Source organism: Aedes albopictus, chromosome 2 (genome assembly GCF_035046485.1).
Source record: "Aedes albopictus strain Foshan chromosome 2, AalbF5, whole genome shotgun sequence".
NCBI classification, from domain to species: domain Eukaryota; kingdom Metazoa; phylum Arthropoda; class Insecta; order Diptera; family Culicidae; genus Aedes; species Aedes albopictus.
Window position 1 is genome coordinate 15,092,046 of NC_085137.1, and position 72,089 is coordinate 15,164,134.

The 72,089-nt window shown below is 40.1% G+C and overlaps 1 protein-coding gene across 1 annotated transcript; it reads left to right on the forward strand.

Annotated features, from left to right (window-relative positions):
• The first annotated feature begins 5,869 nt into the window (after positions 1 to 5,869).
• LOC134285976 (uncharacterized) lies at positions 5,870 to 9,712 on the forward strand. Its single transcript, XM_062847538.1, has 2 exons — positions 5,870 to 9,448; positions 9,693 to 9,712. Exons 1-2 carry the CDS (start codon positions 8,452 to 8,454, stop codon positions 9,710 to 9,712), a joined length of 1,017 nt encoding a protein of 338 aa, XP_062703522.1. The 5' UTR covers positions 5,870 to 8,451.
• The last annotated feature ends 62,377 nt before the right edge of the window (positions 9,713 to 72,089 follow it).

A 72,089-nucleotide genomic window follows, 5' to 3' on the forward strand; every position in this document is an offset into this window, starting at 1 on the left:
CTAAGTTGAAGAGAGGCAGGCCAAGTACCAGTGGGGACGTAGAGCCAAAAAGAAGAAGAAGAACTTAAGCTAATTCTTCACATTTTCGAAAAAAAAGCTTTACATTAGTTTGTGAAGGATTCCTTGGTGAAATATCTGAAGGAATCCTTGGAATAAAATCTTTAAAAACCTTTGAAAGAACGCCAAGATGAAAGATGAATGCTTGAGGAAATGTCAAGATAAATTTTTGAAGTAATATCAAAAAGAGTTATGTGAGGAAATAATTGAGAAATCCTTGAAGAGCCGGGGCCCGTGGCGCAATTGGTCACACGTTTGCTTCATAAGCAGATGATCATGGGTTTGATCCCAGCCCCGGCACTTTCGTCACTTGCTTCCCCCTTGGAATCTTTTGAGAAATTCGTGAAGTAATCTCTCAAGGAATACTTGAAGCAATTCCTGAAGGATGCTCTGGAGAAAGAATTACTGGAGGAGTCTTAAAAGGAACTATGAGAGAAATTTCTGAAAAAAATCTCTTGGGAAATACCTGGTGGAATTTCTAAAGAAATTTCTGGAAAAATCCTCATTGGAATTCCGGAAAGAATCCCTGGGGGAATACTTGAAGAAATTGGTCGTGAAATCCCTGGAAATATCCCTAAAGAAGTTCCTGAAGGGATTCTTAGAGAAACTCCTGGTTGAATTCCGGGAGATATCCCTGCATTAATTCCTGGAGGAAAAACTGGGATAATTACTGGAGAAATCCTTGGCAAAATTCCAGAAGGTATTCCTTAGGCTGCGGCTTATTTTTCAAAAGTTGTTGAAACCTGGAATTCGTAAGCTCTTTTGGATTCAAATGACACAAAAAGAGAAACCTCTGAGTTTAAGCCAAAAATATTGAGATTTAGAGGTCGCGCAATCACTTCAAAGTCGAATTTTCGAGTAATAAAAAGGTGTTTTCACTTCAAGTGCCATAACTTTCTCAATTTTCAACCGATTTTCAATCTTTTTTTATGAATTTCTCACAAATTAAATTTTGAATAAACTCGTAGAACATTATTTTTTCCAAAGTCACGCAAAATATGAGTTTTTGAAGATTTAATTCATTTTTTCTTCTTTTTACCTAAATTTTTTAATTTAGAGTTCTATAACTTTTTAACCGTTTGACCAATTTCAAATTTTTTAGCTTGCTTTTGTAGATATTTTTGTTGCCTAAAAATACTTTGAATAAACTGTACCTTAAAAAAACGTTTCAAAATAGATAAATACCAAAACCGTTCAGAAACACGTATTTTATTGAAAAAATCAGAATTTTGGCTAAATTTTAATAGTTTTCATGCTTAGTTTCGGGCTCAAAGTGAAAAAAATATTCTCAATAATCATATGGAAGCCTTAAACTTCAGTTTTTGGAATCTTCTGAATCAAAAAATATTTTCATGTTCGAATTGCGAGAAAAAAAAATGAAAAACAAATCCTTCAATGTGTTCCATATCCCTAAATAGGAGGCTAAGTATCTGGTTTGGAGTAAAAAATTTGCGAATAATCGTCAAAACTCCAATTTTACATGAAAAAAATCAAGTTTTAAGGCATATTTTGGCAGTTTTTGGTGAAAAGTATCATACAAATGACTACTTTGATGAAAAGTTTGGACAAAGATAGGCAACGAAAATATCTACAAAAGCAAGCTAAAAAATTTAAAATTGGTCAAACGGTTAAAAAGTTATAGGACTCTAAATTTAAAAATTTTTGTAAAAAGAAGGAAAAAATGAATTAAATATTCAAAAACTCATAGTTTGCGTGACTTTGGAAAAAAATGATGTTCCACGAGTTTATTCGAAATTTAATTTGTGAGGAATTTATAAAAAAAGATTGAAAATTGGTTGAAAATTGAGAAAGTTATGGCACTTGAAGTGAAAACACCTTTTTATTACTCGAAAATTCGACTTTGAAGCGATTGCGCGACCTCTAAATCTCAATATTTTTGGCTTAAACTCGGAGGTTTCTCTTTTTGTGTCATTTGAATCCAAAAGAGCTTACGAATTCCAGGTTTCAAAAACTTTTGAAAAATAAGCCGCAGCCTAGTATTCCTAGAGAAAATCCTGAAGAATATCCGAAGGAATTCCTGAAAGATTTGCTAGAGAAATTCCTTGATGAATTGCTGACAGAATTAATAAAGGAATCCCTCGATCAATTTCTGGTACAATTCTTGGAGGAATCCCTGAAGAAATTCCTGGGGTAATTTCTGGAGGAATTCCACGTGAAGACCCTGGAAAATATCCTTTATGAAATCCTGGAGAAATCCCAAGAAGAAACTAATGGCGAATTCCTGGAGGAATTCCTGGAGAAGTCCCTGAAGCAATTCGTGGAGGAATATCTGGAGGAATCGCTGAAAGAATTCCAGGAGAAATCTCCGCAAAAATCCAAACAGGAATCCCTGGAAGAATGCGTAGATAAATTCCTGGAAGAATGGCTAGTAGAATTCCTGGTGGAGTTCTTTATGGACAGAAATTTTGTCTGGTTGACATAACTTTTCCCATAGTTCTACCAAGCTTCAAAGATATTCTTGGTGTAATAGCTTTAAACAGTTGCTTCACAATGATTTGATGTTTGCACCAGGCATATATTTAGTTTGAATCAACCTCTCTAAAGATCAACCATCCAATGCTTAAACCAAGAATATATGTCATTACTTGAACACCACAAAGAAGCTGATAAATTTGTTCATTATGGCGGCGGCAGTTGTAAGAGACAACTTCAATTCTACCGAATTATTTCGAAATATGTGGGTATGTATAAAACTAAAGTTATACTTCTATGAGCGTATTTCAATGGATTTCGTTTTCAGCCAACGGGAATAAAATTTCATGACTACAAATTGAGCGCAAAGAACTACCTCCACCACATCTAGCAAACGAAGACATTGAAGTGGATAACGAATTGCCTCGGACTTCACTGGCCAATAAATCTCAAATATTTGTAATAGGTACTATATAAACGATAATTTCATCGTGTTTATTAAGACTTTTTATGATTAAAAAAATTAAAAAATAATAATTTGAGCAATTTTCAGTGTATGCTTAAACCAACCATCCGAAATAGTTAGTTCAACCCTCAAGTTGAGGGTCATTTTAAACATAAACATGCTTGAATCCACCATGAGAATAATTGAGCTGTCAAACCATCAACCATAAATATGTATTGTTGATGTAAGCATGATATGATTGAATGAACCATATTTCTTGCTCTCATCAATGCTTCAATTCTGGTTAATTCGAAATTCCATTATTGTTCGACCTATTGTATTATGCATAATACAATCTCAAAATAAGATTATATAAAGTCAATGCACAAATATGCTTGTTTGGGACCGTAATATGATTGGCATGACTTTATATGTTTCACCGTGTTGGAGGAATTCCTGAAGCAATTTTAGGAGGAATCTTTGGAGAAATTCCAGTAGGGGTCGCTGGAAAAAATCCTTGGAGGAATTTCTTGGAGAATTTCTGGATAAACTCCTGTAAGAATTTCTAGGAGATTTCCTGGAAAAACCCCTGAAGGAACTCCTGCAGGAATTCTTGGAGGAATACCTGGAGGATATTCTTGAGGAATGCCTGTAGGATTAATTGAAGGAATCTCCACAGGAACGCCTGAAGAAATCTCTATAGGAATTCCTAGAGGAATTTCTGGCGGAATTTCTAGAGGAATCTCTAGATGAATTCCAGGAAATATTTTTAGAGAAATCACTGCGGGAATTTCCAAAGGAATCCCTGGAGGAATTCTTGAAGAAATTTCTAGATGAATCTCCTAATAAGTTCGTAGAGGAATACCCGGAATAACTCCTGAAGAAATCGCAGATGAAATTCTTGGAGAAATCCTGGAGGAATACTTAGGAGTGTTGGTGGAGGATTCCCTGTAGCAGTTCCGGCAGAAATCCCTAGAGAAATTCCTGAAGATACTCCAGATCCAGAAGGAATTCCGTAAACAATTTCAAGAGGAATTCCTAAAAAACAATTCTTGGAGGAAGTACTGTATTAATTCCTGGAGTAGTTCCTTAAAGAATACAAGGAGAAATTCCTGATGGAATCCCAAGAAGAGTTCCTGGGAGAATTCTTGAAGGAATTTTTTAAATAAGTTGTTCCTGAAAGAATCACAGAGGGAATTCACGAGTGAAGTCCTGAAAAAGTTCTTGGAGGAATCCCTGGAGGAATCCCAGGAAGAATTCCTGAAGAAATCGTGGTAAAACTCATTGAGGAATCCCTGTAGCAGTTCCTGTAGGAATCCCTGCAGGAGTACCTTAAGAAACCTTATGAGGAATCCCGGAAGCATTTCCAAGAGGCATTCCTAAGGAAAAGCCTAAACATTCCCTGGAGGAAGTACTGGATTAATTCCTGGAAAAGTTCCTGAAAGAATTCCAAGAAGAACTCCTGACGGAATTCTAAAAAGAGTTCCTGTGGAATAATTAGAAGAATTTTTCAAATAATCCCTGGAGCTGTTCCTGAAAGAATCACAAAAGAATTTCCCGGTTGAATCTCTGTGTGGTAATCTGATGTAACCTAGGATAAAACTATCGTTAAATGAAACGATATGTTTCATCTTTCAAGACGCTTTACGGTAAGCGTCTGTGTGAACCAAATTTAGACCAATGATGAATTCCTGGAGTTTTTGGAGAAACCCTGAAGAAATCCTAAGAAGAGTTCGTGGAGGAACTCCTTGAAGAATCCCTGTAGCATTTCCTGAAGGAATCCCGGAGGAATTTTTGAAGAAAGCCAAGAAGCAATCCCGGAAGCAATACCAAAAGGAATTCGTAAGGGAATCTCTAAACATTTCCTGGAGGAAGTACTGAATTAATTCCTGGAGATGTTCCTGAAATAATTTCATTAGGAATTCTTAGAGGAGTTCCTGGGGGAATCCTTGGAGGAATTTTTAAAATAATCTCTGAAGTTGTTCCTGAAAGAATCACAGATAAAAAAAATCCCGGGTGAATCCCTGGAGGAACTGACACATCCATGTCTGCAATAATTTTTGGATACGAATGCACTTTAAGTGTAAAGTGTCGTTAATAAAAATAATAATAATAATTTCTGGACTAATTATTGTAGGAATCATTGGATGGACTTCCAATAGAATGTTTTGAACAATTAGGAATTCCTGGATTAATTGTTAGATCAGTGGTTTCCAGGTCGTGCACCGCGGTGTACTAGACGTCTACGTAGAGGAAGGGTTCTGGCCAAAATCTACGCTCCATACATATTTAGAAAATTCTGTATGGCACAAATTTCCCAAATGGAGGAGAACGTGTCTCTGGAGCTGACCCACTCACAGTGGGAAAAAATGAACCCGAAACACGACTAAATTCATTTTCTCAGCTGGGTAACGGGTTCTGCCAACGGCTGAGACCATTTTCGCTTGGAAAAAGTGTGCTGAATCGATTGGTGGGGGTCTCGTTGACCGGAGGCCTCACCCTGGCCAGCTAGAGGGCCGGAATCAATCCGAGTTCCTTACGGAAAGCAAAATCATTGTCATCCAATAATACTTTCGCACCCGATATTTATTCTGGAGCCGCAAATCAGAAGTCAACCGCACTCCGGATAATATCAGTTGCATGTTATGGTCCAATTGTGGTTCCGGAACAATCCGGGACAACCCGGAACATTAGGGTGGGGCTAATTTAAAAAAAAATCTCTGGGATATGATATTGATATTTATTCTGAAGCCGCAAATCAAGAGTTAATCGCATTCCGGATAATATCGGTTGTCTATTTGGTTGCTGTGGTCCATTTGTGGTTCCGGAACAACCCGGAACATCCGTGTAAGCGGGTATACAGAAGACTTACCCCAATTAACATTTACACTTGCATTTACATTACATTCACATTCAAATTGAAAGTATGAAAAGTGAATCTGCATAGATATATTTATAGTATTGAAGTAGTATAAGATCGCTCTGGCCGGTTAGAACTGGCCAGTGCTAATTCCGAGTTCTTCTGAATACATATACTTTGAATATCTGAGTTATGCCGCAACTTAATAAATAATACAAAATTCACAAACAAAACCATGCAGGTTGACCAAATTATATTTGTGGCCACTTAGTCCGGCCCAATCCGGAATGCTCCCGGATTCCCTCAGAGATGCTTCCAGAATTTTTCTATGGATCCTTGGATGCTTCCAGATTCCTTACAGGATGCTTCCATAATCCTTCTAGGATGCTTCCTGAATCCATCTGGGATACTTCAAAGTTGCTTCAAAGATGCTTCCACAATCCTTCTAAGTTGCTTCCAGAATCCTTCAGGAATACTTCCAAGTTCCTTCAGAAATGCTTCCAGAATCCTTCGGATGTGCTTCCAGAATGCTTCTGGGATGCTCCCAAAATGTTTCTGGTTTGTTTCCAGAAACCTTCAGGAATACTTCCAAGTTCCTTCAGAAATGCTTCAAGAATCTTTCAGTGATGCTTCCAGAATCCTTCGGGTGTGCTTCCAGAATGCTTCTAGGATGCTTCCAAAATGCTTCTGGGTTGCTTTCAGAATTCTTTCAGGTATGCTTCCTGAATCCTTCTAGGATGCTTCCAAAATACTTCAGGGATGCTTTCAAAATTCTTTCTAGAATGCATTCTGAATTCGTTTTGTGTGCTTCCAGAATCCTTCTAGGATGCTTATAAATTCCTTCTGGGATGATTCCAGAACCCTTATGGGATACTCCCGGTTTCCTTCTAGGATGCTTCCAGAATCTTTCTTGTGTGCTTCTAGCTTTGGGAAGTGCTTTACATTTACGATTATTTATTTGTATTTTCACCGTAACTTTTTTATGTTGCTTTTCATATAAGTGGGCGAAAATGAAAGTATACACTATAACTTTACTGCGATCACAGTAAGCTGTCGCCATACCCATAGCATAAGTATATTTTATAGACAATCAGAATTTATCGCGCATTCAAGCAAAGCACACGTCATCATGATATATAACGGAGATATTGTAAAAATCTATATTCATAATCGTTGTGAAGAAGATGTCTTGAATTTTCTGAAGAAGCATTTGAATATTACACTCAAGTTATTGAAACCCTTAGCAAAAAATTGGATTCGAAGCTTCAAGTACCATTTTTCGAAGCATGGATGCTGTAAGCGGTTTTTTGAGAAGGAATCAAAATGGATTGAAACGCCTTTCTCGGTAAGAAATTATTTCTAGTAAATGTATCAAATTCATATTACATTAGATTAAAATATTGATAAATAGTCAGGTACTACGGGATCAAAGTCGTTCCATCTTGCTCATCGTGAAAGTGTTCCTAACCCCGCTGAGCACAATAACGACGTGGAAGGTATTTCAATAGATAGCACACCTTTGACGCCTCTATCTACCGCAACCAAGTCTGGTCACCGCGGACGTAGGCGCCTGGTGTTTGAAAGCTTGTCTAAATCAACCAAAAATAAACAGAGTCAAAAGTTAGCACGAGAGAACCCGCTTGAAAAACTGTTGCAGTCATCCGAAAAAGTAGCGCGTAAGCTGAAGAATCCACATACAGCGAAAATGTTGAAATTATTGAGAACTGGTGGCGAGATCTGGGCGAAAAATGCATTGAATTCCATCGAACGCGCCGAAAAAAATCTAAAGCCGACTGCTGAATCATCGTTGATGTTAAAAACACGACTTGGACTAAGCAAATCAAAATACCAAGGTAAAGGCGTTTGTATGTAAGTATTAGGGCATAAAAGTTTCTAGAAACAATCCCTATTTCTGAAGCATTATTTCAGTCATGGTCTCTATGGAAGAGGATTATATTTATAATATTAGCATCACACAAACAACCACTAGCAACAATTAAATATAAGGATACCTCATTATTTTACCTTGAGTGTATAAAACTCATAAAAAAATTTAAATAACATTCCAAACTTTACAAAAAAAAACCATTGTGCATTGTACACTTTCATATTTGTTGTAATAGACTATCTCCGTCAGATCCAATCTCCATTTTTATATTTTCAAAAGTTAATATATAATATAAAATAATTAAAATTGGTGCACTATAATGTTCATAAATAGGGACCAATATAGCCGAAGCAGTAAACGCGCAGTTTTTCAGCAAGACTATGCTGATGGTTCTTGGTTCGCTTGCCGGTTGCTCCTCGACCTTTTCGTAATGGAAATTTTCTTGACTGCCTTGGGCTTACAGTATCTTCGTACCTGCCACATATTATACGATCGCAATATGGTTGTTGGCATAGAAAGTTCTCAATCAATTACTGTGGAAGTGTTCATAGAACACTAAGCTGCGAAGCTGGTTCTCTCCTATTGAGGACGGTACGCCGAGGAGAAGAATAAGAATGATTACAAAAGTGTTGAATGCATGATTGTTTTTTAAGATAATGTAAAAATATAAACATTCGTCTTATGATATTGAATTTACTTTCTATTTAAGGTATTCGGAAATTCATAAAGCAAGAATTCGGCTTGAAGCTTCTCGTCCCGTGGGCTGTTATGATCGAATACAGAAAATCAATAATACCGCCCTTTTTAACTCCAAACTGGGAAAAAGGATACCTTTCGTGTACCGTTTCCGTTCGGGATTTGATTGAAAATGATGCTAGACGAATTACTGAACTAGCAGACACAAGATCAAAACTGGATGCTATTTCAAATTCGTACGACGCACCAATAGTCATTGACTGTTTGATGAGGGTAGCGGGAGGTCCTGATTCAGCAACAGGTTTCTCCCAGTATAACCAGGAAAACATTCTTGGTAGTGATGAGAGCCTCCTGTCAGAAAATTATATGTGTCTGGAGCTGATAACAATGTCTGGGGACGAAATCTACCGGAATCCAAACCCGCAGTCGGACTTGTTTTGTCGCCCACGATCATTAAGCTGGACGAAAGAGACGGATGCCATCACACTGGAAATGTATAACAACTTTTTCGATGAAATCAACGACATCAAAGACGATCCCGTCATAGTCAACGTAGATAATATTCGTCTTCGAATAACAGTAGAAGCAATTTATTCATTAATCGATGGAAAAGCTGCCAATGCTATTGTGGGCAACAAAAATACACATGCTTGTCCGGTATGCATTGCAGGAGTAGATAGTGTAATAGGACCGTCATATTTTCACTCTCGCTTAAATAGCGCGGAATGGCTAATTCGTAATGCGGCAAAAAAGAACATCCCCAATAACCCAGCTTTGACAAATCCTGAAGTACGAGCGGAGCACAGAAAAATTTCGAATAATCTGGAGGATCAGTTCAAAGCCCATGTAAATCGGCCAAAACCCGGAGGCAGTGGAAGTTCCAATAATGGGAATCTTGCACGCCTCATGCTCTCAGATCCTACCGCATTTTCCAATATTCTTGGAATAAATGTAAAACTGGTGGAAAATTTGAGGCTGATCAGCAACCTGGCACTCTCATCCCGAAGACTTGATCCTGAAAAGGTCCAGCAGCTGTACGAGGAACTGGAGAAGAATATCATAGGGAATCGCGCTACTTGGGCGGTGGCTTCTATATTCGTCTGTTTTCCACTATAACTCAGTCAATCTTGAACCAATTGACACAATTCTTGGAATGCGGTGAGATAGGTATAGTATCTATCCGTGTACAAAATTTCAAGTCAATCGGTTCAAAATTGACCGAGTTACAGTGGAAAACAGACGAAAATAACAGACGAAGAAAACCACCGCCCAAGTAGCGCGATACCCTAGCGGAATTCACGTTCGTTAAAAAGCTTCCGCCCTGTTTGCATAAATACAAACACTTTTTTCCAAACTGTTTATTTATTTTGGCTCAATTGTCTAATATAAAACTCTACGGAGCCGACAACTGGTCAAATATTTAAATTTAAATATTCTACTGTCATACAAAAATTTACTAATAAAAAACTCGTCTTATGCACTTTTTCTTCGGTCGTGGTACTGAACTGGAATTGGAACCACCACTCGAAGCAGCAAATTGAGCTCGCCGCTGAGCCGCCTGTGGGTTTGCTACTACTTCCTGTACACAGTTGGACGTTCCTTCCAATGCGTCACCTTTTTCTCCCGAAGTTGTTTCCTCTGTAGAGATTGTTTCTGCTCTGTCCTCTATCCCGCAAACGTCTAGCTGTATCCGATCCGTTTCTTCTTCTTCCTCCAAAACTTCAATGATCTCGTCCGGCAATGTTTCCTCCGAATGATTCTCCACCGGTGTTACTACGTTCCCAGATACAATTCCAGCATACGAAATTTGTTTCTGCTTCCCCATTTTGTTCTGCGCTTGTCGCTGAGGGCAGGCGTCCTTCCTGTGGCCTACCGCTTGACACGAAAAACATGTTTCCTTTAATCCATCGTAGTACACTCTTCCTTCCCGGTTGGCGACACCAATCGTCGATGGGATATTTATTTCGACATCCATATGCACCCCTCGCACTCCGGTAGATATGTGCCCAAGACCCGAGGATGGCGGGAACTTTTCGCGGATAACGCGATGCACCTTTCCAAATGCTCCAAGAGCCACCGACAAACTTTCATCGGACAATTCCGGAGGTAGATCAAATATACGGATGTACCGCACATTGGTACCCGCTATCGACATCTGTACTTCTATGGACTTCCCACTTGCGTAAACAAATTGTAGCGGTTCCGCGTTCTTCCGAAGAGATTCTTCCATAGCTTCACGGGATGCGAATTTCACAAAAAGCGAACGGTCATGAGCTGTTTTATATACTGTTTCTATCAGCATTACATCTGTGTCTAACCGCTTCATGAAGCTCGCGACTTCCATCCAAGACGGCCGTGGACTGCCCGGCGGAAATCGGAACTGAACGGTATTAACAAACAGTTCGCTCATATTGATAACGTTGACTTGGTGCTATTTCTGCAGCACAGAATGCACAACCAGCGGACAATAGAGTGATGGATCGACAAAAGAGTACAAGCGCGCGTGATTCGATTCGATTGTATCGAAGCAAAAGCAAAAGCAAAAAAACACTACCTGACCGAGTAGTACAGTCCGTCTGCATCCGACGACAGCAGCGGCAAAACTCAAATACAAACACTTGCCGGAGTACATCACCAAATTGGTAAGTGGAATGATTTCTTATAATAAACAGAATTAAATACTTGTTTTTTACTCAAGCCTTACACTATGAACTTTGTCGACGAACAAGCAGGGGAACGCATGCACAAACGACATAAATTTTCTAGGCCCAATTTAGCACGGAAAACATCTCCCGAGGATAATCTGTATGATGTAATGGTAACAGCTTTGGCGTGGTCTGATGTAAAAATGTCGTACATCGCCCAAAGAAAAGAACCTAAAGACAACCGCGGGAAAGACGATCACTCTAAGGAATTGGCTAAATATTACATGGAAGAAGATTTGAGTGCCGATTCCATGGCTTCGGAAATGGCTGCCAACACTGACGACGAGAGCACAGACGGAGCTGATGTTGAAATGTCCTCTGAAGAAAGTCCTTGCTCAGATGGAGAATGACATGCACCATTTTTGTCATTATGTTTAGATATCATTTCTGTTATTTGTTCTTTTTTACTTTTTTCATTGTTTCTTGTTATTTGTTATTGTTTTTTTTTTTTTTTGATCACTGTACTAGTTTATTTTCGTTTATTATTTACAAATGTTTACCTATCAAGTAAGGAACTTGATCGTTTATCGTTACTAAAACCAGAATTTGTTGTTTGTTTCCAAAATAATTATAAATAAGATAAATTACCTAAATATATGGAAAACAAATTTCTTGAATTGTTTGAAAGAAAACTAGACACATAGACAGTGCTGAAGCCTTATTGCATGCAGATTAACAGTGTATTTAGAGCAATCATTAGCATTTTTTTTTATTTTTTTAACTGTGCTTACGGAATAGTCTAAGGGAACTTAACAGTTTATCTACTTGAAAAAATGTATGAAAAAATGACGCAGAAGAGTTTGGAAGTTTATATATTATAAGAGATTTTGAAAAGAACATAAAAAAGATCCAGCAAGAATTTAAGGAGAATACCAGGAATATAAGGAATATTGCATCAACCCAGAAGCATTCTAGAAGCACACAAGAAAGATTCTGGAAGCAACCCAGAAGGATTCTGGAAGCATCCCTGAAGGAATCCGGGAGTTCTGGAATATCCAAGAAGGAATTTGTAAGCATTCTAGAAGGATTCTGGAAGCATACAAAAAAATCTGGATGCATTCCAGAAGGAATTCTGACAACATCCCTGAAGCATTTTGGAAGCATCCTACAAGGATTCAGGAAGAATATCTGAAAGATTCCGGATGCAACCAAGAAGGATTCCGGGTGTATCGCAGAAGGATTCAGGAAGCATCCTAGAAGGAACTTGGAAGGATTCCTGAAGGATTCTGGAAGCAACTTAGAAGGATTGTGGAAGCATCTTTGAAGCAACTTTGAAGTATCCCAGATGGATTCAGGAAGCATCCTAGAAGGATTATGGAAGCATCCTGTAAGGAATCTGGAAGCATCCAAGGATCCATAGAAAAATTCTGGAAGCATCTCTGAGGGAATCCGGGAGCATTCCGGATTGGGCCGGACTAAGTGGCCACAAATATAATTTGGTCAACCTGCATGGTTTTGTTTGTGAATTTTGTATTATTTATTAAGTTGCGGCATAACTCAGATATTCAAAGTATATGTATTCAGAAGAACTCGGAATTAGCACTGGCCAGTTCTAACCGGCCAGAGCGATCTTATACTACTTCAATACTATAAATATATCTATGCAGATTCACTTTTCATACTTTCAATTTGGATGTGAATGTAATGTAAATGCAAGTGTAAATGTTAATTGGGGTAAGTCTTCGGTATACCCGCTTACACGGATGTTCCGGGTTGTTCCGGAACCACAAATGGACCACAGCAACCAAATAGACAACCGATATTATCCGGAATGCGATTAACTCTTGATTTGCGGCTTCAGAATAAATATCAATATCATATCCCAGAGATTTTTTTTTAAATTAGCCCCACCCTAATGTTCCGGGTTGTCCCGGATTGTTCCGGAACCACAATTGGACCATAACATGCAACTGATATTATCCGGAGTGCGGTTGACTTCTGATTTGCGGCTCCAGAATAAATATCGGGTGCGAAAGTATTATTGGATGACAATGATTTTGCTTTCCGTAAGGAACTCGGATTGATTCCGGCCCTCTAGCTGGCCAGGGTGAGGCCTCCGGTCAACGAGACCCCCACCAATCGATTCAGCACACTTTTTCCAAGCGAAAATGGTCTCAGCCGTTGGCAGAACCCGTTACCCAGCTGAGAAAATGAATTTAGTCGTGTTTCGGGTTCATTTTTTCCCACTGTGCAATGGTTTTTTACGGCTGGCTCGTAGGGCCTGACACCAACCCCCTACTTTCCGGAGGACCATAGTGCACAGTTGAGCTTAGAGTCCTTTCCTGGCACTCGGACGTAGATCAGCCGCCCCTAACATGGGGATCAGACGCTGTTGTTAGCCGCTCCTCCTGGAGAACAGACGCTCAGGAAGCAAACCCCCCCTTCCCTGTCAGCCTACGACCAAAGTTCCCACCGGGGTTGGTTACCCGATCTTCCCTAAGGTTGCTCATAGTTTCCGGCCGGTACCGCGTGGAGGTAGGGATAGGAGTTGCTGGGCAGAGGCTAGTGGATCACAATGGGATCTGAATTGCGCAGCATACCCAGCGTTCACCATGCCAATAAAAAACCTGCATAATGAGTTTTAAATTGTACATACAGATTAGCCAATAAAGAGGTATTCTAATATTATCTTTTCAGAAATTGCAGCTGCTGAACTGAGCATTTTATTTTTAGCGTGCAAACTTATCTGTAAATGCAAAGTCAAGCAAGCAAATCATCTTGAATAGAGTATGTGAAAATCTCAAAACTTGACATCAATTTTTAAAACTGATTTTCGAATGTAGACGAGTAGTTGAAGCTTCTTCGAACTACTTTACATTGTAAGTCACGAAGTGTGCGTTCGATTCCGACTCCAGTCGGAGAGTACTTTTCGTTTCGTAGTTTCGTTGAGAAAATAAACATGCCATAAACATCCAACACGAGGAGTTAATCAATCAATTTACTGTATACGTAATCATTATTGTCATTCCAAGTTACATTTCTAAATTAACTTTAATTTCATGACGGTTCTAAAGAAAAACAAAACTGAATGTTCAGGTGAATTAATCTCTTTCTGCTAAGTTAGCGTCTTGTTATGCCCATTTCAGCCATCATGAATAAGTCCGCATCATTATTCTTGGAATCTATCATTCTTTCCCAAATTTCATTCACAACTGCACAAGCTGAAAAACAGTAGCAAATCTTATTCTCAAAGCCCACCACTGCAGTCTCGATCTGCAAAGATTACCGCAAAAGCCATAAACATCTCAACCAACATAGCGGTTCTCGTATGATAATCACGTTATTGTTTTGTCCGTCCAAATGTTTAGAAAGTCTGGCCGATTCTCGAACAAAAAAAAAACTCGCAACGTTCTTCCTACGGCCGGGTTCTTCCCGATCAGAGCCGCATCGCCAGAAAGACCTTGAAAAGTGAACGCGGCAATTGACAACATTCGCGTGGTACAACCTTCTGATACAATACCTGATTGGAGTTGGACACAAACAAAAAAAAAGAACCATCGCGAACGTCGCCGTCGTTGTCCTCTCAAAATGCTACCGTTTTTACTCGCTCTTTGAAGTTGCACCGCGCGGCCGAAAAGGACCCAACGATAATTGAGAACATATTATGACCCCCTTGGTTTTCCCTTGCTCACCACTCCATCCATTTGGGCCGGTTGTCGGCTCAAAGTCGGTAGCATTGGGGGTGGTGAAATATACGATCCCAATCAGAACCGAACTGCATCGCCATGTTGGGGGTATACGGTATGGATGGTTGCTTCCTGACGATGCAAATCGAAATGATACTCAGAATCATTGATAAGAAATCGAAGGGAATACGATTTTTTAACTGTAGAATCTCATACAATACTAACTATAACCGAATCAAATCGAGATCGTATCGTAATCGTATCGTAATCGTATCGTAATCGTATCGTAATCGTATCGTAATCGTATCGTAATCGTATCGTAATCGTATCGTAATCGTATCGTAATCGTATCGTAATCGTATCGTAATCGTATCGTAATCGTATCGTAATCGTATCGTAATCGTATCGTAATCGTATCGTAATCGTATCGTAATCGTATCGTAATCTTATCGTAATCGTATCGTAATCGTACCATAATCGTATCATGATCGTATCGTAATCGTATCGTAATCGTATCGTAATCGTATCGTAATCGTATCGTAATCGTATCGTAATCGTATCGTAATCGTATCGTAATCGTATCGTAATCATATAACAATTACGTTATGATCCGCAATATCACATACCCTTACTGTCATCTGCCCGCAAAATCGTCTCTCGAGGACCTCAGGAGGACCCGGGAGGAGGGCCATCGGAAAAATATTGTCTATTGAGCCGAGTTGGATTTTCGGCGTGCTGAAGCCGCGCATTCAATGGAACAATACGTTATTATATGCAGGTTCCGATGTTTCTTCTTTCGCTTGTCTGCCTTCCCAAGTCTCACGACGTCCCAGCGCTTCCGAAGGATTTTTATGTCATTTTCTGTTCCCTCGAGAGACAGCCAATTTCCTGCCTGTGTGTAAGCCGCAGATGAGCCGCAAAAAATCCTTTCAAGAAAAGGTGAGCCAAAATGATCACGAGACGTGAAATTTGGGAGCATTTTTCTTCGAAGATTACTCCGATGCGGGCAGAACTTTATGGGCGAGAATAAATCACGACAATTATTATCAAATTTGCATTCTGCACGAAATGGAACTCGCAATCAGTGAACATTTGGGGGCAATTATAATCGAATCAAAATGCGGCAGGGAGAGACTCTCGCCGGCGCTGGGTGACTATCAAAATTGGGGAGATAAACTTTTCCTGCGAATCATATTTCTGCGGCATGAGATAGCTAGAGATTCGGCTGTGTTTGGTCCGAGTGTTCGTGCCGAGACTTTTTGGATTAATTCTATAATGATGATGATTATGATTATGGTGGCAGTCATGTGGACGTTGATAAAAGTTTGAGGCGAAGATCATGAAGCCTTAGATTGAAGTACAATGTTGATAAATTTCTGTACAAAAAAGACCTTGGTATATTCCCACATGATTAGGGATCGTTAGGGTTTATCGTGCTAACATTTAAAAACTCAGAATGCGAATTTGTTAGGCTCAAGTTTTATAGCATCAGCATCGAGTGATAACTGCTGTATAAGAATTTCAATTCAAAATCCGTAAAATTGCTCAGTTTTCAATATAGGTTGACGTTCAGAACAATGCCATTTTTGTTCTACAATAACTAATTACTCATATTGACAGGAAATCTTCAATCCACTTTTTAGAGCTATCGCCGTTATCTTCATCAAATATACTGACAATGTATCACAATCTGATTCATATTACGATTATATCCACTTTAAAGCGAATCAGATCTTCGCTACTGAAGCTGCAGCAAATCATCCAAACAGTAGCCGCCACACGCCACAATAGATAATTGGTCATATTCCATGACTCCATTTCACCATTTTCCCTATTCCATCGTCATTGCGCCCTGTAATATGTACACGCCACAACTATTGCAAACCCATGACCTTAATCATGCCACTTTCCGACGACGATGGATTCGAACCCGATCCTGATCCCGAGATGGAACACCTCTTTCTCGTCATCATCGCGCATCGCTCCGTTGTAACCGATAGCGGGTAATTGAAACTGGAGCTCACCCATGGCCATGAAAAGGCAAAAATCTAGTTTTCTCCACCTTACCACCGCACTTGGCCGCCAGCGGCAGCACTTTGTAAGAAGGACCCTAGGAAAAATGAACGCCCATTTGGGTCCCTTTTATGGAGCAGCGTTCTGCGGGATCGTTTGAATTAGATTGCAATTACGCGAATTCTTATCGCTGCTAGTCACACAGGCCGCCGCCAACAATTCGTAAACATCGATCATAGACCAGGAAGGCCGATGTGGTCAGAGTTGCCAGAGTCCTTGAGAAAATTCTTTGAATTTTTTCGAATTTCTTTAGAAGGTCACCGAAAAGATATCCTTGTAAATTCTTGATAAGGTCTTATTACTATTTTCATTGGTTTTTGAATATTTAATCAATTTTTTCATACGGGTCATATTCCAAGAGCTCAGAGCCAAAAGGCATGTTTTAGGCGTGAAGGAAACAGGGTACATTCATTCGTATTATATGATGATTCACATAACTACATTTTTTTGGAACAAGCAAACTTTATTGAAGTTTTTTTTTTTCAAATAACAACTTTTTTATAGATAAATCATCCTTATTTTTATTTTTTTTCCTGGGAAATTTATCTGGACTTAATTTTGACAACTCAGTTAAAAACATAAAAAAAAGCTTTTTATACTTTGTGCCAATTTCAGGCTTCTACGTGTTTTATTTTCTTAAATCTATCTTGGCAGTCTCACAATAAAGCTGAAGTTCTTAAAACAAAATTATTTGTCTTGTCGTCATTAAATTTACGAACTTTGTATTGCCTGAAAATGTTTCTGCCGAAACTTACAAAAATTGATTAAGGTTTTGTTTTTGCAATTGGTTTTACTTTCGGTTCACATTTTACCACTTGCCGATTGACCTTGATGTGGTCTTAGACTAGTTTCATGCAAATTGTTTTCATCAGTTTTCCTGTAAAGTCGCGAATTGATGTACCACGTGCATGGATGTGGTTCATTTGTGCACTTCGCCAGTTCCGGCGAGATACTCGAAACATGTAACGGAATACTACCGGTAGTCTTAAATGTGGTCTGAGACTATTTTCTTGCTGACCATTCTTCACGTTATCGGAGAAGTCGTTATTTCATGTGCTGCGTGCATGCGTTTAGTTCCGTTCTACATTTGACCACTTCCGGTGGGGAACCTGGAACCGGTTTCGGCACATTATTGGTTTTCCGAAGTATGGTCTATGATTTTTTTTCTTGTTAACCGTTCATCAGGTTACCTAAAAAGTCATTCATTGTGTCGCATTTATGGGTTTGATTCTCCTTTATATTTGAACCGGCGGGGCACCCGGAACCGGTTCCGGATCACTACCGGTTCAGATATGTTCTGAGAATATTTTCCTGTTTACTGTTCATCAGGAAAAAAGCCACTATTTGATATGTCGCATGCATAGGTTTGGGTAACTTTTATACTTGACCACCTCCGGCGGGACATCTGGAACCGGTTTCGAAACACCAATGGTTCCGGTATGGTCTGAGAATGTTTTCATGTTAACTGTTCATCAGGTTATCGTAAAAGACGCGGTTTGATATGTCGCATGGGTTTAGTTCACTTTTATGTTTGGTCACTTCCGGCGGGACACCCGGAACCGGTTCCGGGACACTACCGGTTCAGGTATGAAATGAGACCGTTTTTTTGCTTACCGTTCATCAAGTTAACGAAAATGCCGTAGCTTGATGTGTAGCATGGATGGGTTTGTAGCGTTTTCATATCTGGTCCCTTGCTGGGGTACCTGTCCGAAACACCTAAATGGCCATAACCCCGGAACCGCTGGATCGATCCGAACCATTTTCAATAGGAAACAATGGGACCAGAATCAGCGTCGGTCCAATCGGTCATTGAAATCGATTGATGTTTACTGACTAAAAGTGATGTGAGTTTATTTTGTACACACACATGCACACATACGCACACACAAACATCACCTCAATTCGTCGAGCTGAGTTGATTGGTGTATGTGACTCGACCCTCTGGGCCTCCTATCAAAAAGTCATTTTTGGAGTGAATATATAGCCTTTCCAGTACACTTAGTGTACGAGAAAGGCAAAAATTGCATTTGATATATGAATTATTTTTAGTTGAAGGTGCGTTGAATGAATGTATAAATAATACTGTTACAATTCCTAATGAAATGTATAGATAATTTCCATAAAAAAATGTAATTTATTTCTATAATCTACTCAAGTACTCAGGCTATGAAAAAAATCATGAATGAGTGTTTTGGGAGTTTTTTTACTGATAAAATCCATGAAATTTATGAATTGGCATTACAATTTTAAAAACTACATTCCATGTTCAATCTGGAGAAATTATATATTCTCCCAACGTTTCGGTGATTGGTAAGTGTGTCTTTCTCAGGGGTAAACACTTGTGTCGTTATTTGTCCTTTGTTTTGTCAAGCTGTTACTGTCGGGTTAGACAAAGTACAGGTCGGACTCGATTATCCGGAGTCGGGTTCTGACACTTTCCAAGATAATATCTCGCAAACGGAATGCTGTATGAAGCTGAAATTTTAACTGATCAATAATCAAAGTTGGCTTGACAAAATGTCAAAATTTCAGCTTTCTAGATCATTCTGTTCCCCAGATATACATTTGAGAAGCATGCGAACCCGACTCCGGATAATCGAGTCCGACCTGTATAGGACAAATAACGACACAAGTGACACAAGAAAGACACACATATCAAGTACCGAAACGTTGGATAATATAGAACGTTCAATAAAGACTCCCAAGTAGCATTTCGATGACCAATTAGTCTTGTAGTGGTTTTGACAACCGTCATAAAACCTTATACCTTTTATTTTAGTTTTATCATGGTTTTGAGAACCTCTTCTGGTCTTTTTGACAAAAAAAATGTTACTTGGGCTGTGTAGTCAAAAAATTAGAAACTTAACCATGTAGTCGATCAATTACCAGTATTAAACATTTGCGTAATTTACTGAATATATTTAAGGAACTGTGTTAAAATACAAAACTATCAGAAATTCATCCAAAAAATGATTTAAGGCTTCTTTCAGGATTAATTTCTGCAATACTTCCAGGCATTCTCATAAAAAATCTTCAGGAGTTCCCACTTGAAATTACTCCAGGAATTTCCAAAGACTTATTCAAATAATTTCTTCATAGATTCCTTATGGAGTTCCCAACCAACCACATATCGTAAATCATTGTGTGGAAAAAATCGTATATTTTGATATATTGAATCAGAATTGTATAATAATATGTATATTTGTAGACAATGATTGCGTAAAATCGCATTTCATGCCAAATTAAATTTCAATAGCGATTGTGTTTCATATAGTCGTCTCCGATCATAAAAGGTGCGAGATACTATCGGTAGGATCGCACAGAATCGGATAGAATCGTCAAAAAAACGTACATTCTTAGAGTCAAGCTGCAAGTTCGCTAACATCGTATATATGATTTCTTTGAATCGTGGAAATCGTCGCTTCACTTCGTATATGAATCTGCTAAATCGAGCTTGCTACCTAAAGGTATGATGGAAATCGATGAAATCGTATACAACTATAACAATGTTGTATATTGATCGTTTGCCTCACACTTGCGTCGTATACGACATGAATGAAATCGTAGAAATCGTATATTCATTTGTACAGTCGCATATGATTGTTACTGCATTTTTAATAGTCAAATCTTAATCTCGGAAATCGTAAATGGTTTTGTTTACATATTTGTATGATGGGGAAAAAGAAAAATGGTATTCATCACAAATTTGTATTTTTGTTGTTGTTGACACATTCCAACCATGGTAGCAATAATTTCAACCAAATATATAGGTTTTCATACTAGCAGATGACTTACAATAAGTGATTATAGATTCCAACAACGATGTGAATTCTGGGCCTCTTGTATGGCACCACTTTTGGTGCCACTGAATGCACAACAACAACGCTCCCACCATAAGTCTCGCACCGTATCATGCTAATTTTTATTCGTTTCATGCCATTCACTTTGAACTCTCTATTTTCAACTTGGCAATATAGCCAATGGAGATAACACGCAGTTCTCAATCAAAGGACCTAAGTTCGATTCCCACTGAACGCCATTTGTTTTTTTTTATTTGAAAAAAATGTTACTCTCAATCGTTATAATATCATGCATAATCGTATATTTAGACGGATAAAATCGGTGAAATCGTAGAAATTTTTCGAGAAATCGTAAATTATGTTGTATGGATTCGCAGTAATCGTATATATGTTTCGATATGGCCTCCACTTTAGTATGTATATGCCTGTTTCGTACATTGAATACGATTTCTTTGGTGCTATATATGTGTGACTATTTCAGTTGCAATTTCGATATAGCAACCAAATTGCTGGCTGGGTTCCTTCAGGGATGCTTACAGGAACTCCTTCATGAATTCCACCAAGAATTCTCAAAGTATTGCTCCAGAGTTCACAAGAGATTCATTCTAGAATACTATCGGAGATTTCTCTAAATATTTCTTAAAAGAATCCTTCCGAAATTCTTCCAGAGATTTTTTCAGGGATTTCTCAAGAAATTCCCAAGAGATTTCTCCAGAAACTCCCAAAGGACACCTTCATGAGCACCTTAAGGGAATTCCTATTTTTTAAGGCATTTCTTATGGAATTACTTCGGGAATTCTTTCAGGAACTCGTCCAGGAATTTTCAAGGGATTACTCCAAGAATTTATTCAGCGATATTCTTGGAAATTCTCTCAAGGATGCCTTTAGGAACTATTTTTTTTTTATCCAGGAATTCCATCAAGGATTCCTTTAAGATTTTTTTTTCTAAGGATGGCTTCAGGAATTCCGTCAGGACTACATTCGGAAATTCCCTTGGGAATTCCTTAGAATTCATCAATGGATTGCTCCAGAATTTTCCAAGGGAATCCTCAAAGAATACTTTCAGAAATTTTCTAGCAGTTCCGTCAGGGACGATTTTAGGAATTCCTTTGAAGATGCCCTCCGGATTTTTTTTCGGGCGTTCCTTAAGAGATGTATTTAGAAATGTCCTTGTGGATGCTTTCATGGATACCTTCGGGAATTCCTCCAGGAATATCCAAAGTAATGCTCCATGAACTTCCAAGGGGTCTCGAACAACTTCTTCAGAGATTCCTTAAATATTTCATTCAGGGAAGCCTGCAGGAATTCTTTTAGGGATACTTTCAGGAATTCTTTCAGTGAAACATTTATTAACTATTCAGGGATGCTTTCAAGCTTATTTTGCGGGTTTTTTCAGTGATGACTTCTGCTATTCCTTCAGGAATGCTTCAGAAATTTCCTATGGAAATTCCTCCCGGAATTTCCAAGGGGCTCCTCAAACAATTTCCAAGCTCCAAAGATTTTCCAAGAATTCGTTCAGGAATTTATTCAGTGATGTTTTTGGGCTTCCTTTAGGGACGCCTTCGAGGGACGTGTTGAGGACGTCATTGAGATGACGTCAAGAACGTTTTGAGGAACTCCTTCAGAGAAGCCTCCAGGAATCCCCAAGCGCTTGCTCCAGTAATTCTCAAAGGGCTCCTCAAAGAATTCCTTCGGAGTTTTTTTTTAATATCTTTGGGCATGTCTTGAGGAATTTGTTTAGAGATGACTTATTGAATTCTTTCAGAGATGCCTCAGGAATGATTCGTCCAGGAACTTCCTAGGGGATCTTCAAGAAGTTCTTTTTGATATTTTTGAAGAATTCTTTCAGGGATACCTTTAGGATTTTTTTCAGCGATTCTTCTTGAAATACCTTCAGGAATGTCTTCAAGAACTCTTTCGGGAGTTCTCTCAGGGATTCCTTGAGCTGGAGCATTCCTTAAAAGATGCCTACAGGAATTCCCAAGAGGCTACTATGGTGAGCTGTCGTTTCAGGAAAGATTGGACGTCACCACATGCCTACCCGACTAGGGATATCGATGTTGCTTCGCAGGCAGAATCAACTGTCATTTTATTTCGCATCCTTTTGCGAAGGAACATGGAAATCCACACAGAGAAAGAACGCTTGCTACCTCTTCGAGGTAGACAATCACTCTTTCGTGTTTAGGTAAGTTTTTAAGTTTAGTTGTAGGAATAAAGAAAATAAAGATTAATCGAAGTGGAAACCCCGAAGAGTTCGGTAATCTTTTATATCGGATATCACCTCCTCCATGGCCGTCTGGCATCCTTGCTAGATGCTGGACTACTCAGATCATTAGACTACTCAAGGAACTCTTTCAGAGATTTTTCAAATATTCCTTCAGCGATTTCTTAAGGAATTCTTTCAGGGATGCCTCAGGAATAACCCCGGGAATTCCTCCAGAAATTTGCTTGAAGCTCCTCAAAGAATTCCTTGAGGCATGCATTGCAGAATTCCCTCAGGAAATTCTTCAGTCATGCTTTATGTAATTCCTTCTGGGATTTCCTCAAAAACTCTTTCAGGAATGTGCAAAACAGTACACCAAGAAATTCCCAAGGGGCTCCTCAAAGAACTTCTCCAGATATGCCTTCAAGATTTCCTCCAGGCAAGCCTACAGGAATACTTTCAAATATACCTTCACAATTTTTTTTCCTTGAAACCGGGAATTCCTCCAGGAACTCCCAATGTATTGCTCCAGGAATTTCCAAGAGACTCATCAAAGAGACCTTCAAGAATTCTTTGCCATTTTCAGGGCAGCCATTGTGACAACTATTTTTGGATTCGCGCTACATGTCCTTCAGAAATTTCCTCAGGAATTCGTCTAGGTTTTCTGAAGGGATTTTGAAGGGACTACTAAAAGAATATATTTACAGATTTTTTTTAGGAATTTATCCAGGGATTCCTTCGAAATTCTTTCAGGGAATTCTTCATTTTTTTCTCGAGAAATTCCCCAAGAATTGGAAATTCCCATAGGATTTCTCAAATAAATCCTTCATGGATTTCCAAAAGAATTCCTCCAGGGATTGGTTTTAGAATTTCTTCGATTATGGCTTTCAGAGGATCCATCAGCGATACTTCAGGAATTTCCCGGGAATTGCTTCAGAGATATTTTCAGAAGTCACTTCAGGAATTCTCATGCTCGTGGAGTGCCAACGAATTCCTCCATGAATTCCCAAATGATACATAACTTTGTCAAAAGATCCTTCCAGCAATTCTTCAAAGTATAGAAATGTATAAAGAAATTGTTCAAGATATTTTCATACGAATTATTTCATGAATTCCACAATGGAAACCTTCATGGATTATAGATAAAAATATTCCAGAAAATTCTCAAGATAACCCTGGTTAGAAATTTAACAGGGAGGGATACCTCGTCGATTTCTTCAAATGATTTCTCTAAGATTTCAAAAAGGGATTCGTATAGGAAATCAACAAAGTATTCATCCAGGAATCTTTCCACTCGAGATTCCTCCAGGAATTTCACTAGGTATTCCTCCAAGAATTCCACTAAGGAAACTTCGAGGAATTCAATAAAGGTTTCCTTTAAAAAATCGATTAGAAAATTCCTGAAAATCTGGAAATTCCCCCAAAAATTCCACTTGGATTTTTATGGAATTCTTAATTTTTAACGGATGTTTTGCCATGAAATTTACTTTAAATTTATCCACGATTTTTGCTTGGTATTCATTCAGAAATTTCAGGATTTTGCGATAAATTTGACTATTATCTCCACCAAAGACTTTTCTAAGAGTTCGAGGAATTTGAAAAATAAATTAACGTTTTGGAACTAGGCTTTTCACCGGAGATTCCTTTATGAAAATCTTTGAGGAACTCTACTTGGGATGCCTCCAGAAATTTCATTATGAATTTCATGACAGATTCCTCCAGCAATTGCACTAGGGATTCCTTCCAGTAGATATTTCTTCAGGAATTATGCTGGATACTTCATTCAGCATTATCACCAAAGAGTCCTCGAGGAGGGAGCTCAATCAGGGTTTTCTTCAGGATTGAAATCATATATTTTCAAACAATATTACTGAAGCAAGCTTAGAGAATCTTTTCCAGATGATCCACTGAAATTTTCATTAGGAATTTAACCTTCATCCAGCCAACGTACATTTTCCACCTTCGGAAAAGCACAAAAATGGTCATACCTTTTTGTTTTTCGATGGATTTTGATGAAATTTTCACAACTTCCCGAAAAACTCTTCTAGTTTTTGATGCCGGGGACATGGGTGCCTGGTCCACATGGTTCTGGAGTTATTCCGGATTGTCTTGGGGTACCAAAATTGGCCACATACTTTGCGCAAAGTATATCTCAAGATCCCGATGAGATAGAAGTATAGTGTCTTCGGCGAATTTGTTCAGCAGGTTAAGAACTAACTGGCAACGGCGACTTTGGTTCGTGATTCGGTCGCTAGGCGGCGCAAGTGTCAAAAATGTTCAAACCCTCATATCTCAGAAACCTGATAAGATAGAATGATGCTGTCTTCGGCAAAATTCTTCAGCAAGCTCAAAACTATCTGATAGTAAAGTCTTTGGTTTGGGATTTATCCGCTAGGTGGCGCCTTGTGTCTGAAAAATTCAAACACGTATATCTCGATACCCTAATGAGGTACAAGCATGCCGTTTTCAGCAAAGTTGATCAGCAGGCTAAGAACTATCTGGCAATGGCGTCTTTGGTTCGAGAATCGTCCGCTAGGTGGCGCCAGGGTAAAAAATAATCAAACTTCTATATCTCAGTATCCTGATAAGATAGAGTGATGCCGTCTCCAACAAAGTTTTTCAGCAAGCCAAAAACTGTCTGATAGTTGAGTTTTTTATTTGTGATGTATTCGTTAGGCGGCACCGTGTGTATAATATTTAAACACGTGTGTGTCGTTACTTTATATGCTAAAAACATGGCGTATTCTGTAAAATTGTTCGGCAGGTTGAGAACTATCCGAGAATGGTGACGCTAGGGGACACTAGCAATCAAAACATTCAAACAATTTTATCTCAAAAATCGGAAAACGTCCAGCAAATTGTTCCGAAAGTTAAGAGGAAGTAAGACGTATCTGGCGTCCTTGGTTCTGATATTATTCGATAGGTTCCGTCTAATATTAAGAAAATACTTGTATGAACACCCTATAGAACAAGAAATATTCCATTTCCAGCATAGTTGCTCAGCAAGCTAAGAACCATTTGGCATGATAGTAGACGGTCGAGTACGGTGGTACAAGAGGCAATACTCTAACACCGTCTTTGACTCCCTGCAGACAAGTTTTGTCACACTACAATATTACTTCTTTTGCTTCGTTTTTTCTTCCGGGAATGTCTCCGGGAATTTCTACAGGAACTCATCCGGGAATTTTTCCAGGAGTTTCTCCGGGAATTCCTCCCGGAATTTATCCAAGAATTCCACTGGAAATTCTCCGGGAAATCCTCTAGGAAATTCTTCAGCAATTCTTCCGGAGATTCCTCCGGAAATTTCCCCAGGATTTCCTCTAGGACTCCCATCAGGAGTCGGCTATTTCTGCAGGAATTCTCCGGAGAATTTTTCCAGGAATTCCTCCGGATTTTTTTCCCAAGATTTTCTTCGGAAATTTCACTGAGAATTTCCCCAAGAATTCGTCCATGAGTGCCTCCGGGAATTCCTCCACGAACTCCTCTGGGAATTTTTTCAGGAATTCCTCCAGGATGTTATTTAGGAATTTCTCCAAGAATTTCTCTAGGAATTTTTCCAGCAATATATCCGGCAATTTTCTAAGGAAAACTTTCGTTTTTTTTCAAGAAAATTCTCTGGGAATTTCTCCAGGAATCTCTTCCGGAAGTCTTCCGTGATTTTATTTTCTCACAAATCCCTCTGAGAATTTCTCCCAGAATTCCTCTAGGACTTCCTTTACGGGACAGGGACGTCCTGTAATTCCTCCGGCAATTTCTCCAGGAAATCCTCCAGGAATTCTTTTGGAAATTTCTTCTGCAAATCTTCCCGATAATCCTCCAGGAATTCCTCCGGGGACTCTTCTGAAATACCTCCGGGAATTTTTAAATGCAATCTTCGGGATTTTCTCAGGAAATCCTCTGGGAATTTCTCAAAGTATTCCACAGAGAATGCCTCTAGGATTTCGTCCAGGAATTCCTCAGGAAATTTCTCTAGGAATTCCTCCGGTAATTTCTTCAGCATTTCCTCTGGAAAACTCTTCAAGGAATCCTCCTTCCTGGTGGATTCCCCGACGGAAATTCCTGGACGAATCTCTGGAGGAATCCCCGGGAGAAATCATGGAGAAATATCCAAAAGAATTCCTGGAAATAATCCCGGAAAAGTCCTGGAGAAATAACTGAAGGAACCACCTTGGGAATCACCGGAGAAATTGCTGATGGGAGTCATTGAAGAATTCCCGGAGAAATTCCTAGAAGGAGTCGTAAAGAAATTCCTAGTGGAATTCCAGGAAAAAATTTGGAATGATTTCCTTAAGAAATTCCTAGTGGGATTTCAGGAGAAATTCCAGGGAAAATTTCCAGAGACATCTGCGGAGGAATTTCCAGAGAAATTCCCGGCGGAATTCCTGGAGAAAACAAAGAAGGAATTCCTGGAGAAATTCCCAGAGGAATTCCTGGAGAAGTTCTCAGAGCGTTTTCTGAAAAAAGTCACGGAAGACTTCCTGAAGAAAGACTTCCTGGTGAAATTTTCAGTGGATTTAAAAAAACGGAAGTGTTCCTGAAGAAATTCCCGAAGGAATTTCTGGGGGAATTCCCGCTGGAATTCCTGGAAAAATTTTAGGAGGATTTCACGGACAATTTCTTGAAGAAATTTCCGAAGCAATTCCCGGAAACATTCTCGGAGATATTCCTAGAGGAACTCCTAGAAAAATTCTCCGAGAAATCCAGTCTGGAGAAATTCTTTAAGGAATTTCTGAAGAAAATCCCGTATTCATGGAGTAATTTCCGGAGGAACTCATCGAGGTATTCCTGTGGAAATTCTCGGAGGAAATCCGGAGGAATTCCTGGAAAACTCCTGGAGAAATTCCCAGAAGGAGTTCCTGATGTGGGCCCTAGAGGACATCCTGGAAAATTTTCCAGAAGAATTCCCGGAGAAATTTCCAGAGGAATTCCTAGAGAAATTCCCGGAGAAATTCTTGGAAAAAAAAAACCGGAAGAGTTCCTGTAGAAATTCCCGGAGACATTCCTGGAACTAAACGGAGCAATATTGTGGGGTGACAAAATTTGTCTACAGGGGATCAAAGATGGTGTAGCGAATGCTTTAACGAATAAATCACGAATCAAAGACTCAACTATCAGACAGTTTTTAGCTTGCTGAAGAACTTTGTTGGAGACGGCATCATTCTATCTTATCAGGATTCTGAGATAAAGAAGTTTGAACATTTTTTACCCTGGCGCCACCTAGCGGACGATTCTCGAACCAAAGACGCCATTGCCAGATAGTTCTTAGCCTGCTGATCAACTTTGCTGAAAACGGCATGCTTGTACCTCATTAGGGTATCGAGATATACGTGTTTGAATTCTTCAGACACAAGGCGCCACCTAGCGGATAAATCCCAAACCAAAGACATTACTATCAGATAGTTCTGAGCTTGCTGAAGAATTTTGCCGAAGACAGCATCATTCTATCTTATCAGGTTTCTGAGATATGAGGGTTTGAACATTTTTGACACTGGCGCCGCCTAGCGACCGAATCACGAACCAAAGTCGCCGTTGCCAGTTAGTTCTTAACCTGCTGAACAAATTCGCCGAAGACACTATACTTCTATCTCATCGGGATCTTGAGATATACTTTGCGCAAAGTATGTGGCCAATTTTGGTACCCCAAGACAATCCGGAATAACTCCGGAATCATGTGGACCAGGCACCCATGTCCCCGGCATCAAAAACTAGAAGAGTTTTTCGGGAAGTTGTGAAAATTTCATCAAAATCCATCGAAAAACAAAAAAGTAATGACCATTTTTGTGCTTTTCCGACGGTGGAAAATGTACGTTGGCTGGATGAAGGTTAACTAGGTATGTATACATACAAGAACAATTAACAATTTAACAATTATTAATTCCGACTGGAGTTCCATTGGACATTCCTTCAGGAATATTACCATGAAGTCGTTCAAGATTTTTCCAAGAATTTAAATGAAGATTATGTCATGCATTTTATTTCAGATTCTTCCAGGTATTGCCCCAGAAACTGCATCATGGGATCCTCTAGAAATTCTTAAGGACAACCATCAGGAACTGTTTCAGGAGCTCCAGTGGGTATTACTCCGGAAATTCTACTGAAAATTTAATCAGAAATTTCACGAGATATTCCTTAAGGAATTTCACTATAAATTTTTTGAGTAATTTCTACCAAAGTTTCATAAAATATTTCTCCAAGAATTCTACTGAAGAATTTTCAGAAACCTTACTAAGGAATTCTATAGAAATTTAAAAAGAAATCGTTCCAGGAATTGCTGCATGGATTCCTCTTACAAGCACAATTATTTTTCTCATTTTCAAGATTTTCCTTGAGGAATTCTACAAGCAAATTCTCTGAAAAAATCATGAATTCCACAAAAGAATTATCTAGTTACCTCAAAAGGAAATTTCTCATGTAATAAAATAGAGGGTGATGATGAGAGTGGAATTCCTGTAAGTAAAAATAAAATCAGATTAAGTACTGTTCGTTTTAATGTCATGCAAATTCTTAGTGGAATTTAAAGGAACAGTATTTCCTTCAAGTTATCCTTCAGGAATTCTTCTTTTGACTGTTCTAGCGATTCCTTCAGCAATTCCTCCTCAGAGCTATCTGCTCTATATGTTTTTGGTATTTATTCAGGATTATTATCTTGAAGTTTTGTCTAAATAACTTTTTCCAAGATATCCCAAGGTTCTTCAGGTATTTCCTGGTGGAAATCAAGGCTTTCAGCAGGATATGTAATATTCATGTCATTCTATGGCAATTTTACATAAAATTCTCGAAAGATTTATTCAGCAGCTACGTGGAATTCTAAGAAGTGGCGTATTTATTTTACAGAAAGTTTTGCAAAAGAAAGAAATTTGGCTACCACGAGTTCTTGAAGATTTACGATGAAAAGACATTAATAATTCAAAGAATTACCACATAAAGCTTTGGGAAATTGGATTTAGAATAGATGTTTCGTCAACTTGTCGCATTTTTTCGGGATTTTTTGTATGTTATAATCTCGTTTTCAGTCACGATTTTGAGCAAGAATTCATAAAAGCCACTGGACAAATTCTTAAAAGAAGAATGAGATGAGAAAAAATAAACAAAGAAAATATTTCTTATTTAAATATTCATCATGATAATTTTAAAACTTTATTCAAAATTACGTGAAAATTTGCAGGTAATTTTCAACTATTTGAAGGCTTTTGTTAATAACAATTTCACAATGTTGCAAAAACTTTTACCGATACTCATTAGGTCAGCATTTATTCATCTGGCATCCCTTCCGCAGTCTACGATCCCCGTTGAACCACATGTTGACGGACGCTATGATTATCATCAACCGCCATCGCCTTCGCGATCATCATCCATCTCCAAGCGCGTCAGTCGGTTGAGGGGCGGCGCGCGCCAAGCCAATTCTCGATTTATTGGATATGGTCATCAATCCGCACTGAATGTCTCGAATTGGCGGTGTAGGTAGGTAGGTAGGCGAAGAAGGCTCCTACTCTCGCAGAGCTGTCTGTGTGGTGAATGGTGGGAGGGCGGATCCGACTTATTGTAAAGGCTCGTCGCGGTAGCACTTCTGCAGAGATTCCAACGGCCGGGACCTGGCCCCGATGCTAATCAAGTGAAAATTACAATTTATTTCTATTCAATTCGTGGAGGTATGAAAGGATGCTCCGCGTGCTTCATGGGTCATCAGTGCGAGCAAGGAAGCGATAGTCAGCAAGAATGACTATGACTGCATTGGATTTCTTTCAGAAAGCTAAATATAGCTTAATTCGTACCTTAATATATTTCTACTTGTTATAAAATTTATTTTTTAATTTAAGTATATAATTTTTCAATTTTTATGTTGGTTGGATATCGACTTTTTCAATTCTCTATTGTTTCAGCATTCTCTACGAAAGACTCAGTAAAACCTGACGCGTGGTTTCGAGGTCGCGTGCACCAGCCATTTACCGGTCCATTCCAATTACCAGGTTATTTTATTAAACATGCATCTCACCTCGACTTAACTCGTTACCTAATTCCACCGCATCGCAGAACTTGACCCGCAAGTCCAACTTCCAAGCTCGTGTCCGGAGCACGAACTACGCTAGAAAGAAATCTGTGCACTTCTCCGTATCATTTCCTGTTCTCCGCATCGCTCTCTACCTACTCATCCAAAACCGACAATTTAAAATCCAAACAACGCCAGCAATCTTTGGGTCGTTGTTTTTCACGGCTCGTGCAAGACTCTTAGTCATGAATTACCACCACCACCACCCCTCATCCCTCAGCCAACCACCATCGCAATGGATGGACATAGAATCCTCTCTCAACCTGCGCCGGAGCCACGAACCATCCAGCCAATAATGTGGCATCCCTTCTCGTGGGCTCTGGGCAGCAGCCGTCAATTATAGCCGCATATTTCATCATTACCTATGCTTCAGCCGCACGCCGCTGAGCCGTCGACGATCTCTAAGAATCTACAGGCACACGTGGTCGCCGGCCGCCAAGATCTTGGACCAATTTGAGTGCCGGGCCTGGTGGTATTTTAATAAAGTAGGTAGGTACTGCACGACGACGAAGACGATGGATTGCTACTGCATCTAGTTGAGTCGAGTTGAGGAAAGTAACAGTGTACCACGAAGGTGCACGATATCAATTTCAACACTGTAATGTGTTTGTTAGATCACTACGGCGGAAGCTGTGACGTACGCTTGTTTGGACTCAATTCGAGGAACGTAGGAAGGCCGTTCAGTAACTGTTTCGGAGTAACAGCTATCAACATTAAACAAGGTGGTTATTTTTAAAATGTTATGGATGAAACACGATAAAGCATCAACTTAAGGGTCCATAAACCACGCAGACTTTTTGGGAGAGAGGTGGGGGTGGTGAGCTTTATCATAATCTGCAGTTAGCATACTCAATTAAGCTTTGCATTGCAAATCCGAAGTCACCGGGTTTGGTTTTTGTTTACATTGATACATGTTCTCGCCTAGCTGACCGAAAAGTCTGCGTGGTTTATGGACCCTTAAGTTGCTTACAGCACATGGTAAGGATAGTCCGTTAAATAATAACTGCTGCCTATTTCGTAAAGTCCACGTATCCACCATTGCCAATGACAGCATTCACAAGCTTATATCTAATGCAGGTGAATATTTCTGATCGGTTCTAATAAGAGAAGTACAAGATCCAACCGTTAGTTAGATTTGAACGTGCAAAAATCTTAAACTTCTTATTGTTAAATAACAAATTTTGTTTTTACTTCCTATTCTTATTTTGTTCTTATCCTCTTATTGTTAAAATTGCAAAAGTGTGTTCAAAACTACAGTGGCGCTTACGTCGACTATGCAAATATGGGCAGAAAAGAATGTACTCAAAGAATACTAAGTTCAAATGAAACAGGCTTAGTTCCTGTGGGAACTTAGAGGCAAAAATAAGAAATAATAGAACAAGGGTAAGGGGTGTCTGTCCACGCTCCCACTACTTATCAAATTTTTGCATTTGCGAGTGGGCCTGAGATATCAAAACTAGGTTCACGCGGTGCAATACTAGATTAATTTAAATTGTAAAGATTTAGAGGCATAAAACCATAACCTGAGTAATAATTTGAAAACAAATTAGTTGTGTGAGAACCTTACCTTACCAATGCTTCCATTGTAGATTCATGGAGACATCTTTATCCAAAGTGAATTTATTTGATATATAACTGTTATATGATAACTGTGAGCTCGTTCTATGATATTATAGTTGTTACGAAGATTTTTTTTAAAAATGGACCAAACTGATTCTATTGAAACATAAATATTTCGGATTATAATATAATTGTATCAGAATAAAGTTTAAAAATTAATAAATCACTAGAGCGAACCTCATGTGATGGTTCAAGCGCATGCCACTCCCAAAAAACTGACACAACATGACGTCTTCCTTCAGAAGCGAAGTAATGCGTGGACCCCGAGATGAACTAGCCAAGGGCTAACAATCTCGTTAATACAGAAAAAAAAATAGTTCCTTCAAAATAACGGAATCATAACAAATTCTGCTTGCTACCTTGTATTCTGTTACAAATACAACACTTTTTTAGATTATGGGTCTAGACTTACTAAATAGAATTTTCACCTGAATGGATTTAAAGGTTGCATAAAGTTAAAGGGGGATCATGCGGGGTTCCTAGGGTCATTTAAGGTAGTTTCAGGGCGAGTTCAAAGGCATTTCGAGGCATTTTAGGGCGTTTCAGGAGATATCCCAGTGTTAGGGGACTCACAGGTCATCTGAAAGCTTCAGGGTTTCATAGGCAAGCCAAGGCGTTTAAGAGCGTTTCAGGAGGTTTCAGAGGGCTTTTAGATAATTAAGTGAAAAAAAAATCATCCTGACTGGTCTGTAAAGAAGCAAATGTCATTATTACGGTGAAATCAGAATAAAAACATGATAACACAAGCCTGTGTACAAGGGAGAGGTTTTAGGGGTAAAACCCCAAAATTATGAAAATCCCTTCCCATGTCCCCAATACAATACGATTTCGCTGGCCGACACTAATACACTCGCAAAAAATGAGAATGGGGCACGTTCGGTGTAGTACTAGATTTGTAGTGATGAGCTGAATTTTAGTATGGTGAGAAGGTCAATTCTCCGTTTCTGCAATGAAATGGTGCAAAAAGCGTGGGTATTAAGATTCCTTACCTAATTTGATGCTGTTTGAGCAAAACTTTGGATAACTATGATGTTTATGTTTCAAGAAATGGAGAAAATAACAACACTGTTGCCCAAAGTTTTGCTCAAACAGCATTAAATTAGGCCAGGAATCATAATACCCACGCTTTTTGCACTATTTTATTGCAGAAATGGAGAATTGACCTTCTCACCATACTAAAATTCAGCTCATTACTACAAATCTAGTACTTCATCGATCTGTCCTATTAGGCCTACATTGCCACATGCGGATTCCCTGGTGAGGTTCGGCTGTTCGGGCGTGCTAGTGGCGCCACTGTTAGAATCGTTTGCGAGTTACATCATGCTCGTTTTTACCACCTCTTGGCATCTGGTAATCGATTAGCAGTGCACCGTTCAATTACAAGCTTAAGTTGTGACGAGCACTCGTGAGGTGAAAATTTGCAACATTGCTTCAACCCTTTCAGGATGGTTGGGTCATTTGCTCCTTGCTGACACGTTCTACAGCGGCGAGGTTTGTAAAAAAAAGTCGTCCCGAAGGGGTTAAATGAGAAGCGATTCCTTGTCATTTGAATGAATTGCTACTCAAATGACTAGCTGGACACAAAACACGAAAAACCCGGAAAAAATGCCACCAGGCTCAAAAACTCTCTGATGTCAGATCAAAATTTGTTCAAATTTTGTCGAATATTGGACCACGGTTGGACCCATGTCGGATCACTGTAAGGTCAATGATTGCTTTATATCGGGTTAAACGTCATCAATCAAGAACAAACAGGGGGCAGCGAAAGGTAAAATCTCCGTTGCTCACATCAAAAACACGTTCACTACGATGGCGTAATGCACGTTCAACCAGCCTGTCTGGGTCATATTGACCTCAACATCCTACTAGGGTTAAGATGGAACTGGATGCGTTCCTTATTTATTCTATTAAATGACGAGTAATATCGGTTTTCATACACAGTTAAATAGAGGAAGGATTCAGGAAGAGGGGCCAGATATACAGATTTTTGAGCATACAGACAAGATACAGAGTACAGAAAAATGCAGATTTATGAAATGTGATACAGATTTCTCCAGAAAGCATAAAATTTGTTATTTTCTATAAATTCAATGAAAACTTAATAAATTGCTGCCCAAACTTTTAAGTATTTATGAAAATTTGTGCATTTTCACACATGTTCTAGCAAAATAAATACCAGTAAAAATTTAAAACCGGTACAAAATAGTACATTTTAGTAAGTTTCTATTGAAATCTAGGACAGATTTTTGATAAAATATTCTGTCATATCTGGATACAGGTATCCTTTGATCTTTTTCCCGGTGGAAAATGTTTTTAAGAATTATCAGGAACCATTAACCTTTGCGTCCCTGACGTATCTTGTGCACTCAAATTTTGATGTTCATTTGGCTCCGATTTTGTTGCAAATTTGACAGCACAATAAAAAACTACTATCATTTCGGTGCGGTTGGTCAAGTTGGATGACCGATTCCAGATTTATACGGCAACCGAGTGGGGTACGTCGGTTGGCCAAAAGAGATATTTTCGCTGTTTTTCTACAGATCTTACAAGGAACATTAAAGTTTACATCTGGATCATACAGTATTTATATCTTTGGCACTGGCGTAGCCACGGGAAGGGTTTTAGGGTTAAAACCCCACCCAGAGCTACAATTTGTGGAACAAATTTTCAGTATAAAGCGCTTTGTAACGAAATTTTTTTTCGGCTGCACCGCTATTTTCAAACTACGTACCGTCGTTGGGGGTGAGAATGGGTCAAAAAACGATACTCAAAGATTGTTTGTTAAATAACAAATGCAATTGAAGTCGGAGTAACTTTTTATTTGGTATATATACTCTCCTATGTAGTAATGATAGTTTAGCAAGAAAGTATCACGTTATATGAATTGCTTAGTAAACTACAAATGATTGAAAATTGACCCAATCTCACCCCTTAGAGGGGGTGAGAATGGGTCAAAGTATTCGAAATCACCTATCTAAGAATATAAATTAATTTTATTGATCATATATAGTAAACCTACTTAAAACACAATGTTATCATGACGAATAAAAGCTAAGGTAATTTTAAAAGATGATTAATCCACCTAAAAGGGCTAATACAATAGAAAAAATGGTTGAAATTTGATAAAATAACGTTTGTATACTGTATCATCATTTTTAGCCATCATAATTATCCTCATTAAGAGTTTCAACCTCCTTGAGAGGAGGGGAGATTACAATGAGGGAGGGGCGAAGAAAGAATGACAGATTGATTGTAAAAAAAAAAACAGGCTAGTTTTTGTATACTGCATAAGAAATGTTTAACCAAACCCTCCGTTATAAACTCTTATGTACATGATCATTGGCCTCTATATTGCTAAAGCAAATCACTCCATCTCAAGATAGAGGGTCGTTCAAATATTATGTTAAGTCTATTTTGTGAACTTACGATATTGCAGTGCACTAAAGGTTAGCTGATGATTAGAGAAGCTGTCCACACGCATGGGTGTATTGTTATAAATGATTTTAGGCACTAAACGTATTAACACACTCGTTTGAGGCTTCTCGACATATTTTTGAAAGAAAGCGTGCTTTAGTGAAAATACGGTAAACATGGCACCACTCTAACGTCAAATGGGGACTGGATAACAAGTTGAATTTTTAGTTAAGGTTATGTGCACTCGATAACTTGCTTGACCCAATCTCACCCCCATTCTTAATATTTAGACATAGGGTCGAAAATATTAAGTTTTAAATGAAAAGAGCAATGACAGCCCGCTTTTTTCATTACATCAACCAGGTAATACCTACAGCTAACCACTTATAAGAAAATTTATGATTAGGTACTTGTGTTAAACATTACGAAGGAGAATTTTTTTCAGAGTGATTTTCTAGTAGTTTCATCACATAAGTTTAGCCACAAATTTAACAAAAAACGATTATTGCAAAACATCTTATTCTGCATCATGACGTGTAAAAACATCTCCCCTTTGAAATAATATAAAGTTTTCAATATAAATTAGCGATAGTTATTGAGCTATTTCAAATTTTATGTTTCTCCGTTTTGACCCAATCTCACCCCCCAGACCCATTGTCACCCCCATCGACGGTATACAATTGCTCATTGCTGTTTATGTAATGTAAGTTTAAAATAAAAAAAGAGACCATTGACCGTTGAAAACCCCTTCCAGAGACAATTTCTGGCTACGCCACTGATCTTTGGATACTTGGATCTTAGGTTCTTTGGATGTAGTTCTAACTACATGAAATTACAGGACATTGCATTCATTTAAGCGTTCACCGAATTCCGTCCCAATTTTCAAAATTGATTTCAATTTGTAAACCCGCTTCGTTAAGAGATTCAAGACCAAATTTAGATTTTACAATGACCGAGAATAAGCCATTAATTGAAAAAAAAAAAAAATAGCCAAATCGTTGGTTTGGAGAGATTGTTTGAGGGTGGTGTCTTTCGGCCTACCGACGTACCCCACTGGGTTTCCGTTTGAATCCGGAACCAGTCATTCAACTTGATCAACCGGTGCATTGTTTTTAGAATGTTGATATTGATATTGATATATTGATGATATTGATATTGATTTTAGTTTAACGTAGACAGGACACTATCCCCGTGTCGAAACGTCGGGTGAATAAAATAACTCGTTTTTTTAAATCCCAAGACTGCGTAGTAGTTAACCAAGAGCGGAATTCAAAACGTTTATCCCTAAGGATGCGTCCATCTATTGGGTTCCAGACTTCCTATACAACTATTCTATTTTCTCATAGAAAAATGTCTTCATACAGCCATTCCATAGAAAATCGAGATGGAATTCTTATTGTCACAATATTTGGTGGTTTTGCAGTATATCAAAAAAAAAATAGACCAGTATTTTTTTATTCCGTCATTAGGGAGACAAATTTTTAGGATAGCGTGGTAAAAAACCAAGCTTTTTCGAACTTAAAATATAACTGAACAATTTTTTTTTTCATTATTTCTGTTGTATTTTTTATTTTTTCATATTTTGAAATAATATATTCAAAGATATCAAATATTAATCATATTAGATAATATGACTATCTTTTTTCAACATCATTCATAGCTTGAAACATACATTTTGAATTTTTATAAGTTACGCGAAATTCTGAATATTCTAATAAAATATAAAAATAGGGTATCCCTTTAGTTTCAGACCACGAAAATGTGAAAATACTAATAATTTTACATATTTGTAGCACCTGAACACAATTTGGCTCTATCATCGTATTGTTCATGAAAAATACAATTCAATATCTTTCAGAAATAAAAATAAATTCAAAATATATCAAGTGTTTTTAAATATTTTTGTTTTTGATAAACTTTGATTTTTTGAGTTTTTCACCCTAATGACAAAATAAAAAAAATGCGGGTTTAATTATTTATGTGCTGCAAACCCACCAAGTATGGCGACATTCGGACTTCAAGTATTTAGATTTTCTATGGAATGGCTGCATAATTCTACTTTTTTGAATTTATGTTTCCATTATATGATGCGATACCATCAATCATTTTTTTTTTGCATATCAAAATTTAGCTAAACGTTTATCAAATAAGTTCTAATTTTGTGCTCAGATTCATCTGAACTATAAGCTAATTGTAGATTCAAAAACATGCATTCTCTTTCATGTCCTTTTTAATTTCGTTTTGAGTGGCTAGCATCGGTAGCTTTCCAAATGGGGCACATGTCCTCTTTTTAAATCCTGTTTTTCTCATTTTTACCAAAGATATAGAGTGACAAAAAAAGAAAAAGAACTATGCACGCTAGTGGTGTTGGTAGTAACAAGTGGTAACATAAAATAGTACATGAAATTTATGTCGATAACAGCAAAGCCATAACAAATCCCATAACCTTAATGCCTAACAAGATGCCTAATTATTGAAAAAAAAAATTGAAATCGAAATTTGTGTCAGCCTTAGATACTGAAAGCAAAAACTAAATCCGATGTCTCATAAAATTATTCATAAAAATAACTTAATATTGTTTTAAAAATGTGTTTAAATATCTTCGATAATTTGTATATAATTTTTATTCATTTATTTCATATACTGCTGTTCAACTGTACTAGGTTCTTTTACCCAGCATGGTCACAAATCATTATTTAATTCAATTTCAATCGCTCATAACTTCGTTGAATTCATCAAGACTGTCTTGTAACCAATACCTCAGAAAAACACCGATATTTCCTCATTATTCCGATATCCACTGGAACAGCATCAGTAGACACTTTATAATGGTTATTACAGTTTTATTACTGCAACGATACCATAGCGAGCTAGAGACAGAGGCAGAGGGATCAATGATAACCGTAAGACACTCCGGTGCATCTTCAACGCCGAACCGGTCAGTTCGGTGCAGTGTCAGCCCTCAGAAGGTAATGGGTGCGGATCACGCTGTCAATGCCCATCGATGACGATGACGGAGCACTCGGGCGAGATCGATCACCACCGCCGCCACATTTCACAGGAAAAAAAAAGACAAAAACCAATAAAAGGAAGCTAATAAATCCCTTCGACTTATTGATGGTGGTGAATTGTTTCTACGAAGAACGAGCAATTTGGAGGACGACGACGATCGACGGTGAAAAACTCTCCTCTCTGCTGATTCCTGGAGTGTGATTGCCGGTTTGCGTGCTACGGTTCGGTCTCGCTTCGGGCAAATGGCAGCAGCGGCATTCACTCGTCGTCAGGTTCTCCTAACAGTTCTCGGGATATCTGCTGGAATGGAACTGCTACTGGCTGCGCTTGGGGTAGATCGGTCAGGAATGATTGCTTATCAATAATTATATTTATGAAGGCTTGAATGCGTCATTCGGTGGCTATCAGGTGAATCTGATGGTCGTTAAGGTTTACGCATGGTGGACACGGATCCTGACATAAGTTTACTTCGTAAAAATGGTTTATTGTGTAATTGCACTCCAAGCTCAGATGATTTAACAGGATTATAACAGTAGAATTACATTTTACTATCACCAGTTTTACAAAGCTTTTGCACAAATCATGTTAAAGTCTTTCAATCTCCCCCATTGTATCATTCGACTTCCATCTCTTCGGTTTCCTAAACTGCTATTATATTGCCCTCCGAAAAGCTAGACAGACAAGAATCACAAGAACATTTATTGATTTTTTATGATGAATACATTTAAAATTTAAATAATTTCCGAAGAAGCTCCTCCGCCATCAAAATCGAATCAAATCAATTTAACAACACCCATCCAAAACCGAAAACAACCTCTTGGAAGAAAACATTTTGGGAATCGATCAGACAGCATCAACCAACAACATACCACAGCGCAGCAGCATGTTCGAATAGGTCGTTGACGGTCGTTGGAGCGGCTCATAAAAATCGTTAATCCGCTGGACAACACGGCTGGGGCCATTTTCGATGACAGTTAGTGGATAATAATAACACCATAACATACGAAGCCGGACGGGGCCATCCCGCTGGGCATGCTGCTCTCGTCGGTAATGTTCCATTTCGGAGAAATGTCTTCGGTAGCACTGATTGGAGGAAGGCGATAGTGATGGGCTTGATGAAAAATGCTAAGGTGAAACGGTAGTTCATATTTGGAAATGAATTATTGATCTATGGACGAAAGTTGGACGATTTGTTTCACATTTTACATTTACTGTTACCTTTAGCCTAATCGTGTTTTTTTTTAAGTACAACAGCACTTCATTGCACAACAATATCTTTGTTTTGGTAATCAAAGCACAACAGTTAAAAATTCAGTTCAAAAACTTCCTTCCTGTTCTACAAATATTTTTTTTTTGAAGAACAGGTATTGTTAGTGTAGGTTTGAGTTATCCTGGAGTAGAGTTTATAAGGGGCTTGAGAGATCTGAGGAGATAAACCTTCCTTGTACCCAAACCGTGCACTACTACAACGAGTTGTTCCTAACGGGATGAAGGTTAAAGTGAGCTTCAAACACTATTGAGGAGTGTTACAAGAATATTTTTTTAAGATCACTGTAATCATTACAATAATTCGCCTTTTTGGCCTGATAGTGACATTATAATATTATAAGTTTCGCTCTCGCTTTTGCATGATATTAAATGCGCTTTTTTTACTCCGTTTAAAAACGACATGTTATTTGTGAAGACCGTGTGAAATTTTTTTGTAATGAGTTCTGCGTAGTGATAAATCTGTCCTCTATCGTCGGGTCATATCAAATTATCGATCGAAATCACAGAAAGCTGGAAAAAACTCAATAACTGTTGCTACTACTGCTGAAGTTAAGGTTGTTTACAATGGAGAATATATGCAGAAAGTGCTCCACTACTATCGATATGATGAATGATCTCTTCACTGTTTGTGAAGGAAGATGTGCTGCTAAGTTTCACGCATCTTGCGTCGGTGTGTGTGAGGACAGTGTATGTGCTCTAACTAACAACATTATTTGGATGTGCGATGATTGCATTAGCGAATATCGTCAAGCTAGGGATCGCATGCCAATCTCGAAACCTGAAACGACCGGCCAATCCTCGATCGCAGCTGAGTTAACAGAAATAAAATCGCAAATTGCGGCAATCAACAGTGCCATGGCTAATTTGACTCCTATAACAGCTTTCAATTCAACACACCGACACTCAACTCCAGATACATCACCAAAGCCGACGATCAATGCGCATGCGTGTACCTCCTATTGTGCAGCTAGGCAGAGTAATGAAGACTGTTTTTCGCTGCTGCTAACAAACATCGATAGATGCGCCACAGAAAACGACATTACCAGCTTGGTGTCGGAATCGCTTTGTGCTCCTCAACCCGAATGCATGAACGTAACCAAGTTAGTGCCAAATTGGAGAAACTGTGAGGATTTAGATTTTATTTCATTCAAAGTGGTTTTGCATGTTCGATGGAAAACCTTAGCAATGGATTCGTCTACCTGGCCCAAAGGTGTAAAATTTCGAGAGTTTATTTGTAGAAACAAGGATATATGGAAACCGACTTCTCTGAGAAATGTTACCGTGTAGTTACATGTAAATCGTATACGAATTATTCATTGAAAAATTGTGATCGAATTCATGTAGATTATTAAGTTATTTATATTGTATTGTTTGTCATCAGTTGTTGATTACGTTATTTGTTTTTGAGACGTGTAAATTAATGTGATATAAATTGAAAATGATAATTTGTTGAAATAGTTGAATGCATTGATGTTCGTTTTGTAGTTTCTGTATGTTTGCCCTAGTTTTAAATATTAGGTAAGAAACCAGTCTGTACAGTTTAACTGAAGATGGAGTAATAAATAATAAATAAATAAGTTAACCTTCGCGTACCCAACGTCTATTTCGGATGATTTTCGAATCTTGAATCAGCTATGAAAAAGGCATTTCCGAACCGATTTTTTTGAAGTCAATTGCATTCGCTCCAGGTTTGTCCAAATTGTCAAGGACTACCATACGGAACCGGTTCACCCATCCGTTCCGGAGTTATTCCAGATTCCGTCGGGGTCATGACCGGCCGGAAAATGACACATTAATGCATTTGACTCTGAATCTATAGTTATTTTGGAAATTTGCACATAGTATACGCCAGGAATACAGAAATTATATAACTGCAAGGAACCATTGACTTGAAATGACACAATCAAGCAGTCTCATGAACCGGATATGTCCTGGGTGCCCCCAGGGATGTGGCCAAAGTGGCCATTCTAGCAACATTGTCAGAATCATTCATGCGGCACCTCGAACTTCATGATTTGTCGAAACATGAAGGAAAATAGCTCTTCTAGGCCCTTATGGTCACTTGGGACCGGTCTGGCCATACCCGGAATGTTCCGGATGCCCTCAGGGAAGTGGTCATTTCTCAAACATAGTCAAAATCAATCGTGCGGCACCTCAAACTTCATGATTTGTCAAAACGTGTAGGAAAATAGTCCTTCTAAGCTCTTATAACCCTTCGGGAACGACCTGGCCATACCCGGAATGTTCCGGGTGCCCCCTGGGGTGTGACAAAAGTGGCCATTTCCACAATGTTATCGAAATCAACCTTGCTACACCTCTAACTTCATGATTTCTGGAGCAACATTTGAAAAGGGCCCAAGAGGTCTTGTGTCTTTTTTCTAAAACGCTCCGTAGGTCATAACAGCAGCCCGCCCACGCAAACGAACACCGTTATCCGAAAGATTGATGTTTGCTCTATCTGATAACGGTCTTAGTTTTTGAGAATAAGCTGAGGGGGGCTCAGGAGCGACATGTGAAGTCATTGTTTACCAATGCTTGTATGCCCTTTTCAAATGTTGCTCCAGATTTGTTGAAACCTAAAGGAAAATAGCCCTTCTAGGCCCTTATGGCCACTTGGGACCGGTCTGGCCATACCCCGAATGTTCCGGATGCCCTCAGGGAAGTGGTCATTTTTCAAACATAGTCAAAATCAGCCGTGTGACACCTCAAACTTCATGATTTGTCGAAACATGAAGGAAAATAGTCCTTCTAAGCTCTTATGACCCTTCGGGAACGACCTGGCCATACCCAGAATATTCCGGATGTCCCCAGGAGAGTGACCGAATTGGCCATTTCCGCAACGTTGGTCAAATCAATCGTGCGGTACCTCAAACTTCATGATTTGTCAAAACGTGAAGGAAAATAGTCCTTCTAAGCTCTTATGACCCTTCGGGAACGACCTGGCCATACCCGGAATGTTCCGGGTGCCCGGGGATGTGAAAAAAAATGACCATTTCCACAACGTTGTCAAAATCAACCGTGCGACATCTCTTACTTCATGATTTATTGAAACAAATGAAAATAGTCCTTCTAGGCCCTTATGGCCACTTGGGATCGGTCTGACCATACCCGGAATGTTCCGGATGCCCTCAGGGAAGTGGTCATTTCTCAAACATAGTCAAAATCAGCCGTGTGACACCTCAAACTTCATGATTTGTCGAAACATGAAGGATAACAGTCCCTTTAGGTTTCCATGACCCCTTAGAGTGGTTTTGGCCAGACCCGAAATATTCCGGATGCCCCATGGAAAGTGGTCAAAAGTGGTCATTTCCACAAAGTTGATCACAGCAACCGTGCGACACCTCAAACTTAATGATTTGTCGAAACATGAAGGAAAATAGCTATTCTAGGTTCCCAAGGTCCCTTGGAAACAACCTCGCCACACTGGATATGTCCCAGATGTCCCCCGGAAGGTTGTGGAAACCAATAGTGTGATACCTCGAACTTTACGATTTGTCAAAACATAAAAAAAACATAGTGAGTCTTGATCCCTTGATTGTTAGAAATGTCCTGTATGCCCCGTGAGGAAATGGTCGAGGATAACATTACCTTAGGTATTAGGGCCTGTCCATAAATTCCATAGACTTGGAGGGGGGGCGTGGGGGGTCTGGTCAAAGTCTGCAGTCCATACAAATTTCGAAAATTTTGTATGGACGAAAGTCTACGATGGGGGAGGGGGATCTGAGATTTCCAAAATTGAGTCTACGTAGTTTATGGACAGCGCCTTACCACAACGTGTCGAAATCAATCTTGCGACATCTCAAAGTACATGATGCTATGAGAATAATCATCCTGAAGACCTTAGACTATTTGACGCTTATACTATTGACGCTAAAGCCGAATGTGGTTCTGGTTTGTAATAAGTTGAAAGGTGGTGCGCATGTAAACGCAGAATCGAATGCATACTTTCTGTTCACAGTAGCCAACCCTAATTACTACCTCAACGATAAAACCAGAAAACGTAAATTTCTGGACTGGCTTGAAACGTAAATTTCTGGACTGGAGTTGACCCTTGAACACGCAAAACAACGATAAAAACCTTTCGGTTTGTCAAGTAATGTAATCGGTAACATTTCCGCTTATCTGAAAAGTTATGAGGAAATGTATGGTAACTATCTTCCGTTGACAAAGACTTGTGTTCGAGTAACGATAATTTGTCCAATTGTTATATAGCGCATTCAGTTCACCACTGGACTATCGCACTAGTTTTTATAAGTGTGAAAACGCAAATAAAAGTACACGATTGCAACAAATCAACTCGGTGTCTTCAGAGCACTTATTCAGCATAGATCGTAGAAATAGTGCGCCGAAGACATCAAATTGATTTGATGCAAACGCGCATTTTTGTTTATGTTTACTTATAAAGACTGAGTACGCAGTCCAGTGGTGAACTGAATGCGGTATAAGTGTTCAAACATTGCATGCAAAACCCATTCTTATACTACTAAGGGGCTGTCCATTAATTACGTAAGGGAATTTTTGCGATTTTTCGACACCCCCTCCCCCCTTGTAAGATTTTTTGTATGGAAAGCCATATATTTTTGTATGGCGCGTAAGATTTATCAAACCCCCCCTCCCCCCATAAACCCTTACGTAATTAATGGACAGCCCCTAATTTGATATTGTGCTAACTTGATAAGGGTTTACAGGAGAGGGTTTCGCATCCTGATTTCAGATTCGTATCCGTTCGAAAAAAAAGGTTTTTTACTTATGCCGATCTAAGGATGTGAAAATTCATACTAAATGTTTCTCATGTCTCAAGGCAATATGTAGGGAACATGGTACAAACGGAATTATGCAAAAATTTTGTTGCAAATGCTGGGCTAGCGAAGAAAAATGAATGTTGCAAACGGTTGAAATATGAAAATTTCAAAGTTTAACAATCAACGTTATTTTTGAAGTTATGTAATTTACCCGGCATCCTGAATTCAAATACAACATTCTATTCATATGTCAAAAATCTTATATCTCAATTTCACGATTGATGCTCTCAACATTGTAATCATCACCATTTTTGTGAATTCTTCGAACCATATTCTATGCAACCAGATTGATCCCGAATACTCATTGCTTTCAATCTTCTTTATTCTTTTTTTTTTCGAAAAAAAAACTACAGCACTGTAAAGATGGCATCTTGAGCATTTCGGGTTAAGTTTCAAATGCTTGAAGTTCTCCAGCATGACTTCATCGCTTCATCGAATTATGAAGTTAGAAATCGCACGGTTGATTTTGATAACATTGTTGATATGGCGGAGCATGGGAGCCTGGAAGTACTATTTTCCTTCACGTTTCGGAAAATCTTGAAGTTTGAGGTGTAGTACGATTGATTTGACCAAATTTGAGGGAGTGAGGACATCCGAAACATTTCGAGTGTATCCAGGACATCATGGGAACCTAGAAGGACTGCTTTCCTTCATGTTTCGACATATCATGAAATTTCAGGTGTCGTACGGCTGATTTTGACAATGTTTCAGAAATTACCACTTCCCCGTGGCCTACCGGAATAGTTCGGGTGTGGCCAGACCGATCCCAAGGGGCCATAAGGGCCTAGATGGACTATTTTCCTTCATGTTTCAACAAATCATGAAGTTATAGGTGCTCACGATTGATTTGACCAACGTTGTAAAAATGGTCATTTTGACGACTTCCCTGCCTGGGGGCATCCGGAACATTCCGGGTATCGCCAGACCGATCCCAAGGGGCCATAAGGGCCTAGAATGACTATTTTTTATGCTTAAACATCATGAAGTTTGAGGTGTGGCATGATTGAATTTGACAATGTTGTGGAAATTGCCACTTTTGTCATATTCCTGGGGGCACCCGAACATTCTGGGTATGGCCAGGTCGTTCCCGAGCAATGTGGTAAAAGTAAGGTGAAGAGATCGTTTTATGTACTACACATGACTTTGAATGTATTAGTGCATAGTATTTATTGTAACATAGCAACCCCTAATTTCCCCTTCTAGATTGACAACACCTGACGTCATACAAGTTGTTATTAAACTTTCATACACGCTAACCATTTTACAACAAAACTGATGCACGAGCAGCACAAAGTGCACAAATCTAAACCATATGAATGTTATATCGAAATTCTGTCATGAACTGTTCATTCCTTCCCACCAATAAATATTTAAGTACAAATTATTTTAAGAAAGAAATTTAAGTCGTTCCGGATTAAAGAAACTTATTTTGATTTTAAATTTGGAAAGTCATTTTGGAACGCAAGAACAAACTTTTCCGATAACTGGTTTTAGCGTGCTGTGCATTGCAAACTCCGCCACAGTTTCTATGGGTAACCAGGGAATTGTTATCCAAACCTAATAAACAAGGACATTTTTCTCTGCAGTGGATGACGATGTTCCAGCTCCAGGTAGGTTATGATGTTTTATTCTTGGTTTTATTAAATTAGTTTTAATAGGTTTTATTTTTTAGGATGCAAAATTGAGAGCTGGACCTCCAAATAATGAATAGTTCGGAATACTGGAAATGGTTGACTACCAATGATAGTGGTTCGAAGAGGATGCCGAAAAGTTTCAGCGAATCGGCAGTGCTCTGAATGGCATGTCCCTTGCTTTCTTTATGTAAGAACGACGAAGATATCCGTTCTTAAACTGGGCTGAATTTCCTCTCTTTATATTAGTACTTTTTTATGTTTAATTACAATTTGAATTGATCGAAAAAAACGATAAAACTAGTTGCGAAAAGAAAACTTCCGTTGAAAGTCATATTGGTGACTATCTGTTGATGAAACCGTATGACGTCACCACCCTCCCCTTAAATTGTGTTTACATTTTGAGGCTCACTAACACAATCGTTCGGGGACTTCCTCCACACCTTTACTAAATCACATTGGTTCCCGAGGGGTCATAAGAGCCTAGAAGGACCCTCCATGTTTGTACAAATCATGAAGTTTGAGGTGCCGCACGATTAATTTCAACAACGTTGTGGAAATGGCTATTTTGAAAACTTTCCTGGAGGCATCCGGAACATTTCTGGTGTGGCCAAAACCACTCTAAGGAGTCATGGGAACCTAAATGGACTGATATCCTTCATGTTTCGACAAATTTGTACTACGCCTAAATGTATTCTAATGTAATTCCACTAATTCTAATTCGAACTGGCAGCCTTTTTTTTAACAGATTCTACATTTTGTAGGCTCACTTGTTTACTAAGAAACTCTACCGAACCAAAATTAATGTTAACAGTTTGTTATTCTATAAAAAAAACTCAGTAGCGATTCCTACAAGGAACCTTCATTCCGGGCCCGGTTCCGGAACTGGAGGCAGAACCAGAATCTGTAGCCGCAGATTGAGCTCGCCGTTGGCTAGCTTGTGAGTTTCGCATCGCTTCCGTGATAGCATTGGCAACTTCTTCCAGTGTCTCCAAGCCTTCCTTACGCTGCCTCTCTTTCTCCGAAACGGCTGCTGAATTACAAATCTGTTCCATTTCCTCCGTAGACTAATGAATACATTCTTCCTCATCTTCCTCCAGAACTTCAATCAAGTCGTCCTCAAATGCTACCGCTATTTGGGGCTGTCCATAAACCACGTGGTCATTTTTTAGGCACTTTTCAACCCCTTCCGGTGGCCTTCCTATCACCGACATCTATCGATGGCGGAATGTTTGTTTGTACACTCATGTATATTCCTCGCACTCCTGTATACGTGTGATCCAAGCCAAAGCCCGGTGGGAACTTTTCCCGTACCACATGGTCTATTTCTTCGAACTCTCCGAGGACCGATGAAAGAGTAACATCTGGCAGCTCCGGTGGTAGATCGAACACACGTGCATACTGTATGTTCACTCCTGCGATGGACATCCTCACTACAACACTCTTACCGTTTGCATAGGTAAAACGCCGCGGTTCCATATGTTTACTAGAGTTATCGTTGGGTGGGTCATCGTTTATATGGAAAAATGAAAAATTCAATGGTATCCCATCAGATCAAAGCTTTTTTGATCCCATTTCAGGACCTAAATAAGTGTGTAAAATTTGAGCACGATCGCTTATGTTTTGCGCATCGCGTCTAAAGTTTGAATGGGATTTTACATGGGAAAACACACTTTTTTGCATTTCTCTCATGACAAGCTCGAATTTTTCTAAAACCATGTAACCAATAAAGTGAAAACATAGCCTGGGGTGTCCTGAAAAACTTTGTCGAAACCCGCGAAGTGATCTGATGCTTATGAAAAAAGTTATAGCGTTGGGATTGCTTGGCGAAACAGCATGATTTTGTTGCTATTGTTATTCCTTTACATGTTAAAACATAAACACATGCATGTGGTTCGTTGGTTATAACTATTTTCACAAGCATCGGATTGCTTTGCGGTCTTCAACAAAGTTTTTCAGATCACTCACAAAATTTTCAGGCAAACTTTTTCAACTTATGACAAAAATGCAAAAAAGTATGTTTTCCCATACAAATCTCAATTGCAATGCGCAAAGTGTAGACGCAACCGATCGTGCTCAAATTTTGCACAGTACTCAGGACCCGAAACGGAACCAAAAAAGCTTTGATCTGAGATAACGATTCTGATGACCCACGCTAGTACATCTTCGAACAAAGTTTTGAGGTGGAAATCGTGAAATTGTCACATGGAGAACTAGATTGGAATGAAATTTAAAAAAAATAATCAAAGCGTGCTACGCCTCCTTCCAATGTTCGTTTAAGGCTAAAGCTTAACTTCTACCACCAGGGTCGCTAGTGTTGAGCTATAAAATGAGTAGTGCTCTTCGTGACGAAGATTTATGCACCCCCGTGGTACAGGGCATTTTCGTGCAGAGTAGGGGAAAGAGGGGCATAACGCCCCGGTTAAGCATATGTGGTCATAAACCTCAAATGAAGCTTATTTTGAGGTCGTGATCTGCCTTGGAGTGCAGTTTACTCCTTTACCTAAGAGACTTTAACTTTTGGCCCGCGTGCCCATAAAATTTCCCATTCAAATAAACAATTCACAAAAGTGTTACTTTTTAGGTGCCGGAAAACTACAGGAGGCAAAACGCCTTTTTGGGTGAGGCAAAACACCTGCTGGCATTTCCCGCTTTGACTTGTTGTGAAATACCAAGAGGCTCCATCGAACTCTTCCCAGCAGCAAATGAAGGAGTAGGAGGCGCGTGGTAGTTTCATCGGTCCAAATGTGTAAAATCGTCGTATTTCACGCTTTTCTTTTGACAATAGCAGCCGTTCTTGGGCTAAACCTGCGCAGTTTGAGTTCTAGTTTGCTTGCATACAACGAAAACCTCTACAATATGATGATATCGCGTGAAGGCGTTTTGCCCCCGGGGGGCGTTATGCCCGCAGTTCCTCTACTACACAACGGTGTCTTGTCCAAATCTGACTCAGGTTTAGGGCAAAGATGTATACTTTCACTGTTACTGTTCCTCATCATGATCCTGGTAGCTCTGATTGATCGTGAACATAATTGTGGGTTGCTGAGACAGCCCATTACCGTGGAATCTGTGCTGATGCACGAAAGTGAAACCTGGTGTGTATCAGTGGGTAACATTCAACGGCTGCAGGACCGCAGGGCGTGCATGAGGACCTCACAACTGGATATTTAATGTGGATCTCTAACACCGGTGTCGTTTGAAGCAACAACGATTGAAATTTGGGATCTAAACTAGAGGTGGGTCTGCCACATTTTTCCCACGATTGATAGCATTCGTTGAACTGTATTCCACTGTAAGCACGTTTAGTTTTAGTTTTTTTTTAAATTTATCTCCATGTTGTTATTAGCTTTGTTTGTTTTGCTTTTAATTCCGTCAATATTTGTCATTTTTTAATGATGGAGATACGCCCACTGCAAGAGGAATGATATTATTTTCTTTTGTATGGGCTAGAGTGGAATGGCAAATAAAAATCAAACATCAAGCTCAAATCCTAAATATTCACAACACCAAATCAATCACTCTTTCATTCCTTGTTTCCGCAAAATTTTAACATACGGTCTTGTTCTCTAACAATCGACATCAATGCTCCTTCTGCCTCCAAACCGAACACACTCTGCCTTATTTACATACTACAAGCGCGGTGGTTAAAAATGCATTAAGTCTTAATTGTTTTTAATATGCAAATCGGGTGCTTCTGGTGCAACCGATCATTCGGATCCGTTCCGTGCAGTTCGATTGCTCTAGCTGTTTTCCACACTCACTCCAGCGCGCGCAGACTTCATCTGTTGGAAGCTGTGTGAATTGCATCTCCCAATCCCGGGCAACCGAACACTTTCGTCTTGGTCGTCGTCGTCGGGGTGTTTATGGCTCCTTCCTCGATAGAAGTGGAGAAGATCCGCGCGCATGTCTGGTCCGCCTTTGATAGCGCCGCTGGAGCGTGTTGTGTAAGACTGTCGAAACATGAAATGTTGCAGCCTCTACTTCATTTGGGGCGCTGGCATGGTTGTGGACCGAGGGGACTTGATAATTTCAACGAAAATGTATGCAACATCTCCACAACAGACGACCCTTACGTGTACGTAAACTTGATCTACATAAAACATAAATAATGTTTTGGTACGGTACGGTGCCGTTGGATCTGTGGCTTTGAGTTAAAGGGGAACGATGTCGACGCCATCAGTTCAATCCGAGCAACGGCAGCAGCAGCAACAGAGAGACACACTCACACAAGATTAACGAAATTAAGTGATTAAGATTATATCCTCGCAATGTTCGCTGGTGATTCCCACAGTTTTCCTTTCCGTTGTTGGCGTTTTGTGGGATTGGAGGGAACCATTGCGGCTGGCTGACATTGGCTTCTGTGCACTGGTCGAGCTGCCCGAGCTGAGGAGGATAACATAGAAAGGAGTTTCGTTTTCCTTAGTATTTTTTTTGCAGTTTCAAGACGTATGTGTTCGATGCTTTATATCAAGCGAAAAATACGTCTAATTCCACTTTGTTTCAAAAACAAGGCAGATTTCAAACCATATTTCTGCACGGACATACATACACACATACAGACTCACATACAGACAGAGATATTCTTAGATGTTCAAGCTGAGTTTAATGGTATATTAGGGAAAATTATACGTGTTCTTTGCCAAAAATCAATTTTTGGACTGAAATGACGCCATTCAGTATACTAAATAGATCTGTAAATAAAAAGAAAATCGGGTTGTGTACTGCTAGTTTTATTTCCACTAAGATTTGAATCATTTGACAGATACGTTTCTCGACCGCAACTGTAAGGTTGTCTTCAGTGTCTCGTACTTTACTCGAGATTTTGCACTAAAAAATAATTAGGACAAGCTCTGCCAAAGGTGCAATCAAATATGGTCATTGAAACAATTAAAACATCATTTCCTCATTTTCAAACACTCAGGACACAGCTCCCCTTGGCTCGGATTGTTTCCTTTCGTGGCTAGCCGTAATATAGATATTAGCATAAAGCCTCCAACCGATCGGAGGAGCCAGACTGGTCCGTCGCCAGAGTTCGCATCCGCAGCGACCATCCGATGATCCTACACCCAATGTTCCATAGCGAGAGCAGTGCATAGAAGCAATGTCGACAAGCGACGAACAACAGGATCAGCGCGCCAGGTCGTCCCGATCGACTGAGCTGCCTGCCTGCGGAGGGAATTTATTCTTGAAATAAATAAATTGGATCCCTCTCCTTCCCGGGACCTGCACAGCGGCGGGGCCGGGACCAATCGACCGGGATGGATCGCGAGCGGATCTCTTCCCTAATGAGACAAATTCTTGTCGTTTTCCCTGCCAGCGATCATTTCAACGTCGAAAGGGAAATGTCAGTCTGTGACTCGTCGTCGCCGGAGTTGGATTATGCTCTCTGATGGGCTCGGTGATTTGCGATCTATGCTTCCCATTCCCATTCATTGTTCCTCCCATTCACAAAGCAGCATCAGCAGCAGGAGCAGATCGTTAACGACATCCATCGGGGGGCTTTGGATCGGAAGTCACCACGCCATGCATGACGACAGCGCAGACGATGCGATACCTCTGGCTGGCTGGATGCCGAAAAAAAGAACCACCGCAATCAAACAACAAGATCAACTAGTGTGATGGATTAACATTTCAACTCGACTCGGCTGCTGATGCTGATTGTGATGCTGCTATGACTTTTGATGATATGTATCGCGAGCATCACGACATAGATTGAGCGGTGAGAGGAAGAGGATTACCCGGGGAGGAAGCCTTGAAGTGTAGTCACGAAATTTCAGTCATCCCGCCAATAAGAATCAAGATCAATCATCGGACAATTCGCGGCAAACGACACTGACACTGACCGCGGAGCCGGAGTCGAGATGACACAACAACCTGCCGACGCGATTGATCCGGTGCGGAGTCGAATCGGAGTGAGTTGTTGGAAATAGAGTGATCGTGGATTGGTTTTCAGCTGGCGCCATCGAACAGGCCATTTGGGATCAATCAAAGTCCCGGTGAAGTTTGGCTTGAATTTCCATTGAACTTATTGATCGTTGGTTCGATCACAATCTGGTGCCGTGCAATGTGTGCTTATCGGATTTATTCGCGTGCCAGAATTAGGTAACGAACTGAGCTTCTGCAAATCATTCATTGTGAAGTAATTGGGTTTATGATCCCAATACAGTTATAAGTTTATAGTTGAATCAACGTGACTTTTCAATAATGTTTTGCAAAAGGCTGGAGATATTCCTTTCAGAGTTCTAAGTTTCCACTTTCTTTGATGGTTTTAGTGTTGTTGCACGCACGCTGCCGCAATCTGACAGTCCCATGTATGCCAATTGTACCGTGCATTTTGAAGCACTTTATATACTCCCTTGGGTCTTCAGTTAACCATTAGACATTAAAGCTATGGATCGTCAATCCGAAGACGGCAAGTTTGATTCCCGCTCCGGACGGAAAATTTTCTCGACTCCCAGGGCATAGTGTAACAATGTACTTGCCACACAATTTACAAATTCATGCAATGGCAGGCAAAGAAAGCCCTTCAATTAATAACTGTGGAAGTGTTCTAAGAACACTAAGTTGAAGAGAGGCAGGCCAAGTTCCAATGCGAATGTCGAGCTATAAAGAAGATATCCTCCCCGATAAGGATGTCGATAGGCATCATACAATCTTGTGAGGCACATTAGCCTATAAACGACTTTCCAGCTTAACTTGTAGCTGTTGATGCGCTGCGACCCCATACCTAAGTATGGATGAGGCAACACTTGCCGCAGAGCTATTGGATATCATTCGGGACAGTGCCACTACAGCTGTGGAGCTCTTGCAGACAAAATCAACGTGATTAATCAAGGTAGGCTTATCGTCGATTATCAGCTGCAAGTATATGACGGAACGCTTCGAAGCGATAGTGCAATCGCCAATACTAATTGCAAGCAGCTTCAATTTCCGGTCGTTCACAACAACGACCTAAGCTAGTGGTGATCTAATTCTAGTTTCCTGGAGCTCATTCCCTTCTCCGCAACGGCGATCCAGTGGACGCTGCAGTCAATTCCACTTCTTCGATTCATCGTAGGCGGCCAATGATTGCCACACACACTGGGAAATTTAACCCCAACACATTCCATAACACCAGACCCATGAGGGAACCTAGCGGAATTTCTGAAGTTCTGATGTTCCGTGAAAGCACTTCTAACCCACCCCTGTATTGTATACTATTACTCAATTCTGGAAGCAACTTTCGAGAATCTTGTACAGCTATCCGGTATTCCCAGACACAGAAGCGCATCGGCAATAGTTTCCCAATTGACACTATTGGATGCGTTCCTTACATCCCGGGATGCCATATATACAGATTTATATGTATTATACAGATTTTAGACCAGTGTTTCCCAAACTTTTAGGAGGTTTCGCCCCCCTGGAGCTTGCGAAAAACATTATCGCCCCCCTAAGTGAGATTTATTTTTCCATGATGAATGGCTGAAAATTTGATAGGGAAAGCCTTTGAAAGTTCACTATTTGACGCTACTATGGCAAACTGGTAATTAATGTATGTCAATTAGTATCGCTCTCATTTTCATTGAGTTCTTTTCCAAATGCATTGATTGTCTGCATTTTAGAAAAAAAAAACTATTATTGCATGTAAAAACGTCGTTAGCCTCAACCAGATGTTTTACCAGTATTCTAAAAGGAGGTTCTTCAACACCCGAGATGTTAGTTTTTGACCAATTTTTCATCCCATACAAATGTATGGAGTTTCAAAATCAACCTCATTTTCTCTGATTATTGTAATCTTTCCAAACATAGTAGAAACAATCTTAAAAAAGTTCTTGAAAGCTTGAAATCTGAAGAATTTTATGATATGCTCAGTTTAAAATCGATAAAATGGTCATTTACACCCCATTGACTCTGGGTCCCTCAATTACAAAAATATCTTTTATGCAAGTCAGGAATGTATTGGTGTATTTTTGAATGTAGTCATTTTTGCTCAGTAATTTAAAATTAAATGAACTGACAAGCTTCTTATAAATTGGAGAACTTTTTAATGTCAAATTCACACTGAATTCGAGAAAAAATAGCTTCTAGCAATAAGTTACGTTAAGAATTCCTGCTGGTAGCTTCTCTGAAATAATTCTAAACAATGTGTGACGGCTTTCATCCGAAAAGTGTTCTAAGAGTAATCTTAAACTTCATCTTTTTGGTTAAAATTTTCATGAAAAACAAACCGCATATAAATTATAAAAAAACTTTTTTATCAAGTAAAAATAAACCCTGTTCCTTTCATAATTTTTTTATGAAGTTTAGAAGTTTTTTTATTAATTAGATCTCCAGAATCACTAGAAATTTTTGCGGAAATTCGTGTAGCAATCGTCAGTTTTTTTAGAATTTCGCCGAAAAGTCCACACGAAAATCGAAAATTTTTCGTACATCGTACATTTTTCAAAAACCCTAGAAACAAACAAATTTGAAATGTTATAGATATTTAATGCTTCAGTTAACTTTCAATACAATACATTTCAATACTTTTGATATTATTCAAATATTAAAAAATCGCCCCCTTTTTAGTATTTTCGCCCCCCAATTTTAGTTTTTCAAATTTTCGCCCCCTTCGACCTGATTTTCGCCCCCTAGGGGGCGATTTCGCCCACTTTGGGAAACACCGTTTTAGACCATCCGTACAGATTTTGTTTTGAAATACTGATTTTTGAGGTCGAGAAGTTTTTATTTTTGAATGGGATTCAGATTTTCCAGATTTTTTCCCTGCCCTCGCAAAGTTATCCACTTCCCCATTTTTTTCAGAACAGTCCCTACACATCAAATAATTTTGTAATATCAAGGGCGCGTATTTTCTGGCGACGTATCCAGTTTTGAACGTAATTTCACTCTGTTGCATCGTTTTTCAACAATTATCACACCCATAATAATGTACACCCTAGTTGGCACCGGGAAGTGTCAACAAACCCATTCCAGCAGATACCGTATCGCAGTATCGTATTTATCATCTATCATCTAACTCGATGGAATAGCCAAGAGGCAAGGGAAATGCCTCACTATCAATGGATCAGTGTACGAATCCATGCCAATATTTTACTTATATATGAATCATCTATCGTTCCAGTTCTAGCGATTGCTAGACCCTCTGTCAAGCTGCGGCGGATAATTAGCTGCGTGGAAGGAATGTAATTTGTACATCACTTTTACAACGCGACTGATGTGCAGCGAAAATGATGTGATATCACAAGAAATTTTTTCGCTGTGTAACACATCGAAGTAATCCCAACAATTTGAGTTGGTATAACAGTTACACAGATTATCGAACTAATCCTGGAGAAACATCTGCTTACTCTGGCTTGTACTGATTTTTTTTTCTGAAACTGATTCCCGTTTTTATCCTTTCAGGAAGCGCGCTGTTGTATAAAAAAGTACAACACTACCAAAAAACCTCGCTCGTCGTTTACAACGCGAGCGTGGTACAGTTTCGGTTGCTTGATGGTGCGCGTCCTGAAAGGTTAACATCCTTTTGAAATAGTTATTTATGCAACAAGGTGCAAAAAGATGATTTTTTCAGCACGAGTCGAACAGTTATCCAACGAGGCTTGTGGAGTCCACTCCGTGGATTTTTGGTATCCATTGATGGCTAATTTACCGTCAAGGCGCCATTCACCTTGTGCCTTCGAATATTTTTTTCATTATTTCCATATTATGATTGAATGATATGACAATTTCCCTTCAATTTCACCAATACAACACTAATGTATTGTTACCATGTCAAAACGCTCATTGGATACATTTAAAAGTATCATTCTGACACTAAAGTGTGTTTACATGAAGCGGGTTTCTGCTCGTTCACTGCATTCATAGTTAAAAAAATGAAAACTGCGCTAAGGTGATTTAAGCGATAAACTAAATGTAGTAACGTTTTTATTCCACCAAGAAGCAATTAAATTCACATATCAGGTATGTATTTTGCATTACCGAAGTAAGTTTAACAAGAAAGTACGATTACTCGTACTTTTTAATTGAAACAAAAAGGCACGGTAAATGGGTACCCTAAAAATCAATGGTCTCCATTCACCGTGCCCCATATTGCCCCATATATCTAGAAAAAAATCGAAAATTTGAACATTCGTTTTTCTAATAAAATCTTACAAGTTATTACTTGAAATGAATTTAAACGAAGAAAATTCCCTTGGATGGGTTGTTTTGATCATTTTTAAACAAAGCCGAATATAATTTCTCATACACGGTAAATGGGTCCCTACTACCACGGTGAATGGTGACCTACCACGGAATTAAGCGACCTTACTACCCTTCACTAATTGTACTATATCACCAAATTTTATGAAAAATTTTCTACTTCTGTGGAATTTGCTTTAATTTTAACCTATAATGAAGGCAATTAAAAGCGGCACCAACAATGTTCATAAGACTGGTGTCAAATGACAGCCCTTATTTGCCCCGAATCCTCTTAGATCCACGGTGAATGGTGCCTTGACGGTACTTCCAAATAAGAAGTTTTCTCTATTCCTGCTGGAAGAAAAGCTGCGATCGTCGCCAGAATTATCCGAATTCATTAAATCTTTATTACCGAGAGAGAGAGAGAGAGTTACAAATTCCTATAGGAAAATATAATTTTAGTTTTCTTAGTAGTCATTCCCATCACCCATTAACTTACATTTAGTAATTCGCTTGTCTTCAACGTTTACGATACAACTGAGTCTAGAGCATCCCTACCGCCTGTTATATAACGTTTTGTTAAGCAAACGGCGATTTCAAGAGTAATTAAGTGGTTTTTACCTTATTGTACCACCTACAATCCGTGGATTCAGACAGTAGAATTTCCCAACTATATTCACTATTTCCTAGACGTATCTGCGGTGAAAAAGTCTAATCACAAATTCACAATAAATAGCAAATAATGTTCATGATCTGCATCACCTCACCTTATAAGCTATTAGATTAAATCAAATAAAGAGCACTGATATTCGAGTAATCACTGATTCATGGGAGTATAGTATACCAAATATTTGCCAGCTATTGAACAGTATTTTCTGCAAATCAGTTTAGCTAAACCGTTTTGTCTCAGCTCACAAATTTCTGCTTATCATCATGTATGACAAATTGAACAACGGGAATGACGGATGGTGTCATTCAAGTGGTAGCTGATTTCTAGGTAGCGTTGGTGGTAGTAGCAGTACGAGGGGCTCGCTGATCGACGGGCGCGCTTACAATTCCAGTGGAACTGCCATAGCATTCTGCCAGAGATAACAACTTTTAATTGTTTCTTACTTAAACTTAATGTTGATCTTCTGGGAATAACAATCGACCAGTCTCTGATTTCGAAATTCCTTAGGGTCAGGTTTGATTTAACAGGCACTTGGCATACCCAAACCATGTATTTGACATTTTTTAGTCAACAAGGATTAATTTTCTACGTTAACTTACCGATACATGGTGGGGCGCTCACCCGAAAGACCTTATAGATCTGTACAAAACGACTATTCTTTCTGTTCATGAGTATGGTTCTTTCTGTTTTTGCTCAGTAGCAAACTGCTGCAAAGTTGGAATGAATTCAATATCATTGTTTGTGTATTGCCCTCGACTATGCACTCAACGCAAAATACGAGCCTAGAGTTTTGGGCAGAGGTGAAACTTCTCCAGAACCGCTTCTGGGAGCTCTCGCAATGGTTAATTATCAAGTGTGGAGCAAAACACACTTGTTATTGAAAATTTCAAAGAAATTATAGGACTGAATACTCTGTCAAAATTCATGAGAATCTATTTCTTCTGTATGTCATCTGACATAAGCCTACCAAGTAATAACCTTTCTCGTGTATACTTCATCAATGACAGTTCCTCTGCTCAACACGATCTGTCCATGGAATAAGCTGCTCATGGAATACCAGATCAACTTCAGTATATATCTTTTCCTCGCATTTTTCACGAAAAGTACCAGAATGGAAGAGTTTTTTTCACTGATGGGTTTCACATAAATGTCTTCGAAGCAAATTTTACCGCCTTGTGCAAACTTCAGGAACCTTATTTGATTTATGTGATTTATGTTGCTGAGCTGGCAGTAAGCCATCTTTGAGGGTGATTGCCAACATGCCCACGCATAATTTCTTCATCTTCTCGAATAGTCTTAGCTCTATTGAGGCACTCTGATTGATGAAACGTACAAAATATCCTTCTTAAGATCGAACGAACCAATAACCGGATATTTTAGAACAAATCCACTCTTGTTACCTGGCAAGACGTTCAGAATGTAAAAAAAGTGTATCCACCCCTAGTGAAAAAGCATATTTCTTCCACAAAACTCACCAGAAAAATCCGGTAGGTTGCATATTGAAAGTTCTCATATTAAAACTTTAATACTCCTAATCTTATTGCTTATGGAATGCTATTTGGGAAGGAATAGCTATCCAACCAGAGGTTAAAGTACAAAAGACATGAGAACTTCCATTGCCGGCCACGCCCATCTTCTCCGTTACGAGGATAGGAAAGGATGTGATGATATGACACCTGCTTTACAAGAGGTCAGCAACTCCCCAGTGTGTCCATAGGTATCAAGGAGTTGGATATGTATTTGGAATGGGGTGATTTTGGAATCACTATAAGCGAGTGATACGAAAATATTCAGATTGTGTAGGTGTATTGGTGTAAATTATGTAGATGTGTTCGAATGAGTGAAAATGTTTAGTATATTCAAACACCAACGTTGGGAGTGACATAGCTGAGAAATGTTGTCAATCCATGGGCCTTTTTGGTTCCGGGATGAGACACAGGCATTTAGGGTAACCTGGGGTAATACGCACCCCCGGGGCAAAACGCACTCACGCTATTCCATTATATAAGTGAAGTTCCATTCGATGCAAGCAAACTAGACGTAAAACTAAGCCGGAAAAGCCCAAGAATACAAAAAAAATTCGAATGAAAAGCGTGGAAACCGATGATTTTCCACAGTTGGAAAGATTGTCTAATTTAAAGCGCACGCAATTTAAGCAATTGCGCGCTGATTATATGGAATCATCCTATTAACTACCATCCGCCTCCTACTCCTTCCATTTGCTACCGTAAACAGTAAGATGGAGCCGCCTGGTATTTCATTAGAATTCAAAGCGGAAAATGCCAGAGGTCGTATTGCCCCACCTCAAGGTGCGTTTTGCCACCAACAGTTTTTCAGCACCCAAAACGTAACACTTTTTCAAATTGTTAATTTGATTCGGTAAAATTGATATCACGCGGACCAAAAGTTGGCGTCTCTTAGTCAAATAAGTAAACTAAATTTCAAAATGCAAGACACCCATAAAATCATCGTAATCTTAGCTATAGGGCCACGTTTGCTTAGGGGGTGCATATTACCCCACCTTCCCCTACACTGTATCCTGGCTAACAAGCCTAGGCATAAGGGCGAACGGGACGGTCGGGGAAATATCCGCCATTGCTCTGTTTCTACTAAGAAGGTAATATCAGATTCTGCTTCAAATTTGCAACAAAAACCTATCATTGTGTATGCTCACTTGAAGTGCATATGCTGATTGTTTTTCAGCATCTTCAGTGCGATAGAACTCGAGATTACCATCTTCAAAATCGCGAGGCAAATTGTTAGAAAGAGAGGCATGATAGGAAAAATAACACGGCGTCCAGTTTCACCTTAAGTGCCATTGATCGGTCTCTGAAACGATAAGAAACACGTTATGTGGATGGGAAAGGATAGTAGGGAAGGGATAACTATTTATCGAAGTGCCAGCGACGCACCGACGCCCTTGAAAATAGAAAAGAAATGGGATCTTGATACATAAATGGTCAGGAATTCAGTATGATTAAGCTATGCCTTATATTTGTAGCTTGATATGTTAAAAAGTGTCGCATTTATTGATTGATACTACAGTACTGCCGTAATTCTGCAAAGTGACGTAAGCGCCATTCAAAATGTCGATATTTGTTGGTATATTATATGTAATATCTGGTGTAAAAATAACACTGTGGTATGCCTGTTGTATTAGAATGCAAGATCTAGTCGTAATCTATCATCTATGGAAAGAGACTTAGAGGATGAGCAAGAGTTTTATGCATAATAACCAAAAAATGGGCCAAAACTATCAATGTCGCTTACGTCACTTTGCAGAATTTGGGCAGATGTAGCGATTAGAGCAGTTTGGAGTAGATATTAATACCTACTTGATAGAGATTGATTATATTGATAGAGAAACTCATGTAATGTAATCAAGGTAATATTTTTTTCAAATAAATCTACAAATTTTTGCATTGAGTAATTAATAAAATATATAAAGGAACGGACTCACCAGATTTTCCAATTCTCAGGTCCATTCTATTGCATACCATGTTGAAAATGTCGTGTTTTTTCCTCTTCTGGATCATATGAGATGAACGACTACCAAATAATATGTTTCTATAAAATGCACACACTTGTGTAATCTTGATCACAGCTGACACTTTTCAAATTTTGTTTGGACGCCAACGACAAAATGACGTATGATTTCCCAGTAGTAGAAACCGGTCGCGACAGGCTTATCACAAAAGAAAAAGATGGCACCGACAGGAAGTTCCTCCAGATCTCCAGTTTGGTACTATACCATAATTGTTCACAAATTATACCTCAGACATCTTCGAAATCTTCACTTTATATGTTCACAATCGCGCACTGGTCTTTAATCATAAGTAACAAAACAGAAAAATACAAAAAAAAAATAACTTATGTCCAGTTCATATTTATTTATGTGAAAACAATGCCAATTCATACGAATTTGAAAAAACAAATTCATTTTCATTTGAGACATGATGTTAAGGAAAAGTTGAAGAAATAAAGCAAAAAAAAAAAAGAATATCCACTACACCTCTGGGACACATAGATTAATACTTCGTGTGACCACCTTTGGCTTCAATAACGGCTCGGCATCGGCACAACAAGCTAAGTTGTAGTTTCTGGGGTGATTTTGTCCCATTCAGTTAAGATTACCTGCCGCAACTTCTGGATGCTTGTTGGATTTTGCTCCTGAATCTTAATTTTCAAAATTGACCGGAGATGCTCGATCGGATTAAGATCGGGAGACTGTGCTGGTCACTCCATAACCTTGATACGCTTTTCCTTCAACCACTGCGAAACCAGCTTCGAGGTGTGCTTCGGATCTCCGTATCTGCACCCCAACCTTAGCTTTTGTGCAGATGCTGGTAATTTTCTCTTCAAAATGTCCAAATAACCCTCCTTGGTCATGATTCCATCAATGAACTCAAGCTTTCCAATGTCGGATGTAGTCATAGATCCCCACACCATGACTCTCTGCAGAAGAAAATGAAAGTCATAATCAGTTGGATGAAAAATAAATGATGGAAAAGTAACTCCCCACCGCCATAAACACTCCTTTTTCAAATTTTCACTGGTTCGGTGATACCGTCACCTTATTCCAGTCATCACTGGCTCACGAAATGTTGTCCTGGGCCCACTTCATTTTTTTACGGCTTCTTAAGTGCTACTCTGCCCTTGAGACTTTCTCATGAAGACGATTTCGCACGAACTCTGATGTCAAACGTATGGAAAACTCGCTTTCTCTGTTTTGCAATTTTCGGAGCTGAAACCCCCGGTCCAACTCCGCCTTCTTCACGATAGCTCTGTCGGGTGTGGGGAAACTTCGGGTTTCAACCACGACGACAACATGTTCAACAATCAAGTTTCGGATGGTGATCCGAAACACGAAAACTGCAAGAGCACTAAATGACAGCTATACACAATGTTTACATTCGAGAATGTTGCATAATACACGCTAAACCTCTACAAAACACACTTATATCGAAGAATCCGTATGGGGGGCTGTCCATAAACCACGGTGTCGGGGGGGGGGAGGGGGGGGGGTTTGAGAAGTCCCAAAAAAAATGACCACGTGGTTTATGGACAGCCCCTAGGGGTGGATAAACTTTTTTTGCGTATTTTTTTTACCTTTTTTCATAATTCTTCGCATTAAATTTCAAGAAAAGATATGAACGCCGTATTTCAAATTGGCATAAATTGATAACTGATGGATAACACAAATAAATTGCCAATGAGTGGGGGTGGGGTTGGGGGGGTGGTGGATAAACTGTTATTTTGCATACTGTAAAGGTTGTGGCGATTCTTAAAGCTCGAAAAGAACCCGGTATATCACTATCCTAAAGCCCTATTGGTCTGCCCAGCTGATTTAAGGGAATTTCGGCCCCCCGATTAGACCATACACCCCCCCCCCCCCCCCCAGACTAAAGCACAATACATTTTTCTCAGCGATACCATATAAAATGCATTTTAATAGTGTGTATCTCATAAATGACCTGTCCAAGCGTCTGTAGTAGACGTAATTGTTTAAATTTGGAATGTATTTTCTATAATGACCATTTCGAGTAATCAGTTTTAAAGTTTGTATGCAGAAAGTTCATCTCTAGGAAAGTACTGCATCATTCTACTGCCATCTGAAAAAAAAAACACATTATACCTTCTTACTTTCAAGACATTTGTACGATCAACTCAAGATATAACACTCCCACTGGGTTTCACCTACGACATCCACTATCCAATCATAGAAATACGTGGGCGCTGCATAAAGACCGATGGGGAAGTTCCACTCGGTAACATATTACAGTGCAGTGCTCTCCCCTTTTCAAAAAAGTCACCAGTGCGTAACTCTTCCCACAATTACCAGTCGAGTGTGTAAGACACACTATTTAACAAGCGCGCGATTCTAGCAAATCACAAAAAAAATATACATCAAGCCGAGCTAGCAGGGGAGTGCCTCCATTTGATGTTGAGTTTGTTGGTTGGTCGGTAGCGAAGAAAATGACGATGATTATGATGACGGGGGTGTTTCCTCCAGCACAAACCAAGCGAGCACCATTTTCGGCACCGTAAAGATCCGCTACACCCGACGATGGTCATACAGAATGGAGTTCGTTTGGCGGCATCAGAGAGACGCGGCATGATGTAATGGAAATTGCAACTTCCCATAGCAAGCACCCCAACTGGGTAGCACTTTATGAAGACGTGCCCACGTTGCCGTCCATCCGTCGGTATCGTTCAACTCGAGAGAAATGACCGGAAAATGTATGCGTACATAGACGTCCCGGCTGAAACACAACAAGAACAAGTGTCCGTCCAGAAGCCCCCAAGAAGCGCAACAGGAGAAACAATGGACCGAAAATCCACAAACCGTAAAACCGATCCCACGGTCTTATTTTCTAGGTCTGTGACTCCTAGCTGGCTGACTGCTAGGGCTGCGCCGAAGTCGAAGACGATGACCGACCGACCACTCTTGATGACCGGCGATCAAGTACTCCAACCAGCTAGAGCGCAGCAAAGCAAAGGGACGAGATTGTTGGCACAAGAAGATTGAGCGTGTGAATTTTGCTGCCATTTACCCAATGAAAGCGACCCATTGTTTCGGACCGTGAAATATATTGGTCTGCTTGCGGGTGATTACTGTTGTTGCTGTTGATGATGCTAAATGATGGTCTGCCTACTTGCGTGTTGTGCAGCAGCAGCAGTGTCTTCGCGCGGCATTCGCTACTCTCTTCACTCGTTATGACGTCGTAAATGGTGGTTTGTAGCAATCATCAGCAGCGACAGCCAGTCAGTGAGGGGACACACTTGGTTGCACATGTGGCACCTACGCAGTTCTTTGTGTCGGTTTTAGAGGCCGCCGCAGATTGATGATCTTGGTAATGATCTATGAAACGCATGGGGAATCTTTGGTTTTACTACGAACTATATTTTAGGTATGAAAAAATATGCTCCGATGGGGGAAGGGGTGTCAGAAATAGGCCAAACAATGCTACCTCATTTGTGGATGCACCCCATTTTTTTATTTTTATAAATGATAGCATACGAGTATGAAATAGAGAGGTTAATTCATTGCGACTGTTCATTTGCATTTATAGTATACAGACAGACAGACAGACAGACAGACAGACAGACAGACAGACAGACAGACAGACAGACAGACAGACAGACAGACAGACAGACAGACAGACAGACAGACAGACAGACAGACAGACAGACAGACAGACAGACAGACAGACAGACAGACAGACAGACAGACAGACAGACAGACAGACAGACAGACAGACAGACAGACAGACAGACAGACAGACAGACAGACAGACAGACAGACAGACAGACAGACAGACAGACAGACAGACAGACAGACAGACAGACAGACAGACAGACAGACAGACAGACAGACAGACAGACAGACAGACAGACAGACAGACAGACAGACAGACAGACAGACAGACAGACAGACAGACAGACAGACAGACAGACAGACAGACAGACAGACAGACAGACAGACAGACAGACAGACAGACAGACAGACAGACAGACAGACAGACAGACAGACAGACAGACAGACAGACAGACAGACAGACAGACAGACAGACAGACAGACAGACAGACAGACAGACAGACAGACAGACAGACAGACAGACAGACAGACAGACAGACAGACAGACAGACAGACAGACAGACAGACAGACAGACAGACAGACAGACAGACAGACAGACAGACAGACAGACAGACAGACAGACAGACAGACAGACAGACAGACAGACAGACAGACAGACAGACAGACAGACAGACAGACAGACAGACAGACAGACAGACAGACAGACAGACAGACAGACAGACAGACAGACAGACAGACAGACAGACAGACAGACAGACAGACAGACAGACAGACAGACAGACAGACAGACAGACAGACAGACAGACAGACAGACAGACAGACAGACAGACAGACAGACAGACAGACAGACAGACAGACAGACAGACAGACAGACAGACAGACAGACAGACAGACAGACAGACAGACAGACAGACAGACAGACAGACAGACAGACAGACAGACAGACAGACAGACAGACAGACAGACAGACAGACAGACAGACAGACAGACAGACAGACAGACAGACAGACAGACAGACAGACAGACAGACAGACAGACAGACAGACAGACAGACAGACAGACAGACAGACAGACAGACAGACAGACAGACAGACAGACAGACAGACAGACAGACAGACAGACAGACAGACAGACAGACAGACAGACAGACAGACAGACAGACAGACAGACAGACAGACAGACAGACAGACAGACAGACAGACAGACAGACAGACAGACAGACAGACAGACAGACAGACAGACAGACAGACAGACAGACAGACAGACAGACAGACAGACAGACAGACAGACAGACAGACAGACAGACAGACAGACAGACAGACAGACAGACAGACAGACAGACAGACAGACAGACAGACAGACAGACAGACAGACAGACAGACAGACAGACAGACAGACAGACAGACAGACAGACAGACAGACAGACAGACAGACAGACAGACAGACAGACAGACAGACAGACAGACAGACAGACAGACAGACAGACAGACAGACAGACAGACAGACAGACAGACAGACAGACAGACAGACAGACAGACAGACAGACAGACAGACAGACAGACAGACAGACAGACAGACAGACAGACAGACAGACAGACAGACAGACAGACAGACAGACAGACAGACAGACAGACAGACAGACAGACAGACAGACAGACAGACAGACAGACAGACAGACAGACAGACAGACAGACAGACAGACAGACAGACAGACAGACAGACAGACAGACAGACAGACAGACAGACAGACAGACAGACAGACAGACAGACAGACAGACAGACAGACAGACAGACAGACAGACAGACAGACAGACAGACAGACAGACAGACAGACAGACAGACAGACAGACAGACAGACAGACAGACAGACAGACATACAGACAGACAGACACCCGGAGTGCCAACCAGCACATCAGGATCGATGCCAGTAAGATCCTGATTATGGCATACTGGTAATCGCTAACGACAACGGACTACGGAATATGGATTGGATGGCGACGATGGGCTGACATTCGTGCTATTCTGCTCTCTGAGTAAGGTAGAGTGACACCAACTTGAAACGGCGAGTAGGCTAATGGTACGTTTGCCTCCGTCCGGGTAAAATCTTGGCAGGCCTCCAGATACGTTCATCATCTGTCCATCACGTTGATGGGTACTGGGCTCGGATGTAACATTCCCGACTTACGCTGATCTGGCTCTGGACACGGACCCCATGAAGGAACGTGTTCAATGTGTTATGTCCATGTTCTGCCGAATACCGTACTGCAGCACGACCACCCGTTGCGTTGATAGCTGCTTTAAATGTACTTCCCTTGTGCTAGCCCTTGTCCGACAACACGGTCTCGAGATTCGGCGCGTATATTGAGGCAACTTCCAGTCATACCGAGGCGTCCGTCGGTACCGTACATTGTTGATTATGGAATGTTTTGGGCGTAGTTTGACTATCACCAGGTAGTGGTCAAAGTCGAACCATGTGCACTGCGCAGCGATAGATCCTGACGTCGATATTGTCGAAGGAGTGCCGTCCATGAATCAGAACTCTGTCGATTTGCGATTTCGTCTGATGATGTGACCTCCAGGTACCTCCAGGATGAACATAGTTGTTGTTGGCCATATTCTTAGAGGTGTCAAAACCGCTGAGGCCGTTAGCTGGTGGATGGTAAACTTTCCAATCGTCGCTCTGGTGAATCCGTGGTCCTTCAGTAGATCAGAGCGTATGTGACAATGGATTCTTTTGTTAACGTCACATTCGTAACGGCAAAAGGATACAAATAATACGGCGATGAATGGTGACGTTACACTGCACTAGACGCCCCACCACTCTTACTGTCTCTTACACTTATTCCTTCGATTCCTTCCTTCAAAGCAGACACTGTCCAAGGCGCATCTGCTCAAGGAAGAGATTGGCATTTTTGGTGGATTTTCTTAGATATGCTGTGTGAGAAAATTGATGACTATCATAATAACTGACGTGCTAAACCCAAACATGGCTTTTTGAATTAACCTTTAAACAATTTTGAACATCCAAAAATTACCTGCAGAAGATTTGTGGCTTATTATGTTGCATTGGTATGGATTGTTCTGTAACGAAATGCTCTTCAATAATTTCGAAGCTTCTCAGATACCTACGTGCAAAAATGCATCCCTTCTTAATTCAAATTTTCCATAATTATAGAACTGAACAAAAAATGCAGTTCATCGCTACGAGGGAACGAATCGCACATAAAGCAAATATATTCAAATAATTCCATCTTTCATGCCGTTTGATCACCGGTAATCATTAATCAATATTTTTCGGCACGGCGTGTGTATGGGAAAAGTTTATAATAAAAAAATAGGCATCGTCAAATTTTTCGCTATTCAAAAATAGAGGCTTTCAGCTTTCATTTGCAGGGTCCCTCAAAAAAATCCACCGAGGGATCCCGAACAACTTTTTCAGAATACTGTTTTTCCCCATACAAAATGTACGGTTCCAAATTAATCCCTATTTCTACTTAACAAACATACCCAATTTTTGTATGAAAAAGTTCCCCCGATGGAATATTTCGATGTTTTGCTTGAATGAAAGCTGGTAGCGTCAACTTTCACGTAGCGTAAAAATTAGCGATGCCCATTTTTTTGTAATAAATTTGTTCTACCAGACACACCGTGTCGGGCATTCCATTGCTGTACGGCTTCTGTCCTGCATGTAACCTCAATTGGCCAGAACTTTAATTTCGGATTTTTACGTACGAAAATTAAATCGTAATTTAGCTACCGTCCGGAAAGAAACGATTGCCATCTTCACCGCAGCCAGACCGCGCCGAAGTGAAATGATGAATGGAACCCAGAAGAAGTCCCTCGAACCGAAGACGACGACGACCACGCCGCAGCAGAAAACCTTCAATTACTCGCCCGGTGTGGTGTGTGCAAGGGATGAAGATTGGGCGTTCTGCAACGAGCAAATCAATATCGGCTCGATGCGTCGTCGTCGTCGTCCTGGACTTAGGTTTGCCTCCGGGGTGCATCGAAATTTATCGTCTGACATAGCCGGGGGCTGTAATTATTATGCTACTGCTGGGTCTACTGGGCAACACTCGGGTGCTGCACCAGGACTGCTGATTGTACGCGGACGAGCTGGTAGCTTCTGTTTTCGACGTTCCATTCACCAACAACCAACAACACGGTCGCGGATCGCGGTCATCCCAACAACCGGTAGGAGATAGGAGTTTGCTGATAAAACGACGACGACGATGACGGCATCTTTCCAGCTTCCAGCATCGGCGCAGGAATATGTGCTGTGCGCGACTTATGAAAATCGGTCTGGCGCGTACTTAATAACAATTTCCAATAATTTTCTTGCACGTTTTCCTTTCGCTGCATAAAGTCAGAGCTGCTGCTGTGGCTGCTGTTGACGGAGACTGGTTTGATTCGATCCGATTCGTCGCGATTCGATCAACACCATCAGGCGGCAGGGAGACGTGTTGTGAGTCCAAGGGTTGTTCAACAATAAGGCTTTCGGACCAAAACAACCAGTAGCTGCAAAACACTTGAAGCAATATATCTGATAATCATCATGCATTGTTTACTGCCAATAGGTACACGGCGAAAATTTATAGTTCATGTTTACAAAAACTTCAATTTTCCGAAGATACTTTCACTCTTCCCTAGAACTAGCGATTGGAAACTCGGTATGTAGGGTATGTGTGCCATCAGTAATCTCACGCTCCCATATTCATCCTATTCGAAAACAAGCGATTACGGCACCGATTGATTCTGTTCTTTGTGTTTACATGGGTGCTCACTTCTTAAAAAAATACAAAAAATAAGAAACAAAACAAACAGCGCTCCAATCCCTTGTTTTTCGTAGAATGAAAATGGGAGCCACATGTTTAATAAGGGAACCAATACCCTACGTGGAACTGCCGATTTCTCAACTTCAGCTTAGGGATTAAAGAGGAAGGGGAGTTGACAGTGCAACCTCCTGAAACGCTCTGAAACGCATAGTAATGCCTTGAAATGCATCTGGAACGCCTCTGAAACTCCCTAAACTCATCTGAGAGCTTTCAAGAACCAGCACAAATCGGACATTCGGCAGAACCTGCATGACCGAAACGATGTAGGTACTTTTTTATTGCAACTTTGAAATCCAATATGGCGGATTATATCCAAGATGATGGCCACGGAATGGTAGTTTGAGCTATGATATCATGCAATATGGGTATCTATCGATCGGGATTGATGAGTAGAAGTCAATAATCGATATTTGACGCCATTTTTAAATCCAAGATGGTGGTCCATATTCAAGATGGTAGTTTCAATTCTATCATAGAGATAGATCATAGAGACATCTTCTATGGTTCTTGCAGGAATTCCTGCTCAGCTTCAATCTGGCATTCCTGTCATAATTCCTCTAAGGATTCCATAAGGTATTCTTCGCGGGATTACTTCAGGAATAACTTCAGGGATTTTTGTCGGAATTGCTTACGATAATCCTGAAAAGATCCTTACAGAAAATCTAGCCAGAATCTAGTAATTCTTTCATGCTGGAATTACTTCACAGATTCATCCTAGTATACCTTCAAAGTGTTCTGTCGAAATATATTCAGTGGAATACATTCTAGTGGAATTTATTTTTATCAGTATTAACGAGATTTTTAGCCCTAGTTTTCTCGGGACCCACGCTTTACTTCCCTTCCGAAGGAAGAACTCACATTGTGTGAGTTTGTCGGGAGTGGGATTCGATCCCAGGTCCTCGGCGTGATAGTCAGATGGATTAACCATCACACCAGGTCCGCTCCAACTAGTGGAATTCTTTCAGGTATACGTCCCGGCATTATTGCTGGCTTCTCGGGAGTTTTTCAGGCATTCCTCTCGGGATTTATACAACAATTCCTCCCGGGATATCTTCCGTGATTACTTTAGGGTTTCTTACCAAGCTTTCAGCTGAGTTTCCTTTTAGGATTCTACCAGATATGCCTCTTAGAATACCTTCAGTAAATCCTCCCGGGATTCCTTTAGAAATTTCTTCCGGGATTGTTTTGAAAAATCTTGAAAGGTTTCTTTCAAGTGTTTAGGTCAGCAATACTTTAGGGATTACTTGTGCCAGGATTCCTGCCGGGGTTCCTCCGAAGATTCTTTCCGTTTCTTTGACATTCCTCTCGGGTTTTCTTCAATTATTTTTTCAGGGAGTCCTGTCGAGATTCCAGCCAGGATTCTTTCCGTGACTTCTTTAAGGATCCAATCATGGATTCTATACGGGATTTCTTTTATGACTTTCAAGGATTCCTTCCGAGCGTGAATTGCAGCTTGAGAGTGTGAGAGTAAAGGAAAAATAGAGATACAGGGAGAAATAGGCTTTTTGATGCTATTAGATATCTTTAGTAAACCATGATGTCATCTGACAGTCATTTTCCTATTTTTCTTCAGTAGTTGTCCTCTCTTTCACTAACTATAGATGCATTGTATCTATACGGATCAGAATACAACGATAGTAAACAATTTGAGCTTGAAAAAAATATCAGATGTCGAAGATCTACATTAAAGGTGTTATTTGGACCTACACCATAAACTTCTATGTTTCTTTTTTGTGGAATCATATTTATTTTATTGGAACTTCACTGTTGATAATATTTTTTCATATAAACTGTTACCGCAGTGCCGTGACGAGCTCTTCGCTTCGGTGACCTCGTCTAGGTTTTCCACCTTCAGAGTCGCCTCTTGTGTGAATGCCCTCACCTCTACCCCTTCGTCAGGGACCTCCTCCGCCAAATTTTTGTAGGCGGCGCCTTTGCGGTCCTTATCGCGCTTTAGTTCCAGGATTGTCTCGCCTGTATGTACGAGTACGTCTGATACTGCGCACGTCGGCTCCTAGATCCACGAGCTTGGTGTCTCTTCGCATCGCCTTCAAGGCGTCCGAGTACTTCGGCAGTATTTTTTTTTCGTCTTCCTCCGCTCGACCTTTGTCCAAGGGGGGGGGGGGGAGTTCTTCCCCTTGGTTTGCCCTACTCTGTGGTTGCTGAGGGCCTATCAACGGTCGCAAACTCTTGTTCCCATCCTTCCGGGACGCGGCAGCCTTTTCAGGCCCACCCTTCCCAGCTTTCCGGGACAGCTGGCTTGGGTCCGATTTGCCGACATTACTGCCGACATTCGAGGTTAGTATTCGCCTTGCCTTGCGGACACTTTCAGACAGCTCTTCACCTATCACGAGCTGTCGCATCAACCACCACTTTTTGACTACCTGCGAAAGCAAAGGCATCCGTCTGGGTAGACTTCGTATCTTTGTCTTTCACAGGTCAACCCCGATTGTATGCCAATCATCGGTAGTGCCCTAACCGACCGCCTTCTTCCAAAAGTTCATCGGGAAGTGCTCAGCTAGACACGCTATAACATCTCTCGGCCAATGTCTGGCAATCAGTCCGCTCACCTGGACAAGAAACCACCAGGATTGCCGCTTTTCTCCGATCGGCTACCTCCAGCTACTTAATCAAATAGGATCTGGATCCCCGTCGGGTATCGACATCGCATGCAAGTATAGACCCCTTTTGACGTCACTAATAAACTATAGTAAATTGATATCAGCTTCCGTGGTAGCTTATTAG

Coding starts and splice junctions, on each gene's coding strand:
- LOC134285976 (XM_062847538.1), top strand. CDS start 8,452: ATGATCGAATACAGAAAATCAATAATACCGCCCTTTTTAACTCCAAAC. Junction 9,449..9,692: donor GAAGAATATCATAGGGAATC/GCGCTACTTGGG, acceptor TTCGTTAAAAAG/CTTCCGCCCTGTTTGCATAA.